This window comes from Pelecanus crispus, chromosome Z (genome assembly GCF_030463565.1).
Source record: "Pelecanus crispus isolate bPelCri1 chromosome Z, bPelCri1.pri, whole genome shotgun sequence".
Lineage (NCBI taxonomy): Eukaryota > Metazoa > Chordata > Aves > Pelecaniformes > Pelecanidae > Pelecanus > Pelecanus crispus.
In genome coordinates this window covers 49025206-49097294 of record NC_134676.1, presented here as the reverse complement: position 1 = coordinate 49097294, position 72089 = coordinate 49025206, and the positions used below count along the sequence as shown (strand labels likewise).

The 72089-nt window shown below is 39.4% G+C and overlaps 1 protein-coding gene across 1 annotated transcript; it reads left to right on the top strand.

Moving 5' to 3' along the window:
• The first annotated feature begins 12013 nt into the window (after positions 1-12013).
• On the top strand, positions 12014-70881 carry SHC3 (SHC adaptor protein 3). Its single transcript, XM_009480976.1, has 12 exons — positions 12014-12553; positions 32643-32713; positions 45393-45456; positions 48091-48210; positions 52449-52502; positions 56774-56825; positions 60933-61059; positions 62193-62346; positions 63333-63429; positions 64482-64676; positions 66910-67205; positions 70753-70881. The coding sequence occupies exons 1-12, from the start codon at positions 12014-12016 to the stop codon at positions 70879-70881; spliced, it is 1899 nt and encodes a 632-aa protein (XP_009479251.1).
• Positions 70882-72089: the final 1208 nt, after the last annotated feature.

The following is a 72089-nucleotide window of genomic DNA, read 5'->3' as shown; positions in this document are numbered from 1 at the left end:
ACACTGCTCTATGGCATAATACAAAGTCTTTTTTCTCCAATACAATGACAGCAAAACAATTCCTGCTGACCATGTTGATTATATTGCCAATGTCTTTGACATTATCTGTGAAGTTTTGCTATACTGGTAATATCTCTGATAATCATAGAATCATAGAATGGTTTGGGTTGGAAGGAACCTTAAAGATGATCTAGTTCCAACCCCCCTGCCATGGGCAAGGACAGCTTCCACAAGACAAGATTGCTCAAAGCCCCATCCAACCTGGCCTTGAACGCTTCCAGGGATGGGCCATTCACAACTTCTCTGGGTAACCTGTTCCAGTGCCTCACCACCCTCATAGTGAAAAATTTCTTCTTTATATCTAATCTGAATCTACCCTCTTTCAGTTTAAAGCCATCACCCCTTGTCCTATCACTACATGGCCTTGTAAAAAGTCCCTCTCCGGCTTTCCTGTAGGCCCCCTTCAGGTACTGGAAGGCTGCTATAACGTCTCCCCGGAGCCTTCTCTTCTCCAGGCTGAACAACCCTGACTCTCTCAGCTTGTCTTCACAGGAGAGGTGCTCCAGCCCTCGGATCATTTTTGTGTCCCTCCTCTGGACCCGCTCCAGCAGGTCCATGTCCTTCTTGTGCTGAGGGCCCCAGAGCTGGACGCAGTACTGCAGGTGAGGTCTCACCACAGCAGAGCGGAGTAGAGGGGCAGAATCACCTCCCTCGACCTGCTGGCCACGCTGCTTTTGATGCAGCCCAGGATACGGTTGGCTTTCTGGGCTGCAAGCGCACATTGCCAGCTCACGTTGGATTTATCAACCAACGGCCCCATAATACGTAAAGCATGTTTATTAAAAGCATTAGATTTTAAGAAACATGGGCTAACAATATGCTGCCTGCCTCTCTGGAGGCATGGGTAGAATTTCACCTTTTTCCCTACCTGCTTACTCCATGAATGTGTTGTCACTTAACAGCTTTGAGAGCTCTCCTTCTTTGTAGCTGTTGGCTGAATTTGGTCAGTGGTTTAATGAACTGTTGATTGACACGGATAGAGTTACAGAGTTACCGAGCAGTTACAGAAGTAACCAAGGAGTGGGAACCAGACTAAAGGTCATGAATTTGATAGTCACTGTGTATAAGTAAAGGACACTTTTATGGTAGTTTCCTAGCAACTAATTTTAATTTACTTTGGCCAAAGTTCTATTCAAAACAAACAAATTAATGATGGTTTAGAAAATAAATAGCTTTCTCAAAAAGGCACTTAACAACCCTTAAAGAATATTTTCCTATTGGTAAAGTTTAGTAAAATTTCTGGTGATGCCAAGTGAATATTCTGATGGTTCAACCCACTGTTTATTAATAATATTCTGGGCCTCTGCTGTGCTGAGAAGTTTTAAATTTTGTTATCTTGAAGTAAAACTTAACTGATAAAAGGGAAAATTTGTTGTAGGGAATAGAAAAATGCCTCTTTATTTTTTACTCTCTATGTTATGAAGAATTTACCTCTTTTTTTAGTCATCCTTTTGATCTGTTTGCTGGTTCATAGCTATAAGATAATTTTGTGGACATAATTAAAAATTACAGAAAGATGAGCCATGTGATCCTCCCTACACTGCTCACACCTCATGCTTCTGTTCACTGTGCATCACCACTCCTGGCGGTACATATCCATCCTTTTCCTTAAGTGATGGAAACATCATTTCTGCTGCAAAGGATTCCCTCAAGGCTGAGGAAGATGGTTTATCTATTGGTGGCATTTTATAGACTGCTTTCTTTCAAAAGCATGAAAAGCTGAAGCAGCAATTGAAATAGGGTTGCTGGTTGGTGCAGTATGCTTTTGAACAGATGAGATAGGCAGGCAGGACATTGCTGCTCTCTTAAACAGGATTAACCTGTGGTCTTACTTTCTGATGGCCCACGCTCACTTCCTGCTGCCATAACATAGTCTGGCAGGGACAGATACAAGTTTTTCATTCTCCTTACTCCCTCTTTTAGGTGTGATTTTCAGGCTGGTGATTTAGCTGCCCGCAGATGCTAATGCTCTAGGGAGAGTTAATGTGCTCTGTAGAAAGGAAAAGCTCCTTTGAGCTTCTTTTGCATCTTGGACAGCAGAGGGCAGGTGTTAGTTTTGTGTGATTGAAAGTTTATTATGCAGAATGGCTGTGTGTGTACACATGATGAAAGTGTCTGTGTGCTAGGAAGAGTTACAAATAAGTAGTATAGAGCAGTTAAATATAATTTTTGCTTTTTTATGCATATAGGAATTTTTTTCTAGGAGCGCATTCTTTTGCTTTTCCTTAAAAAACCTTTGTTTTGGCCAAAAATATTAAAACAAGATTAAAATGCTATTGGCAAGATAAGAAAGGGCATCAGTCCAGGAGCATTACCATCTACCCACACATCACTATACTGAAACCTACTAATATCTTCCTTTTCTCTTTTAGACTATCATCGTGGTTGTTTGTGAACATTCACATTGATATTTGAGTCACTGCACAGGAGACAGACATGTATATTTATTCGGATACAAAATTTTGTGCAGTAGACTTATTTTGGCATTAACTGTTGAGTTTTTAGTTTAATTGTACTTAAGGATTTTGTAGCCACATGGCAATCCTAATGCTTGTATCTAAACAACAGATTTCTGCCAGTCTAGATATGCTGGTCAGGCATATGCTGGTCAGGTGCTGTGCAAAAGCAGGCTCTTAGTATTTACACAATGTTATTTGCAAAATCATGCTTTTATTGGTATAGTTTCTTGCAGTTGGGTAGACTAGCAGCTTTAGTAGGACAAAGCACCGCTATGGCATTGTTTTGGTAGCCCTAGAGAGATAAACTGCTGCTAGTCATATGAAAATAAAATATTAGTTTAAGGGTAATTGCAGTTCATGGTGGTCAGTAATAGCTGTTAGAGAAGAGGCTTAACAGGTTGCTTCAGGGGCACATAATAATTTCATAACAGTATAGATCCTTACTCTTTCCTATCCCAGTCAAAGTAAATAATAGCAGCAGACAATCAACATTTATACAATGCTAACATGTTGACTGTAATGATAGTGTTCAGTTAGTCTCGCAGGTATGCTGTTGCTTAAACTTGTTGAACTACCTGGAGATAACAGTGCTACTGTTCCCAGCAGGTAGTAAGGCTGATTATTTTCAGTGCCATTTAGTAGGATTTTTCCTTCTGCTTTACTTACTGCTGTAACAGGCCTTCTCAGGCCACATGGTGACTTCAATGTCCCTTTTCCCTTTCTTTCTTCTGGAACTGGGAGCTGGGGTCAGTGTCTCTGCCAGCGGCATTTCTCCTCCCCTCTTCGTGCTGGCACTAGTGCTTCGCTGAAGCCCAGTTCTCAGTAAGCACCCTGCAACTCTGGAGTCAGGCTACTGCTGTATGCATTTCTCAACACACCCTCATAGTTGACCATTTTCTCCCATTCTGGGATAGCTCCTCTGACCTGGATAGCCATGAAATAGCTGTGCTTGGCCAGTGGGCTTCAGTTTCTGCTTCTCTGTTCGAGCTCTGACCAAATTTTTGGCTCCAGCCTCTCTGCTGTACATCCTTGCTACATGTCTGTCTTGTTACTGAAATCTAGTCTTGGCTTATGTGCCCAAAGTCCTTTGGAGAACTGCTGACCCTCAGAATACCAGTAGTTTCCATCCTTTCTCAACCTTAATTGTACTGAAGCTTCTCAGGGACTTGTCCTGCTTGAGCAAACAAAACAGATTTTCTGAGGGTACCTAGAGAAAAAGTCACTATATACTTCTGTTACAGCAAGGAAATACACAAGTTGCTGTGGATGACAGTAGAGTAGTACACACATCTTTGTCTCCATTCCTCTGCCACTCTAAACATGTTTTAATCTTGGAGTTCTTTTTAGAGTGAAGGATGCTTGCCTGCCTTCTGGTCTGTTTCAATCCATGGAGCTTAAGACAGAGTTTCTCAGTCTTCTCATCTGCAGCTGTTTTACTTCTTGCCTTTCCTCACATTACTAGCAATGGAATTTGTAAACTTCAGTCCAGGTAAGTGATCATTCAAACAGCTATTTAAATCCTGCCACCCACCCCTGTTTCATTACCAGGTCTTTTGCAGGTTGGCCACCTTGTTTGCCGTACCTATTGTCGTATCTAGGTAGTCTGACTCAAATGTAAGGAAGGCAAGCAACCTAGCAGAGAAAAAGAATGCATCCTTAATACATGCATGCATGTGTGCATGCCTGTGCACATGCACATATACAGGTGTCTGCGGATGCCTCTTCTGTGTGACTGTACCCAGAAAGAAGTTAACCATCGCTTCAGGTCAAATAACAAGCAGCATTAGTGTAAACAGGTACAGTGATTCATACCAGCAGTTTGTACAAATAATGCAGAAGTACCCCACATTCTGAATTCACCGGGATGAGTGCTGCTGCGAATAACCTCTACCGGCGCTGTTATCCACTGCTGCAGAATTGCCAGAATTCTTTCAGTACAAGCGCTGATGGGTAGTGGCTTAGCTATAAATACAGCACAGCGTGTAACTCTTCATTTGCCAAGAAAGTCTGTACAGTTTGGTGGCACAAGTTAGTGGGTTGTGTTTCAGGGTGAAGGTGATGCAGGTGGGTATTAGGTATTTGTCCTGGCTTATGCAATTAATACATTTTTCTCTCCCACTTTGCAGTCCATGACTGCTTATTCCTACCCTTGCTCTGCCTTCAGTTCAGTTCGTTTAGTGAATCAGAGTCTAGAGCTGATCTGGTTGAAAAAGACAACCACTTTTTCTGTGTTGTTCTTCACAGCATGCATTTAATGGCAACACAGCAAAGGCGATGCAGTCAGTGACAGGAGGGCGAGAGCAGGCTGAACAGCTCTGCTACTGCCACCAAATCGCTACATGTACTGCCAGAATTTTGGTCTGATGTGCAACGTAAGACGAAGATGGCCATTTATACTCCCTGTTGTTTTTCGGTTCTTACAATTTTGATTATACCCTTTTAATTAGGGGAGGGGGAACATATGGATTTGGGAAAGTTTGATATTTTTAATAGAGTGTTGTCTGCTCACACAAAGTACAGTTATCCCTGCCTGATGCCAAAAGCTACAAAAAAGAGCATTGTGCATTTCTTCACATCATCCTTTCCATTGCTGCTCTTCTTGCCAGTATTTAGCTATCCTAATAAAGAGTAGGTACTGCATTATAAATCTTGTGGTGGTAAACCACATGTCTGTACGTATAATGTATATGTAATAAATTCTTTTCTCATGTCTGTAAAAAGGAAAATATAAATAAAACAATTTACATTTTCTTAAACATACTTTTTGAATGGCAACCAATGAAATATCATTTATTTTAATAACCTATACCTCATAGGTATTCTTCTACATTTTAATCAGTTTACCTAAGAATTCTTGTACAAAAATTCAGAAACAATTAATATTCCCATACTTGCATTTGGATTGGGAAACCTGCAATAAAATTCCACTCCTGTTGAAATCAATAGGAAACTCATGAAGTTAGAACTTCATATACAGTTTTTTTAAAGCAACTTTGCAAACCGTTCCTAGGAAAATAAGGTATAAACAGAATAAAAAGAAAGTACATAAAACACCCCACCAAGAACCACCAGAACACAAATAGACACCTTACTACAAAACAGAAAAGAGAACAACTGAATTATTAAATGCATCTCATGAATGAGAACCAAAAAGACACTGGGTTAACAAGTAAGTAACTGACTGGCTCCCCATCAAAGGAAGACAGCAGAAAGAATTCTTGCATAATTTGGCAGTGGACTAGGTTGCTATTTACTTTCTCCTCCAAATCTCCAGTTTTTCTGATTGTTTAAAGTAAAAACACTTGGAGACACTTGGACATTAACTCCTATATGCCCAGAAGAACTGTCATTTCCATCAGTATGAGTGCATCATAGGACCAGAGAGAAGGTTATGGGCCTCTTACTACATTGTTCACAATACAGTACAGTTTGTCAACCATCTGATAGTTTGTGGACACAGAAGAAAACATGACTGGGAGGGATTTTTTGGGGAAGCAGAGTCCCTGTTCAGGGTGATGCTCCAGCTGGAGTGTGGATCCTGGTGCAGAGGGCTGGTGGTAGCTTGGGACAGGGAGAAAGAAAGCCTACAAAGGGCTTGTGGTAGGTGCAGGCAGCCACACAGACATGGCTGAGCTTTAGATTGTACTTGGAAAATACAGCCCTATTTTACTGCTGCTACTTTGCTTTGTCACCTCAGGGGCTGGCTTAGAGAAAGGAATAATTTACTGTAAAAATTTGGGTTTTTGTAAGAGCAGGTCCCATGTTAGAAAGTTGATTTAGTGCTGGTTTGCAGATTTTAATGCACTCTCATGTCTGATTCTCCCTTGCAAAAGCTTAGTGTCATGTTTGGATTTGGGTATTAGCTCAGACCATCTTTACTCCAAACTTTTATAGTACGCTGACTTTTAACAATAGGCCCCCAGGAGCCACTAATGGAGCAGAAGGAGTTACAAGTTTCATTTTCTTCCAAATATTTCATGTCATATTTCACAGGGTGTACGTGTCTTAATACAAAATTGTTTCAGTATTTTCAGCTAACAGAAAAAACATCCTCCTTGTTTAGGGTCAGCTTCTGGCTCAAAACCTAAGCGTCTGCACAGAAATTTGTAGGCACATTTCAGACCTTAATTTTACATTCCACCAATGTAAAATAAGTCAGAAGTTGATCATTAATGATTAATGATCACTGATTTTGAACAGTAATACTTCCAACAATGTGAATTTCCAGAGAAATAACTTGCAAAGCCGCAAATAATGCTCCCATTTACTGGCGCAGCCCACCCTTAGCAATAAGGTTGCCACGGAAACAGCAAAACTCTGATCGGGTGAGAGAGAAGGGGTGAGAATGAAAGGAAGATGGGGGCAGTTTACAGCAGTTTTTTGTTGAAATCAATCAACTAGAATTTGTTAAAATAGTTTTTTTTTGTTGGGTCTTTTTTTTTTTTTTTGCTAGGGGAGAACCATAGCCTTTGCTTACAGGCCTTGGGGGTTTTTTTGTTGGTATTTGGGGATTTTTTTTTTTTGCATAGGACAGTAAGCTGAGGTCTGACTCAAACACCCAGTATGGAAAAAAATCTAAGTGTTGTGAGCCCAGCATATGGTTTTTTCCTGCAAAATGTTTGAAGTAGAGGTATATAGTTATGGCTCTTTTTAATGACAGTGACGGAAACTTAAGTGTCTTTGAATATTTCTATCAGCTATGTGATAAGTCTCTCTTGAAATCGCAGGAGCATGTGACTGAGCTCTGTGTGCAGGTATACCAGAGACACAGAGGAAGACAGAATATGATGTATTAAGTATGTACAAACAGAATAGATAAATCAAAATTACTTAGAATTTTTTTATTAAAATAACTACATACCTTCTTAAGAATGTTAGATCATAATGCTTTTTAGCTTGTCTTGCTGTTACCTTGCTTGTCTGTAACTCCATACTCGGAGGTTGTCTCACATAAATAAAGCTGGAATAGGCTGATTAATATATGGATAAGAGATTTCTGGTACATATCTAGCTGGTGCAAAGCAAGCTGTTATTTTCCCTTCTCAATTAACTAATCAAGAGAAGAAATGTCCCCACAGGATATTAGAAACTTTTGTACTATTGAAAAGCTATATTTTTATGTGAGGAATCAACCATTTGTGATACTAAAGATTCTGCAAGATGATTTACTAAAGCAGAGCATTAACCCTTGTGTCCATCAGATTACAATGTGAGGAATAGCATCCTATTTGCTGATGGTTAATGCTGCATCATAGTAGCATTAATTGTTTAGGGTTTATTGTAAAGAGGAATGTCAACTATGATGGCCCTATGGCTACTTTTTGTGTGCTGCAATTAAAACTCATAGCAACATTGTCTGACATATTCACTGTTTCTTATAACTTAGCTAACCCAAATTCAGTTTGGATTTTGTTTTTCCCCAAAGTCATTGTCTTTCTCATGCTCATTTTTTAAAAATTCAGTTTAGTCCACAAACAATCCTACTGCCACTGGGCAGAAGCTGTTGAAATGCAAATAGTCTTTCAGCAGAATTTTAACAGTTTCTAGCACATGTTTGTATAGAGTATATATTTAACCACAGTCTGCTAGTGGAATTAATTATTTTTGCTGATTCTGATTATATGATTAATATTTCTTGAAATATGGGTCACTGAAAATCACCTTTTTTGTCATTCAGGATAGTTTCTTACTACAGGTCATGGAACGTAGCAGTTGTCTTGCCTGTGCTTCGTCTTTATGGTGATAACACCATCTTCATCACATCTTTTTCACTTGTGTATTGCCGATGCCTTCTACCTTTGCATCTGCAGCAATTTAAATCCCTTTAAACCTCATCCTAACAATGGAAACCAAAATGTAGTTTCTCCCCTTTCCTCCCTCTAATCTTGCCCACCAGTGTCTTTTTTTCCCCTACCCTTTGCTGTTAATAAAACTTACTTGCTTCTGAAATACAGGCTGCAGAGGTAATTAAGATAGAGAAGGAAAAAAGGTGGCAGCTAAGGATAAGCCCCTGAGAGCCACTTGGAGGGAGAAAAGGTGGAACAGTCACATGAGACATGGACTGCATCAGGGTGAGAGGAGGATCCATGACAAAACAGAACTGAAAAAACAATGGAGAAAAAAAATCCAAAAAAGAGGGAACGGTCAGAGATGCCAAAATTGCCAGTGGTTCATAAGAAATGCTGTATTTTGTCAGAGGCAGTGTACACCCCCTCACTGTGTACATATTGCTAGGATTATGTATTATTTTGCATTTATCAACACTGAATGTCCACCTGCTACTTTATTACTGAGTCAACAATGAACTCACTGTTCCATGGCCATTTGTTACCCATGGTGGCAGTCTTTGGCTCATATCCCTGCAAAAAGAAAAGAAAAAGGCTCATTTTCGACTTGGACCCACTTTACTAGCTGACCTACCATAGGTGCAGACAGGGAGATTAGAGAGAAATGGCAGTTTGAGTATCTTGCTGTCAGTAGTGCTATGATAAAAGTAGTAACAAGCTCGTTTAAGGCTAGCGTGGTATAGTCAGCGTACAAGCTATAGGCATGTTGCTGGAAATGCCAAAGACATTATAATGCTCTGGCAATAGCTAGAATTAACTAGATCCTAATTTTAATTGCAGTGTATGCCTATTACAAGGTCTTCTAATTTCGTTCAATATTTCCTGGAGTTGGATTTGAACCTGCTGCCTGTAGGGCAAAATTATCCACCTTTTCTAGTCCCAAGAACTATGAAAAGCAGGGTTTTAAAATGTTCATTTCTCCCAATTTACAGACAGATTTGTAAAGGAGACTGGTTCCCAGTCAGACACTGAAATGAGCACCAGTTTTCAAGCACTGGGTAATTCAGTGGCTACTACTCCTCTGCAACATCTAATGTCAGATTTCCAGGAGAGCTCAACATCTATTGGATGTCTTGGTAGTGTTTCTGTGTCCAGTGAAGAAGTGTCAGAAACTAATCCTTTTGCTGGTGCTCTGGGAAGCTTTTATCCTGTAGCTTTTCCTGTGCCTCTTTTTCAGTAGATTGATGTTTATACTGTTTTTAAATATCTACTCTGCTAATAGGGTAAATAAGTATATGCATTTTTTTCCAAGCAGGGTTTTTTTTTGGTTTGTGTTGTGGTGGGTTTTTTGGATTTGTTTTGTTTTGTTTTGCTTTTTTTTTTTTTTTTTGCATCGGGGGTCTCTGGAGGCAGACCTGTAAAATCTGTGAATCTGCTGGTGCACATAGAGAGCAATCAAACATCAGACGAAATGTGCGCATTCATGTTCTCATCCTGGATGTAAATGAACCGGCTGAATGAACATGTCGGGGAGAAACCCAGATCTGATTTCTTGCTTTTCCTCACCTGCCACCCCTGTGGACACCCCGTGCATTTCTCCGGCAACACCCTCTCTTCCACAGGGGCTTAGCCACCCACTCTCATCCGCTCAGACGCCAGCTTCATTTTCTGGTGTTGCTGCAAAAAAGGTGCCGCCTGTGCTCGAAATGGGATCTTCCACTATTTAGCAAGGCTTTGCTGAATGAGTCATCAAAGCCGGCTGGTATTGGCTGGGCTGGTGAGCACCCAAGGGATTGCCTGGCAGAGGCTGCGAGGCCTCGCTTCATTCACAGAAATGTGGGGATGCTAGCCAGCCCTTTCATTCACACGCACAGAATCTCATTCACATTTTGCAGTTTCGCTAGCCGCTTCTAATGAAGAGAGCCATTTGGGAGCAATAGGGTTTCCTGGGCAGTAGAGACATGTAAAAATAGGCTATGGTGTGTATATTTGCTGTGGCTATGCTAGGAGGATGAAGAGAGGAATGAATGCTGTGTGGATGCTGTAGCAGGTTCGCAGTGTGGTGATGAAAGGCTATTCCGCAGATCACTAGAAACCTGCTTTTACACTGACTAGGACATTGCCATTACTCATCACTGCTGGGATAAGAGGTGCTGACTTAATTTAATGTGTCATGAATATACTAATGAAATACCTGTATTTGAGCTGGCTGTTTCACTGTATTTGCACTTGGTATACTGCAGCCTTTAGTCATGGGAGAGGGAAGGAATTCCATAGGCTTTTTCCTTTAAATTGTGCTGCAGTTTGTCATTTGTTTGAGAAATAACTTTGCACTATGCAACTTCTCTGGTCTGAATTTGTTTATAATGCAGTGTATTGTCCTACATCCAAAAGATGTTTTGCAAAGATCAATTTATAGAACAGAGCCATATGGCTTGTGATGGGCATTGTGTATCACAGCGCTGTATACATTTTGTATTTTTCCGAAAATTGTAGGAGAAATGAAATATCTGTTTTCTGCATGTTTTGCTACTTCTCAGATCAAGTGTTTGTGTCTGACATTTAAGCTTAATAAGACCTGGTGCATTTTTTTTATTTTTCACTGCAGGATGTCAGTTTGCTGCTACCTGGACTTTTGAATATTCTTTTAGGTTTTTTCAGTTTTTCAGAATTACACCAAACATTCCAGTGAACTGAAGATCCTCTTCATGTTTTCCTTCAGAGTGAATATCAGTGGTGAAAGAAAAAACATCTGTTAAGCCTGTTGTCGGATATCAGAAAAATACTTTTCTTCACACATAGGTACTTCATGTAATTCCTGCATTAAAATAGAATGTTGTGGAGTAACAGGGGAGAAGGATTTCTTTCTCTATTAGAAATTGGATATAACAGTTTCCTTAAGAGATAGCATTGACACAAAGGCACTTGTAAAGTCTATTAAGATGCTTTTGTGGAAGAAAATGTGTATATTCTTTAGTTGTGTTGTCTGTTTTTAAAATACTTGTGTGCTTAAAGGTATTCTGAAAACCTTTTAGGTGTCTGTGTTTTGCTGGGAGGGGGGTGGGGGGAAGGAGGGGTGTATATGTGTAAACACTATCCAGATATTTGCTATCTAATTGTGACTTCTTTATAGATTCACAAATATGTGAGGTGGAAGAACATTTAAATAGAAGAATAAAGCATGGTGTTCCATAGAGGCTGTTAATTCAGTTTTAAAGGTACCAAAAGGGTGGTGGTGGGGGGGAGGGGGGAGGAATTAAAGGTTGGAAGGAAATATCTGTTTGAGAAGATAGGAAAAGGAAATTTGAGAATTGATTGGTGCTAGTGTGCTGTAAGTGGGTGGATGGGTTTTTTTCTTCTTTTTTTTTTTTTTCTACAGGAAGTGATTTGCAGTGTTCACTGAGCCTTTTGTTGAAAAGGGTCCTTCTCATTTGTGTGAGTCATGCTTTTGCTGTGAGCGAGTTGGCAGCTCTAAGCAGGACTGGGATCTCTGTCATAGAAAACTGTTACTTCACCCAACCTTAACAGGGAACCATAAGAAATTTCTTAATTTTTTTTTTTTTGTCCTTTCTTATACTCTTTTCTTTTTTACCCCAAAATCTTGTTATCCGGCCGTGTTGTTATGAATCGCCTGCTATGTTAGTACAGGTGTCTCCTGCGCTGGCATCAGATTTGCCAGAACATATGCAGGAAACCAGATAGAAGGGCATGCTTCAACGTACCAAGTATAACCGCTTCAGGAATGATTCGGTGACATCAGTTGATGATCTTATTCACAATTTGTCCATGAACAGCAAGGTCTCAGCAGTTGCTACGACTTCAACAGCACCTTCGTACCTGGTCTCGCCAGAGGTTCTCCGCAAGGACCAAGAAGATGGACCCACCACCCTGTGTACCCTCATCCATAAAGTGTCCCACTTGAAACTCTCTCACACGGGCAGCCTTTTGGGTATCAAAAACCTCTCCTCTGCAGTAAAGGAGCTTGCTGTCTCCAAGTTGCAGGGAAGCTCGAGTGCTTCTAGCTCAGCAGCAGGGGCTTCAGACAACACATGTAACCTTGTCTCTGCCACTTCGTGTTCTCAGCAGGACGTGAGCAAGATGAGTATGGGGAAAAAACCACGGTCAGAGGAAATGCACCCAGGAGGTGAAGACTGGAATCAAAGTAGCAGCTTTGTCAATAAACCCTCTCGAGGATGGCTGCACTCGAGTGAGAAGATCCTGGGACCTGGTGTGACATACATTGTGAAGGTTGGTCTGATTTCTTCCATTCTCTGTTTTTATCAATGAAAAATTCGCTGCTGGTTTTGATGACAGGCTAGACAGGCTGAAAGGATCTCTGTTTGTATATTCCTTTTTTTGTGCATAATGCATGGTATGTAAATGCAGAAAGGCAGGGTTGGGAAGCTGTGTTAATTTGTTAAATTAGAGCAAACCTGCAAATAGGTTCTTTGTCAAATAATGTTCTGCAGCTATGTAAAAATACTGTTCCTAAGCTAAAAGCTGGTTTTCTTACTTTTTGTTTTGGGGTTGTTTTTTCCTTCTTCTGAATTTAGGTTTTCAGTGTTATCTAGCATACTGTATATATCTTGGATACATAGGCTTTCAATATGTCTGGTGCAATATACAGGAGGAAAGAAAGAGTCCTTGATGTGTGAAGAACTGTTAATCTTGCATGATATTTCAGTTTGAAAATACCTCTAAAGACATGTGTGTTTTTAAAGTGAAATTATATTTGAAATCTTAGAACAGCAATGCACAGAGCACAATTCTTATCATGTTCCACAAATAGAAATAGTGTTGTGGGTAGAGCAGGAAAATGCAGCTTGTTTTACATAATGAGAATTCAGCCACCTTAAATGTTATTGCTCTTTTCAGTTCATTGATACAGCATGTCAAGAGCAGAGAATGCTAAGTTTACAGGGTAATATTTCCATATGCTTTGGAAGTATTTTGAAATGACCGATCAAATTAGATCCTTTGAGAGAAGGGTATGTGCAGTGTTTTTGTAGTCAGGTAAGATTCTGGTTACACCTTCCAGCACAGTGTGCAGAAAGTGTAAAAATAACGTTATTGTCCAGAATTCGTTCTTCAGTCACCATGTTTTATTTGCTGAGTGGCATTTGTATCTAAGTGTTAAACTGTTTTGTAGCAGACTATTAATAAGATTACAGGTCTATTTTTAATCTCATTTTAGGTATAAAGTCACAGTGTGACTTTATATCACTATGCTTTAAAACTGAGTGACAGCCTTGTTGCTTAACTCTCACTGTTTTTTCTCAAGTCTCATTATCAAAAGCTGAGTGCATATTTAACAGTTGGAGCACTAGGAAGCAGTTTTCATTTCTTTCTGTTAGTGGTGATGGTAGATTTTGCAAGTGATGGTAAATTGAGTAAGTTGGCCAATTCAGAGCACTATTGAAATTGTACTGTCTTTTTTACTACTTTTAAATTTACTGGAACTACAAAACAGTCAGTGCTACCTTTCAGAACAGAAACTGCTGCTCTGTTACTGTTTTAGAAGTGTCTTGATAAAAATAACCCACTGATGCTAGATATAGTGGTGTTGAGACCCCGTCATTCTTTTGCATGGAAAAATTCTGGTTAATGGAAGGTCATTTACCATTTTCCCATTATCTCAGGGAACTCAGCTATTTTATTTTACTTATTTTGCTTAGGATATTGTAAATAGGCAGATAATGACTGTGAGAATTCACTGCTGCTGTTTGTCTTACCTGAAGTGATCATTATGAAGCAGAACAAACACAGTATTCATTTTCTTAATTTTTTCAGTGGTTGACCTTCTGTATGCTAGAGGAAGCTGATATTCTTGAATTGAAAATAGGATTAAAATTATATACAAGTGGACTTATATTTAAAGTTAATAATTAACCCATATCTAACACTGATAGTAGAACAAATATTTTAATTAGCACAGCTGGTATCAAATACATTAAAGTGCATTTATACACATTATGTATATTAGAATTTTCAAAATAAATCATTAGCACCACACAACTTACATTTTAGGTGTTTGTTAATGTCATTAAAATGTACAGAATCTAGGTTATTGTTTCCATTAAAAAAATAGGGTGATATCTTTAACTTCATGCTCTCTAGCATATAGAGTCCCAGAACAGTGCTCTAAATGTAAAAACAAAGGTTAAAAATAAATCTCAAAATCAGTGGTTAATGAATGAATGAAAATAAACCGGTCCTGGTTAGTTCATAATTTGCCTGTTCATTAAGTATCTCAGAATTTTCCTCAGCAACTGCAGATAAGAATAGAAGTGCAGTTCCCACATCATTAAACATTGTTAGTTCCCAGGGCTTTTATGCATTCAGACCATCAAATCAATACATAGATAATGTACACTGAAGGGAAAAATTCCTTGGATACCTCATGGCTATACTGACTATCTGGGGGACTCCTACCATGTTTAATTAGTACCATATGCCTTGCAGAAAATTCCATATGCCATTAGTTAAATGAGGCAAAATTAGATTTGTTGGTAACCAGCAGAGCTTTTATCATTTTGTATGTAAATGTACACTGGGTTACTATTTTCTTATTAATCCACATTCAAAACATGAAAATTACCTATGGGACAGGGTAAATTGTAACTAGTGGGCAGTTTGATAACTCACACCAGAACCTTCTGAAGTAAGAGACACAAAGTTCCTATGCACAATGTTTGACAAATCTATAACTGTCCCCACATTTTCACGTATTACCCATTTTTTAAATGGGCAGTGTAACTCTAATGCTTAAAAATGGCTATAGGATTATGGTAAACAGGAACTGTGTTCTGATCTTCATGGTCTGCTGTGATGGAATTATTTTCAGCCATAAAAATGCTGGCACTTTCTGTATTTTTTTTTAGTTCCTGTGGCTTTCATGTTGCATTTCTATATATAATTTTTAAAGGGAAAATTTTTACAAAAGCAAAAAAATATTTTTTTAACAAGTTAGACAATGACCATAGCCATATTAGGGGCCATGAAGTGGTAAGGTACTGATATTTTACTTAACACTACTGCTGAACAGTTTAACAAATTATGGATTAATGAACAAAAAATGAAAGAGTCTGCTGTGGTGGAAGTCATTGAAGAGCTCAGTGTTTTCCCCATAGAGGGACTGATTACTATACAGAGTGATTATAAACATTCATGTTGTCAGAAAAACAAATACATATAATAAAAAAATGTAAAACTGTGTAATGTAACAGTAGTTAAATGTCTCAATGAAATCTGTTTGTTTCCAGTGATAAATGTCTACTGATGAGTTTCATTGGGTAATGGCATAGATGTTTTGGGTTTTGTTACATTTAATTAAGAGCACAATCAACAGTCAAGATGCAAATGTATGTCTGTCTTTAGGTAACTCATGGTTGGGTTTTCTAACAAGTGTTGATGAGTCTAAAATGCTGTTTCTCAGCAGTCCAAAACTAAATAAACCCAAAATATTATAGTATAATTTTATAATAGTATATACAGCATATCCGAAAGAACTAATGAACTGTAAAACCAAGATAGTGGTATAGAACAGACCTGGGTAAATCTAGTGTTAAAAACCAGATACAAAGATAGTATCTGAGAGACAGGAAGGAAAAAGGACTTTGTCTAAAATAAGCACCACAAGCCAGGCAAATCATATTTCAGTGAAAATCATATTAAATTATTAATATAGCAAAGTATCTAAAGAGTATAATCCTAAAGAGTATGATCCTAACTACAATTATTTCTTTAACATCTTAACACTTTCATGTCTTGGGAGGGGATAACAGCAATTTAGGTCTGATGAGGAAAATAGACATCTTTTGTGAATCTGTTCAAACACATCACCAAGTAAAGGCTTCAGTTCTGCAATCATTTCTGCATGACACTGTTTATGGGAATATTCTCATTGAAATAATTGAGGCTACTCCTATATGCTGGAAGTTAAGTATGTGCTTAAGGATGAACTCAATTGCTGTGTTACATGCTCTTATTGCATCCTTTTATTCTGTACTATAGTCTTCCCTTCAGCGTATATGCAGGGCAGCTGTGATTTTAGCAGATCTCTGCAAGTAGACACAGAATTTACAAAATTACTTTTCTCTTTAGTGGCTAACCCAGACTGCGAAGCACAGCCTTAAGTGGAGCTAACATGGTGGAAACTGCAACATATGCGGCCTTCCCCTAGAAGATTTCAGGGCCCTTTGGAAGAATGTTTCCCTTTTTTTCTTTCTGCTCTAACCAGAATTGATTAGCTGCTGATTTGAAGTAGGAGCAAGATACCAATGCTTCGTGGCTTTGTGGTAGTACTCTTTGCTCACCTGTTTGAAAGGTATACAGTGTAGCCTGTAAGAAAAAAAGAAGAGGGTTTCTTACTCCTTTAAATAGACATAAAGTAATATTTACATCTACTTGTTAAAAAAAGGACAATATTAACATTACAGCAAGACTTCTTAGTTTCTCTTTTTAGTTGATGCTAAATTTATCTTTGTTACAGAAAAATTTGTGCAAGGTTTTTTTGTTTGGTTGGGTTTTTAATCAGATTTAAAGTCTGCTTCTATCAGTAAAGTTGCAGCAGTGTTAATGGTTAATCACTGAGAGTTTGACATGGCCCAAGTGAAAATGTACTCTGTAGGATTTTGTGCATGTGATTTTAATAATAAGGAACACAGTCCCAAAGCACCCTGTTTGTAATGAGGTTTACATGTTTAAGAAGTGGGTTGTGTGTTTCAGACATATGGTGATAATAGGACTAAATACCAATCCTTTAGTTCAGAGTCTGCTTTCACCACCCAGGTACCCAAACAGTGTTAGCCAGAGCTCAAAGACTTACAAAACTGGCTTATCACTGTGGATTTTAAAGCTGTGTGCATGCAGATTAGGGGAGAGAGAAGTAAGTGACAAAGACAGCATTGGTTTTAGCAATTTATCCCTCCTAGTATGCCATATTCCTTTGCAATCAGTTAGCATCCTTCGCATTTTCTTTCGCTGTTAGTTGCGCTATGAAAGAACAATATTGCTGCCTGTTGCTCTGTCGAAAACCTCTTGAGCTCCATGGATTCACATCCATGTGGGTTTGTTGTACAGCCCACAGATATGAAAGGAGCATTTCTCACAGAAATTAAATCAGATCCTATGAGCAAAAATCATAAAGTAGAGTCTTTAATTATAATATTATTCTAATTACATGAATCAAGTACTATTTCTGTACATTTGCACACCTTTCATACAAAGCAAAGTACGTAATGATTTTGGTACTGAAGGATTCAACTCTCAACATGAATGTCTGGTCTGCAGCCATTTGGAGTGTTTGCAAAATGCCTTGGAAACTTTGGCATAATTTCCACACCTAGGGTTATTTCATGAGTGACACAATTTGGGCACTGTTAATGTTGATTTGAATAGTTAAAGTCAGAACTGTATTTTTTTAAAGCAAAAATTATACAGTCCTGCTAGTTATTTAGTTTTAAAATCCACAACTGAATTTAGCTGGTGGGTTTAGGAGGTAAAACTGCACTCAGTCAGAATTCCTTCTCTCTTTTTCCTTGGAAATCAGATTGTTGGTTTCTTTACTTGTCTTCAAATAATGGTTACAGTAAGAATACCGTGTGCCCAATGTAAATATCTGCCACTACAAACATAAAGAAAACCCACAGATGAACCGAGATCTTCAGGGAAAACCCATGCCTTTCTTTGCTGCTGGAGACAAGGCACTCCTTTGTCCCCTAGCCACATAACCCATTGAGGAACCTTGTCTCCATTAACACACTGCTTGTGCTGCAGCCTGGCTTCATTTTATGATAGAAAGTGGAAGTAAATGCACAAAGTATCAATATTAAATTTTCTTGTTGTTTGCAGTGGGAAAAATGCAGATCTGCCCTGGGATAGTGCCAGAGACAGCCAGCCTTCCTAGCTACTGACACTCTTTCAGGGTGATTTACTCCCCTAAGCAATGAAACAAATTCCATAGTCGTAGAGGAAGAGGGGTTCAGTATTGCTTCTCTACAGTTCTACTAGTCATGCAATATTCATATTTCATCTGATTCTATATATTTATGATAAAATGTGATGCAGCTCTACCTTTGGCTGCTCCAGGCAGGTCTGAAGCAGAGCCTGTCCATTTGAGTTGTGATGGGGATAATGATGGGACTCAGTGCAACTGCATTTCCAGTCATCACTTGTTTTCAGAGAGGGATTGGCCACAATTTAATACGGGTAATCTAGAATGTTTTTTTAATAATTGGTAGATATTCCCCTAGATTTTTCAAATAAGTTTTTCATAGGGCCAGGAAAGATTTGTCTCAAAAGGTTGACTCAGACAATCCAAGTCACAGCTAAAAGTTTAAAGACTAAAAAAGGCCCTTTGAAATTCGACAGGAATGGCAAGCAAAAAGCTAAAAGATAAAAATAAACAGAGTGTAGGGAGACACAAAGAAAATAATGTGAGGTAAACAGAAAAAGCTGTCTAGGCCTTTTTTCCACAGCACAATCACATTATATTTGCTGATAGAGGGGTTTTTTACTTTTTTTGTTATCTCAGAAGAAGTCCTGAAATTAGAGACATAAGTTGACCAAATACCTTAAATAGTAAGGACAAGACTGAGAGAGAGATATTTTATCTTAAGATATTATCTTAACTAGCTCAACACCATTTCCATGCTTCTGGATATGTTGTTGTACTAACATGCTTTCATTCCCATTTTTGGCTCTTATTAGCACAGGAATTATACAAGAAAGTTCACATCTCATTGGATGCCAGCATCCTGACTGACATTTGCCACTGCATACCTCGGATGAAGTACTTATCAGAAACAGAATTGTCTGTTTTCTTAATGACAAGCTGCTTGCTTTAACCGCAGGACATTCTAAAAGTACCCTTAACTTTCCAAGAAATTAGAATGTTTCTGTAACACTGCCTTTGCCACTGAACGTAGGGGCCGTGTTTTGTTGCCACATGTTGAGTGCAGATGCTACAGGGCCATTCATTTTTACTTACTTTTTTCTAAAGTCTGAGCAGGAATGAAGAGAAAAGGCCAGGTGGATAAACTATGCAGAGTCTCCTTCTGAAAGGAAATAATTAAGTGTGAAGCTGCACTGCAAACACCACAATAAACTGTTAAAAACATATCAGCAAAGTGTTTTGAATCTACCCAAAGCCTTTTCTTGGGTCAGAGACAGAAACTATGAAGGCCGTTGCCAATATGGTCCTGTTCCTAGGTGAGTGTTATCCTTAACAACACTCAGGCATGATAAAAACCGTTAGAATTAATGAGCTTTACAAGGGCCTGGTATGAAATCAAGCTGCACTGGCAGATGCATTGAACCTGTTTCTCTTACAGCATTTCAGCAGCATTAAGAAGGCAATGAAGTCTGGCTCACTCTACTGTAGGATTAATAATAATAATAATAATGATAATAATACCTAGTTCCTATGGAACACTCATTGTTAATAGATCCTCATGCTCTACAAAGTGACGTTTATTTACAAGCTTTAATACAAAGCACTATTTAATGCAAAATATCAAGCTTTTGATTTTACTGAAGAGGAAATAAAGATGTAGAGGATTTAAGTCATTTGCTTGAGGGTGTCTTGGGAATTATTGACAGAGGTGAGACCTACACAACACCTAATAGCAGTGCTCTTCCACCGGACCCAACTGCTCTGTAAAGCTGCTAGAGTGAAGGTCTGCTGCTGTAAAAGGTCTCTAGCTGAGTAGGCAGAATAGGCAACTCAGAAAATACCTTTTCAGTTTGCAAACTGAAAACATTTGTGACAGCAATTAGAGTAGAAATTTTGAAGGGACAGAAAGACAACCTTGCCCAGGTCAGCAGATGCTACCTTTGAATCATGGTCTTTTATGATGCACTTGTAATAATTGTCAAAGAAGGTCATGCAGCACACAGTGCATGCCACAACAGAGAGGGAGAATAGAAGATTCCCTATGAAATGCATACCTAAAAATATTTTGTAAAAAACAATACATTGTTTATAAGGTCAGTGTTCATATGATATATGGATGTTTTGTAGCATCATAGTTGTAGAGAATACCCTGGATACAGTGACATAAAAGATAGGTTTTGCTCATGTTAGAGACTTAGTCTGGTATATGTTGTGAGCTTGAAGTGAGCAATATTTATGAATGTAGTTTTTAGATCAGCGTTATGAATTGCAGTTCAGGTTGCTCAATGATAGGCAGAAGAGTACTAAGTTATGTGAGAGACATCTGAAGAAGTAGAATTGATGCGCAGCCTGTAGAGCTAGGTGCAGTGGACTTTTCAAGTTGAAACAAGATAGAGACTGCTTAAAATACTGCTATTTATGTAGTGTACATTACTCCTGGATTTGAGACTGTTCTGTAACCATTGATTTGTTACACCAGTAGTTACATTGGATAAATAGACTGCATATGAAGCAGGCCCATTCTGGAAGAGAAAACTTAAAATACTGATTATTGAAGATGTATCTTTCTGTCATTTTGAACCTTTTGTAAATTAATTTTATAGTCATAAAATAAGCAGAGAGCACTAAGTAAACAGAAACATTTTATGAACCCTCAAGGAGCTGGAAGAACAGGGCTGTTCAGTGCAGGGGACACAAGCTGAGAGCTGCAGGTGTCCATTCTGAGCTGACCCTGACTTCGGGGCTTTTGGGCTGGGGTGGTAGGGAGGGGTCCCAAGCGAGGCTGGTCAGGGCCATTAGGGCCTGATGGTACCCCCACCACCCCAGAGCACCTCTGCTGGGATTCTTCCTGGCTTTTATGCTGCAAGAAGGTCTTCCAGAGATTTTTTCATGCTTTAAATCCAAACCAGGACGTCTCTTGCCTTATTCCTCTGTTCTGCACATTGGAGGTCACCTTCTGGGCACTCTTACTGTCAACACAAGTAAATATAGCTTAAGTATAAGAAAGTTAATGATTGATAAAGATTCAGGAAAAAGATCTGTTTTAATTGCTAGACCCTTGTGATGAAGACTAGAGCTACATACAGCGTTGATATAAAAAAGGACTCCCTCTCCCTCCCTCTATGTTTTGGATTTTCAGTTTTAACAGTGACAGGTCCTCAGGTCCTTCCTAAATCACACCTCCAAATTTTGAAAGCATAGCCGTATAGCATTTCAGATACTTAACATAGGTTTATATTTGGCATAGTGGAAAAGCACCTGTTAGATCTTCCATCTTCTGGGTCTGTGCTTTAATAATACTCCTCATCAAGCAGTTCTGCTTAATGACTGAGGTAGTATAAATTCTTGAATAACTAGATATGTTTACAGTGTACATATTTACAGTTTCATATGCCTAATTATGATTTTCAGCTATTGAAGCATAATGTTTTGGCTGCAGAAGCTTTTGCATGTTTGTGTTAAAGGAATTCGGATGCAGAATATAAGCTGCTAGAACTAATCTGCCTGGTGCTTTAAAGGGAAATATATCTTAGTGGATATTCAAGGTAGCAAGCAAAACAGTCCGGAAAGTGCTCACTGAATTAAAGTACACGATTGTGAAAATGAAACAATTAAACTGTGATAATGCAGTGCATACTCTAAATGGTTCACAGTGATTAATATCACACTGCAGTAATTGCATTCACCCTGTGTTATGTATTTTTAAAATTAAACCTGAAAGGTATAGAACTAGAGTTTTTTTCCAAATGTAGCGTTTGTAAACAAAATTTTGGCACATACAAAAAATTCAGGCATAATGCAGAATGTGTTTACAGTTAAAATAATAGAATAAATTGTTGTGCAATGTGTGCACTTTTGGTTCTAGCATTTCTGACGTTTTGCATGCAAAAACACATATCTGTAAAATAAGAACATAAGAAATATGGTACCTGCAAAGCTACTGATATGGGATTTTTGTGGAATCTTGTGAAAGCCCAGTCCATTTAGCATCTGAACTGTGTGAGTATTTTTGAGCGTGATGTTGGCAATCTTATTTTATCCACATATGAGTAAGAAATAAGAAAAAGGTATTTTCTTTGAAGATGCGTTGTTTTCAACCACATTTGAGATGGAGATTAGAAAATTGTCAGAAGGAAAATTTGCTTCCTAGTGGTATCTTTCCGCTTACTAGCAAAAAATGAGACCTTAGAGTTGACTTAAAAAATTGCTTTTCAAGATAAGATAAAATATATTCTTCTTCCCCTAGCTGAATTCTTGGCCTTTTTTTTTTTTTAAGGGGTTCTGAATCATGCTGCCAGAATGCTTTTACTGGGGACAAACATAAAACTATTATTAATATCTAGTAAGAATTGTAGACGTATCCCAAATAGAATGGATTCTTCTTTTTCTTACGGAGGTGTATAGGATAGACTTTTAAGTTGTTTTCTTACTGTTAAGATGCTGCATATTCTCATGTTGTGTGGAGATTTCTACAACTACTCCTGTCTGCAACTCTGATACAGGAAAAGTAGCAAAAATCCAGTTTATTCTAGTAAAATCAAGTGAAAATACATTCTATCAACAGAGGGAAACTATACTTTGAAATACGGTGAAAATGTTGCATGCTGTTGCACAGCTTTTCTTCAGATATCTCCTTTTCCCAGCAACTGATAACAGTCACATAAAATCTTCATCATACTTCAGGGTTAAGAGACATGGAAGGTATTGCTTATTATTGTTCTACCTTCTGTCCTTCTGTCCTGATATTGGTGGCACATAAGAATATTTTCTTTTGCAAATGCTGTGTTCTCTCTGTGCCCCATCATCAACAAGATTTGGAGGCATTCAACAGGTTGTCATGTCTTCTCCAAGGCATCTTTGTTTATGTGAATACCTAGCTACTGAAGAAGGACTTTATAGGTTTTCTGATCTCTGTGGGAGAAAAAGGAATAACCTATTTCCAGCTTTTTCAGAGTGTTGGCAAATCTTGATATCTTTTTATATATAATCATATTTGTCAGTTTATTAATAGATATATACAGCTGCCCACTGAAACTTTAAAATAGTTATAAATATTTATATACTGCAATTCAGAAATAATAACAAATCAGTGGGTGTTTTAGACTTAGGATTTTTTTTAGGATTCACGATAAGCATTCTTAATAACAGTGGCACTGTATGTTTATGCATGCTTGAAGTCAATATACAGGATTTCAAGGACTGTGTATATATATTAAAAATACAGACATGCGTATATATAATATACATAAATAAAAGTATGTATATATAAATAAATTATTTTTTGTCATGTTAAGGCGGATTGATTCTTTTTATCATTTAAGCAACACAATGCAAGGAAGACGTGAAATAGAACAATATAGTTGCCTTCATTTGTTTAGAAGCTCATTTTTCTATTGGCAGTGCGTTAGACTTAGGATGAATTTACTTAGATGAAAAAGTTTCACAGCCTTTCAGTATTAATTAGTCAATGCTAGGCACTTTGTTTTATAGTTGATCCCAGGATCCCTCTGGAAGTGAGTCTTGCTTTACTTATGACTGAAAGCTTTTATGAAAATCTTCAGGAAATTCACTGTAAAAGGATTTACATGATTAAAGCTAGACGTCTAGCAAATATGCAGTGACTCACAGTCATGCAGTGAAAATTTTAAAATGTGACCTTTCTTTTTATTATTTTGTACTCTGGAAGCTAAACAAATACTGTTTCTGTTTGGTGCAGTGAATCAAAATATATCAAGGCACAGACATACAGAGAAAGTCTTATTTCCCTGCAGCCTCTTATGAAAATTTTTTATAACTCTACTATGATCATTAAATCAAGAGCTTATACAGGTTACTTCTTTTACCAAAATAGTTTAACAGCGTAATTTTAGCAGCATTCCTGTTAGTGAAAGTCCAAGCATTCAGTTCAAAGCACAAAATACACAAGCAATACATTGTAAACATTGTAAGTTGCCAAAATAGCATTGAATTATACTGAAAATAATGTGTTAATTAACAAATCCAAGTATATAAATCATAGAAGTAATTTCTGGGATGTACTGATCTCATGTACAAAATAGATGTGTTTGCCTCCTAAATCCCTTCATTATTACAGTTGTGCACACCTGAGCCTTGTGTTCAAAGACGATAAGGCAGTTCATTGAAAGAGTAGGCTAACATTCACCAGTTGTGAAGTCTGCGTATATAGGGACATTTAAAATATTTTTATACTACACAAGCTGGTTATTGTACAAGAGGAAATAGAAAAGAGCTAGGTATTAGCCAAAATTGGAGGTATTCTTGGGAGAGCTGTGTTCCCTGCTCACCCATTATTGAAGAAGTGAGCCACCTATTTCCAAGAGAAATGCAAACCTATTGACAGTCATATCCATCATCATTTGTACTAGTTCAGAAGCCCTGTTGGTTTACTTGTCTCGTGGAGTAATTTGTGATGATAAATTTACAGCCAAAGGGTCAAGGCTTATTTGTAGTTGAACCCCGAAGACGACGTGTTTTTAGATTTTCTGTTCCATTTCCATTCAATCAATCCTTACTTAGAGTTTTCTGTCTGGATTAGAACATGCATTCTTTAATGAGAAAAAACCCTTTGGGGGAAATATTGATTCACTGTAAAGCTCTATACATGATTACTTACTGGTATAAAAATTACCAACTGCAGAAGTATGAAAGCACAGAAGAGTGCCTTTCTGTTTTTCACGACAGCATATGTTTATGACACATTTTTGGTGTTAGATTCTGATAATGTCTAAATATAGGGCCTTTTTCTCATTCAGAACAAGGCTGCCAGTGTTTCTTTCATGCAGGATTGCTGCTGCCCTGAGCAGGTATGCTGTTGTGCAGGTACCAGGGAAGCACGGGGCACAGGTACAGAGCAAATTTCTCAGCATATGCTGGTAGGGAACACTCATCAGGTACCCTCAGAGACCTGTGTCTTCAAGTAGTCCTGAAGATGTGTCTTGCCCCAAGGGGAAGGAAGGGCAGCAGACCATGGCATGGCTGGGAGAATAACACTCATGTTAGGTAGGATCTCAGTATCGTGTTACCTGATAGCTAAGCAGAGCATTTAAAGGCAGATACTTATATCCCAAACTACCAGAGAAACTGAAATCTCTAGCAGCTGACTTAAAGCTTTGTGACTACTGCTCATACAAATTTATTTCTCTCTGCATATCCAGTCTTGCTTCTGCCCACAGCTTTTTCTAATATTGTAACTCACCCTACATTAGAAATGTCACAGAACTAATCTTCCATTCCATCCTTTGCTTAAAATATCTAGGTAGACTGACATAAATCTGAACAGTTGCATGCATGTGAGACCTTCTTCCCACTACATGGCCATCTGCTCAGTCAGTGGTAGCTACTATTTGCCAAAGGCTGCTTCATCTGCCCAATGAGTTCTTTGCATTATCAGCAACACCTGCAGTGAAAGGGTGTCCAGCAGACTTCTGTGGTGCCGGAGTTTGGATGGGATGTTTGCCACAGTGATGGCAGGACAATGTACAGAGGTTCTCCACCTACCAGGAAAACGTTTGCCCGAGGTTTAGCAAACAGCCTCTTAACACTGGGCAGCTGTTAAGGTTAAAAAAAAAACAACAAAGAAAGTTTATTGCACATCAGAGTGTAGGTCTTCAGCAAATGCTGACTTTTTGGTGATACACAGACATACCTCCCTATATTGCTCCCTTTTCTTCTAGTTTGGCTTCAGAAGTAGCTCCTGTGCTCCAGTGGGCTAGCTGACTGTTGAGGCCAGAAAGATTTACCGAGCTCCCACCAAGATCTATGTCCCAGTCAGGTACCTGAGCCACCACCTTAGGTCAATGGCTAGCATCGTATGCGTAAAGTCCCTTTGCATATACTCTTTTTCAGTATGAATGCAGTAACTCTATACTTAAAAGATTGCAAATGTAAATTCAGCCTTAGGAGCTTCCCACAATCTTCAGTCGTCATGACTGCTCATGACATCAGCTCATATCCTACCTCTTGTCTGCTATACTCATGGAATATGCATGACAGCTTCAGTCTTTGCTACGCAGAGATGTCTTCATAGTATCCCTCCTTCTAAAGCCATCCTTTTATTCAATGTGAATTAAAAACATAGGCTGCCTCCATATTTAGCCTGACTAAATGCACCATTTACCTGTTTTGAAAAGGTTTGAAAGTCTTTCTGGTAACTGGCAAGAGGATTTATGCTTTTCAAGCTGCTGTATAAGCACATCATATGTTAAATCATTACTATTGGAAACAAAATTTTATACAAACTTACGTGAGTGCTGTAAATACTGGTCAGTATTAGCTGTTGTTAAAGACTAAGCATTATTAGCAAATGATTGCAGTTAAAGTAACTGTGCTTAAGAGTATAGCCCGTAAAGAAGCTTGCTAGGTTTGTGGGTAACATGCAATACATCCCCACTGTTAGCACACTCTCCTTCTTTCCTTTCATTTTGCTTTGCTAATGGGAGAATCTAGGTGAAGAACTCAGCAAGGTCAGTTTTCTATGTCTGGGCCATTTGTTGTCATCAGAATGAGGAGCCACTGTTTCATATTAAAAAGAGGATTCCAACATGTACCTGGATGCAGAGCCATGTCTCCAGACCTTCTCTGCCTCCCACACAAATCTGATGAGCTAGCTTAGTACAGGGGTGGTGCACGCTATGTGATATGCAAAGGGTGCAAAACGATTGGTGTGGAGGCTTTATAGCCTCCTTGTATAGACTGTGTGAGTAAGGATAGAAGATTTGTCTGCAAAAATGCCAAGGAGTTACCTTTCCTCCTGAAGATCTGGAAGGAAAGGTCCTCCTGCCACGTGCCAGTATCTTTACAGCCTTTTGTGGAAGTGCTTTGCCATAGGGTAAGGCATTTTGCTATGGGTAACCGAAAGGATAATTATGTATTTCAAATTCTAGATATAACTCTGTACCCAGTTTATCTTAAAAAATAGCAAGGACTGTATTCTTACTGTTACTTCTTCAGCCAGATTTTTGTCAATGACTTCTTCCTACCTCTGTTAGTGGATAGATTCTATGAAGTACCCAGCAGACTGGCAACCACCAATCAGAGGGTTATTTTATGGATTGGCAAGGATTTTGTATTGCCAGATGTGCCTGAAGTATTTCAGAAAAATGTATTTTTCTCACTTTTTCTCTCAACATAAAAGTTTAGTGTTTTCATGAATTTATAATGCTTCTACTGTCTTCACAAAATTAGTAAATTTGCTGCTACAGGATACTATGTAGTTTAATCAAATACATATAACTACACTATCATCTCCTTATGAAGTAAAGAAGCAAATGTGTGTTGTGATAAGCTATCTTCTCTTTTTGTGATCTTTTCCTGCTGATTAGCTGAGTTAAGTAATTTGTGGTGCATGTCTCAGTCAAATTAGTAAGGTATTCAAGGTAATAAGTGTTCAGTTAAAGCACAATTAAAAAAATTAGGAAGTATTGTGGAACTTATTATTATTTTTCTTTTACTTAGTTTATTTTATTAAAAGGAACACCTTCTGATTACAGTTCCTTGTTAGTTATTTTTTCCCCACTTCAGTGGCTAGGAGAGTGGGTATTGTAAACTCAGTTAAGCTGGGAAATTCATCAAATAGGATAGGAAAAGAATTCAATTTTACTGTTTCTTACTTGCTAAAGAGAAAAACTAATTTTGTAAGATACTTGTAATTATCAATCCTGTAATCTCTGGCTATGTCTTGGGTTGCTTTTGTGTTTTTTTCTTCTCCTTTTTATGCATCAATATGGATATTAAAAATCCTGGCTGGGTCCCCAGTTACACGTGGACAAACATCTTGAAATCAAATCCTGGGCTGTTACTCTTTTTGTATTATGCCCTACTTGTTAGGGTGTGTCGAGGCTTGAATCTTAGTATGATTTGGAGTAGATTGCAAACTTGAAAGTAAGTTGTAAGTATTGTGGAACATTGTGGAACTCTTAGTGCTCATTTCTCAAGTCCCTTTGGCTGTTGATGATATCTGAAATTAGAAGGAACCATCATTTTGATGCATAAATAAATGCATGTTGCAATAAAAGCAACATAATCTGAATTTGAAATAAAAGCTTTTATTTTTAAATAAGGGAGTCCTCAACTGGAATTAACTAGCAGTTGTCAGCTCATACTAACTACTTATTTATTTTCATGGCATACTTTAATTCTGGACTAGCTCTTTGGCTAACAAGAATAAAATGCAAACCAAAAAACCCCACAAAACCAAACACCACCCCCCACTAAATGGAATCATGAAAATGTAGGCATATGACTTGAGATACACATGAGGAATAGATGTGGCAAGTGAAAAGATACTCACTTCTGCATACTTGCCAAGTAAAAGCACAGCCTAAGCCTGTGGGTGAGAAACTTGCAGTGAATTGACCAGCTTATTACCATGATATCTTATTAATACATTTCAGAAATTTCTATTTTAAAAAATTTTAAAAAATTAGATCTGCATACACCCAGAACCCCAGGAATCTGAATCTATTTTTTGAGCCCCCAGGCTATTAGCAGGAGCTACACAATGTTAGTGCAGATTTCAGATGCAATATTTGAAGGCAGTGGCTAATTTTTGGCTAACAGTACAAGTGCATGTCTGTTTGCTGATGTAACCATGTTACGTGCTACGTAACTTGCAGGAGGTTCTGTGTGTTGCAGGTACAGTCTGCAATGCTGTGAACCACTTGGACTTGATGATGGTCTTCTGGTTACACATATTAAAACCAGTCTATCTTAATTTACTAAGAATACCCATGCAGTCTTTGTGAGCTAATGATACTCCAGTAGTTCAGACTCAGAGATTAGGAGTCCTTATTTTGTTTGAGAGTAGGTGATGGGCAGATCCTTGTGCTACCCATGTTCTGGGCAGACACTCTTCCGCTAGTAGATGTGCATATACTGTTCAAGCGTTCAAGCATTCAAGCATTTGTCACTCCTAGGTTGGACTACTGCAGTGCTGTATGGGGCTACATCTTGCTATGTTTTTATAAAAATGTTTGTTGCTGTTGTTACTACCAGCTTCCGAGTCAAACAATGGAAGATTTCTTCAAGTAACTTGGTGTTTTGAATGAACTTGTTAGGAAACACTGAACAAGGTTGTTCATGTTCGTGGGGCAAAAGGCATCTCTGACAATGACTGCCTTTGCCTTTTCTCTTCACTCCAAGCACATGAATGCACTCAGGACTCCTGTGTTGAGCTGTCTGTTTGTGACAAGTGTTGGGAGAACTCAATACCCTTATGTACACAGGGTACAGTAAAAATTTTTAGTTGTTAAACAAGAATTTTCTCACTGGATCGTAGAGAAGGCAGAGGTACTTTACGGAATATGGGAAAAATCTTCACCTATGGGACAAACCAGAAACCTGGGGTATATGGTATTCTCTTACATTTACCTTGGAAAACTGTAACTAGTAAGGATGCTGGAACCTCATGCAATGGGAGAGATATGGTCCCAGGAGTACGTGGCACTCTGCTTTTAGATTCACATCAGCTTCTGCAAGATGCTGTTTAGCATGCAAAGTACTAGTTATGAATCTAAAACTTCTGAATGGGAAGGTATTCATTCATATAAAAGACTCTTTCCTTGGGGCATACTATCATTCAATGAAGGTATACAAGCTGGAAACTCATTCAAATATCAGAAAGTGGACAGAATGCAGAACGTTATCTGAGAGAGCTTGGAACTGGAAGTCCCAAATCTTCCTAATTCAAGGTGGGCTGCATCTTGGTGTATTTGTTTCCTGAGCAATGAGAGGGAGGATGCTAGTGGGAATTCATAAATATCACAGTGCACAGTAGCTGATTGGTTAGAATATACATTAAGTGCTGGGTGAAGAGGAGCTTTTTCAGAAGTAGACTGTTTTATAACTCTATTGTAAATGTTTCATGGAATGCCTAAAGAAAAAGATAGCATTTCTTTTTAATCAGGATATTTATTTGTTGAAATAAATGAATAATTTATTTACTTGCTATCTTGGTTGTATGTCTCCTTTCTGTGGATCCTTGTCAGGATGTACTTCAAATGGATATTTTTAGAGAGCAATGTTGGTCTTGGGGAATAATTGAAGCATAGCAGTAGGTGAGTTATATGTCCCTGTAGTTGGCCTTTGGACCTTTTGAATGTCAGTTATTATAGTAATTTTGTTACTTGAAAACATGCCGTGGTGATTAAGTGTTCACATCTTTTATCCCAGAAAATCAGTTGCCATCTTTGCCTTGATCAGTCAGGAATACTGCAAGCCTTAATATGTTGTGTTCAGCTGTCTCCGTGCTATACATAAAACAAGCACAGGGTAATTTTTCCATCTGACCTTCCTTTAGTCTGGTTTTGTCTCTACTTTTGTTAATGCAGATCAGGTGGTATGACTCAAAGGAGTCTAAATGCACACCTTCTAAGTATGTTTATGGGTATTTGTCTAATTATTTGTGTGTTTGACAGTGACTTGTGTGCACATGTGCTTGTGTATTTATTTGCACGCCTGCATGTACTTGTCAAACTGCCTTCCAGAGTTTGCTTCTAAAATGTTGGCCTTGGTTCTCAAAATTGTACAATTACTTCACTTTAAAAGACTTGTGGCAAATATACATAAGTGAAGAAACAAGTGCAATTCAAGAGTGTTTTAGTATCAAGTGGTCTAAATTAACAGGTTGATGAAATAATGAAAAAGCAAGTATTTCAGTAACAAAAAATCACCAGGATAGCTTTGAATAGTTATATCATTTACAGCATATTTAATTATAAAAGTATCTCATGTGAAATAAATATTTGGGAAAATTTGTCTACAACAACTTCATAGAACTAAGCAAAATGACACAAAAATAGTACAGGAAAATATCTTTCATTGCTGTATATTGGCATAAGTTAACTGACTCCAGCTGATTATCTCAACTGATGTTTAACAAACTTCATCTCCTAGCAAATCAAATCACCCTCTGAAATACTTAAAAATAGAGGTAATGGCTTAACTTCCTACATCAGAGCATGAAAATGTTGTTCTGGATGCTTTAAATACTCAGGTAGAAGTATATATAAAAAAGGCATCTACTTGTAATAAGATACAAGGGTTACCTAATTTTGCACTGATAGAGGAGTGATGATAATCTAAACAGCTTGAGAGTATGACCCTTAGCTTGAAAGGTCCATGTGCCAGGATCTCTTTAGACAAAATGTTTTTCATTAGGATTTTGCAAGCTTTTCAAAAAAGCTAAGATTGCAGGAGATTTCTAAAAAATTCTAGGAAATGGATCTTGAAACAACCCTTCCCAGAAACGAGAGGTTATTATAATCCAAGTTTGAGCAATTTAATGAATAGGAGTAATTTGATATTCTAGTTTATTTTATTCAGTGTTGTAATGACTTCATAACATTTGATAGCAATAAATTAAATAATAATGGACATCTGAAAACAAACTAGATACTCCCTTGGCTTGTAAACAGTTTGTGACATACATGTTTCTGTAGAAAAAACGTTGCTGAAATTCTAGGTAGTATAGTTACCGATGTAGTAATTCTCTAATTAAAAGGCCATTTTTTCAGTATAAATAAAATTCCCAGACACAAAATGGTGGCCTCACTTGATTTTTTGCACCAGTTTCATACCCAAATAGATTGCATTACGCTGCAAATAGATACAAAAACTCATATAAAACTGACATAAAATTTGATACAAAGCCATAGTACTAGACTAGCATTATCAGGCTCATTATGTAAAGACTGATCCCTGTTTCCCCTGACTTTCAGAAGTCAGGTGTGTGGTTGAGTACTTAACTGGCATGCAAAGATAGTGCTATGGGATATGCCAGTCATGAGCTGGTCTGTACAAAGCCACTATCCAAATATCTGACAAGAGCTGTAGCTGCATGTAGACTTTAATACATGCAAATTATGGCCACTTTTGGAAGCAAGTCTAGAAGATTCACCTGAGTTTTTCTCAATCCTGTGATAGATACTGTTATACTTTAACACATTTTCTAATGGTACACCCTCTTTTTTCATAGAGATGTAGGGCAGAAATCTGGGTCAATAAGTCTGGTCTTTGAACGTTAGCTAACCTTCAGTGCTAGATGACTTTGCTTTATCACACTTCCTTTTTCATTAATATTATTTTTTACTTTGATTAACTTTACATCTAAAATGGAACAACTAAGACAGAGGAAAATTAAAAAGCATATCAACACATTATGAACTAGTCTTACAGTGTATTACAGTGATTAGATTAAATGTAAAAAGATATGTTGAACCAAACTTGAGACTTAAATGAAATAAAATGTTTATGGAACAAATCTGTGACATACAAGAACATAATCGTAAAAACCTACCTGACACATAGGATAAATCAAATGTAAAAATAAGAATTGTACAATGCCTTTTAATGATTAGCTGCATTTTCTCCCAGAACTCAAGAATAATTATAATATGTTTTCCAACTGTTTCTTTTTCCTTACAGTACTTGGGGTGTATAGAAGTCTTACGCTCAATGAGATCTCTTGACTTCAGTACTAGAACACAGATCGCAAGGTAAGACTTTTAAAGTAACTTCTGAATTGTGTCCCCGAAGTGGAAAGGCCAGGAACATGGCAAAACACGTGATAATTTTTTGATACTCTAAGTCCACTTTTTAATTTTGCTTTTCGAGGTAAATCTCTCACCTGGTATTAATATAGCTCCAACGGGGCTTAAAGGATATTTTCTTTGTGGTCTTTTGATAGGCCACAAGCTGCTTTAGAAAATTTTTCCCTGTTTGTTATGCCAAAGAAGGCACTTACCTGGGTAACAATTTCATGACATGTAAGCCAGTGAAAATTAGAATATGCTTAAAATCTACAATGCGTTTGTCAAAATTAATCTAGGGAGCTGTTATGGAGCTGCATGTTTATTAGGTTTTTATAGTAATATCTTATGAAAAGATGTCAGATTACAGACTGGCTGTACAAAGGATACAAATGAAAATATATCACCACAATGATACCAGAGACAAATGAAAGAATGTTGTCTTTTCCAGAGTGTATGTAAGAAACAATAAACTTGTATTAGGTTCTTACCACAATTCTTTTAAACCTGTCATGGTATTTTTGTAAAAGTGGTACATAAGTACAGAACTGTCTTAAGAAGTGTCCACGAATCATTTTTTTTCTAGGAGACTATTTTCTGATAACTACAGGAAATAGTGTTTTGCGGGCATTTTCACTTGAAAAGCTGAGCTCATTGATCTCAGAGGACTGTAGCACTGACGTCTTCTAGCAACTGGAGACCACGTTTTCAAATTCTGACATTGAAATAATGAAGTAATCCTTTCCAAAGAAACACATATAAAGTGATATGACTGGATACAGTGCTTGAATTTCACCTCTTTGAGGCATCTTACAGTTGCTGATAGTCTGCCATAAACCATTTGTCATACCATAGACAGCTAAGTATTTATTTTATTAAATGAGAAAAATTACTTATTTTTAGGCTTGGATGCCAATTGTACGGTCTATATGCATTGACTTTGAGTTACACGTGCACGCAGCAGCTTTGAATTAGACCCCACGAGTCCTCACAAAATGTTAATCATTAATTTGTCAAGCTACTGTGCTGCTGAGGGGTGTAAAAGCACAAGGACAGGTAAATGGCAGAATTCTGGTTTTCAGGCAATGTAGACTATGGAGGCATTTGAGAATCTTACTACTGTGCTTTTTTAAACTCATTGTGTACATTTCTGTCATATTTGCAGCAGTGACCTTTTAAAATTATTTCATGTCTAAGCAGACTTGTAGTTCCAATGCAGGTGGCATGTTTGTGTTTACCACTTGGAAGTTAAATGATACTAGCTTATGAAACAGTTGTGATAGTTACTGGTTTTGTATTCTATACCTGAAGGTGAACCGAATTTGGCTTTGTTTTTCTGCACAGTCTTTTTCACTGTATGTCTTCATTGGAATAGTGTTCCACTTTTCTTATTATTTATCTTAAAGGCACAACTCTGCCATTAGTACTTAAGCATATTTGCTGATCTAAAGCAATATGGTCTGCACAAACAATATCTCTTTGTCTTATAGTTCTTTCAATACAAGAATTACTGGCTTTTACTGTGAAACAGACTTCGAATTATATTTTTCCGTGGAAGTTATAGCATATTAGACTACATGGTGGGCATTTTCTTGGCTTATCTTCCTCTGACCACATCTAGAGCACAGGATATTTTTTTCAAGCAGGAAGCCATATCTTCCTGTTTTGCTTGTTATTTTGCATTTGCAATTTTCTGTTTATCATAAAACAATGAAGACTCATTAACTCGTCATTCTGATCATGTAGTTCCTGATCTAAAATTTTTTTGAAAGTAGGAGTTTTTAGGTGACTTTTGAATCAGGATCTAGCATCTTAATCTGCATTTCATTAATTCATCTGGCTCTAGAAATTCCCGTGCCATGTCTTAAGTACCCACAGGAAGCAGTCTGTGCCATGCTTTGTCATGTAGCATTTCACATACAAGCCTATTCTTTATTAAGAAAATATTATTAAGGAATTATTAAAATTCACATTTGCTGATTAACTCGTGCATTAAGAAACATAACATGGGTCTCAAGGTATGTACTGAACTAATAAGGATGATGTTCTGATATTACAGGCACCAATTCCCTCTTACAAAGACACCTAGCACCAAATGGCTTATTTCATTACAAATAAAATAAAAGTACCTGAAAGTTACGTTATGTCTGCTATGTCATACATTCATACTTAGGTATGTCCATTGCTGATTTCTCTGCAGCCTGGCACCAGTAAGAAAACTGTCCTTGTAACCTGATGGCTTGTGATGGAGTGTGACTGAGGCTTGGGTCTGTAGATCTAGTAATGTCAGCTGTGACTGCTCCAGCTAAGGAACCCAGATCCATAGCTGCAGTAAAAGCATTTCTGTATACAGGGCTGTGTAAATTTCTCTGTGCTGTTTCCCGTAACTGGAGAAGCAGATGTCAAGGCAGCTCTGATCCCTTTCTGACCCATAGCTTTATAAATTGATCCTACTGCATGCATCACACCTGTTTAATCGGTTATTTTTTTCCAAGACCTTGCAAAACCAGTCATAAAAGAAAGTGATCTGTCTTGGGCCAGTATGACTTCTGGTATTATGCAGTATTCACTAAGTACAATTAAAAAACAGTTAGAAAAGATGAGCTGAGTTACCTGATTCAGTGTGGAAGTCTGAATGCATCTCTTCCTAATAAGCACACATTGTGCTTGACACATAGAAAGCACTCCCTTTCTAGCACTGCATCACATCCCTGTCCCTGCCTGCTTTCTTACTCTTGCTTTTCCTCCACATTGCAGAGCTCAAACATAGGAAGTCAGCCATTAGGAATCCTACATTTGCCTATTTTCTGTCTTCTGGTTATTGTGTATGTTGCTTTATCTCTCTGCTAGTCTTGAGGAGGAACAAAACCCAAAGTAAGATGAGCAACACCAGTTCCTAGAAGACAAAAACTTCTGTGGCTCGGTCATGGGAGGGTGAGACTAGTAGTCTCTGGCTCTGCTGAAAACATTGGGCATTATTTTGGAGAAATCATTAGCCCCAGTCACATAAAACTGTGTGATTAAATGAATTAGTGCTTGTAAAGGGCGCTTAAATCGTTGGGTGAACATTTAGCAATCGCTTAAAAATTGGGCTAAGATTTCCGGTTATCTAGTGAACTAGATACCCACTTTAAATAAGAAGTTAATGGGAAATGGTTGCCCACATATTTTGAATGGCTTTGAAAATCCCAGCTGTTACAATTAATACATTAGGAAAACACATACATCAGTGTGCATACCTGCACCAGTCTGACAAATGAAGAACTGTGACTTCAACTCCAGGAACTGGATTGAAGTCCCTGTGTAAACAGTTTGGTCAGCAGTCTTTTCTTCCTTGTCACAGTTATGTGAAAAATCAACCTGTGCTATCTAATGCTGTTGTACCTGGCCTGTGACTTGTTTTTGTTTTGCTTTTTCACTTTTTGTAAATTAAAATTTTAAAACTAGCAGCAATACATTTATCCTTGTGTGAAAGCAGTGAGGAAGCACTTTCACTTGTCATACTCTTCATCGGATCTTAACAACCTTGCTGGTGCCTGACAAAAGCTATTGTTATCCTAATTTTGCATCTGATTTGAGGAAAAATGAACAGATATGTACAATTTATAACAGATTTTTCCCTTTATCATTACACATTTGAAGTCTCAAGATTCTTTCACTACAGAAGAAGTAGGAGAACTAGAGTAGTATTAATCATTTGTATTGTGTTTATTCTTTCGTGTAATGAATGCAATGCCATGTGAATTCTTGAGCAAATAAATGGATGTGCAAGCCAAGGGTCAGCAGTTATGCATAATGATAAATAAAAGCCAGCTGAATCCAGATGTTGCATCATAATTATCCAGGGATAATTGTTGTAACACATGTGAAGTCAAGATGACTTTCTTGGGTAGCAAGACGAACAAAAGCATTTAATTTTCAACATAGCGGGCAACAGGAGGACCAGCAGGCAAGACTACTGATCTAACTGCAGGTGGCAAGTGGTTCTAAGTTCATCTGAAACCTGCCATCATCACAGAAAGGGACCACTCTTAAGCTTGTGTGGCCAGGCCCTTTGTGCCCTCAGGCTGTTTATTAAAAAAAAAAAAAATCAGGTAAAATTCTTTTGCAACATGTGCAGTGTTTGCAATTCATATGTTTGTATGCTTATTGCTAAATCTGTTATAGTGTAATGAGTATTCACTACTGTGTTGTATGCATGAATGTAGTTATTCACTGGATTGAATTAGAATAATGTTGCATGCACTGTTTGTCATACAGCAGTGTCTGGACTACAAGGCTGCATGTTCATTGGTGTCTAATTGAATGGAATCAGTTTACTGCATGCAGCTTCAGAAAGTCACACACCCCATGCTGAGTAAAACATTATATTGCATGTTTTGTTAATAGCAAGTAGATCAGAAGACTGAAATATTTTGTATCAGCAGTGGACCTGAATCCAAACTCTGATCCCAATTTGAAATTCCTTGCCAAATTTGGGGCCCAAATTTTATTAATTCTGAAAACCAAACCCATTTATGTCAATATCCCAAGCTTCTGGAGGGGACATGATGGAAATCCAGATTTTAGAACTGCATTTGAGTCCAATGCTAAATACTATGAGTGAAGTTCAGTTGATGTAGTGTGTCTTTCAACCATATCTGTATTCTTTGCAGAAATTCACTGTCAGCAAGCATCACTGAAAAAAGGGTGGAAGACATTGAAAAGGAAGAATGTTTTCCCTGTGATTTTTGAAGGCGGATAGGTAAAATGTGTTATCTGCAGTGAATTCTGTATTCAGTCTCCTCCTTAACATGCTCTTTTGCTTGGAAGTTGTGGTTCACCCCTGCTTTCTGCTACGTGGACTCTGCATGTGGGATAATGCTTAGGGGATGGTGCTTGGGGGATGGCAGAACATGCATACCTGCACTGCAGTCTGGATGCACAGCTGTATGCCGGAAGGGGTGTGAACGACAGTCCTCTTTCCTTGTGCACAGTTACTTCAGGGCCAAAGGTCTGGGAAGCACAGTGTGCTGACTACTGCTCAGTTCACCAGGAAGCAGGATTCCCAAAAGTGGGTGAGGACATCCTTATAATTCATACAGCACACCTCTAAGTGGGGGCAATGACAGCTATAGTGCCTGATACTGTCACAGAATAATTTAACTTTGCTAGTTTAGCTGTCATTAGCACAGAAATGGATTAGAATAAATAAGATTTTGTATGCTTAAAATTGAAATCTTTCATTTTGAATGTAGTATTAGTGCGGAAAATATTAGCTAGTATTTGGATTAATTTGAGTAATATATGGTAGTACAAAGCCTGAGTGAGAGTAATTAATTGAGTTCCCCCATCCACTTGCCGTTGTGAGAAAGCATAGAGCCTCTCAGGGAATGGGGAGGGTAGAGAGTTGAAATCCAAATGGTCAGGGAAGCAGTTATGGGTATAGCTGTACCCTGGGTTTTCAGAAAGCTGGTGACTCCATGTGGTTCTGCAGAAGCAGGAGGACTGAGGCAGAGTGGTCTTAACATTTTTTAAATGCAAATCACAATGCAAAGTTAACAACTGGCTAGCACCTTGGAAACAGAGACACTCTAGGTGCTAATAGCACCTAGCAGCTTGATTACACAAAGAAATGAAGGCATAAGGAATTTGAGTGTCTCCTGTATGGCATGTCCAGTCCCACCAGACAGGTCATCACCACTGGACCGTCCTTTTTGGCAAACACAGTTTGTATATTTACAAAATGTCATATATCTTATGGGGTTATTCAAAAGGGCACTGGTAGAACTTTAATCCTCTAATAAAAAAGACAGTTTGGAAAATATCTATCTCCAAAGTCCTGCTTTGGACATGAAGCCAGTTAGGGGTTAGAGAAAAATAAATATTCATTATACTATAGTTTTTCATTTTGCTTTTGTAAGGTTTCCTGTCCCTTCCTTTGAAATACCTACTATGGGCTACTTTTTGAGAGAGAAGATACTATAGTAAATGACTTGAGGCTGGACCCAGTTTGAAAGTTACTAAAGTTACTATGATCCTGATTTAGCAACAGAAGACTTTTAATTTCTTTCTCCCCATCTCATGGGCTCAAGCTGCTCCAGGGGAGGTTTAGGTTGGATATTAGGAAAAGTTTCTTCACGGAAAGGGTAGTCAAGCATTGGAACAGGCTGCCCAGAGAGGTGGTGGAGTCCCCATCCCTGGAAGTGTTCAAAAAATGGGTAGATGTGGCACTTGGGGACATGGTTTAGTCTAGTCTACCCTTGATTGGTTTAGTGTGGACTTGGTAGTGTGGGTTAATGGTTGGACTGGATGATCTTAAAGGTCTTTTCCAACCTAAATGATTCTATGATTGCATGATTCTATGATCTCCCTGACCACTACTAGAATAAACAGCTAGAGACCAGGCTGAATGGAAAAAGCCTGAAGGTCACAAAAGAAGTTAAAGGATTGGAGCTGCCTACCAGATCTAAACTTCCAAGCACATTTTTCTTTAGTTTTTTGGTATCATTGACCTTGTTCTTGATAGACGGAGGGTTGTGCAGAAGGAAGGCTTTTGTAGGTGTGCATTCAATATCAAGGGTTTGTATATCCCCACTTGTTCATGCTTATCCCATGTTCATAAAAGCTGCAACCAGTATTTTAAGAGGTTTCCACTTTGAAAGGTACCCCAAATTTTGGACCAGGATTGTCAGAGTCTAAATAATGGCTAATTGCAGATATATATGACTGTGTTGTCAGCAGTGGAGGAGCAGCTGTATGCCTCTGGCATCGCCTGTTGGTGGCATACATTTGCCATAGCTATAAGGAAAAAATGGATATGTTTGCTCCAGTTTTGCTAAGCACAAATCTAACTCTGTGTGCATGCAGAGTGATGTATCTAAATAAGGTATACTACTGGCTAAGCAGTTTCACTCTACATTTCTAAAAATAAGACCATTGTTTAGAACTATTGTATTAGAAGAAGTCATCAAGATCAGGTAGACTTCTTTGCTACTGATGAATGAAAGAGCTTCTGAAACTTACTTGCATGTTATAAAAGAAGCTACAGATTGTACTAAAATTGCCTCAAATGTTCCTTAAAGTTAGATCATCTATAATTACTGAGAACAGAGCTGTAATTGAGCATACCAATGGATAAAAAGTTTCTTTGGCAGTAAAAGCAGAAGAGTCCTCTCAAGTGCATTGACTTCTGTTAGCAGTTTGGTGTAAGTCTCACACTAAGGATGCAGGAGGGTAAGAATAAGAACCATCGGATAGATTGCATGCTACATACCTAATAGCATGTGGTACTCTATGTCTAACAGTTGCCAAAGCCAACCCTTTTACTGTGTAAAGTTTATTCAATAAACCAAAAATGAAGTCGGCCAGCTTCCTTTCATTTTCTGCTTGTAGATTTTCTACATGTGAAAAAACTCCGTTTCAAGAAACAAAATGAGGAGCTGAGGGGAAGAAAAGGAGGAGTCGGCATCTCCTTGCTCTACGAGTGACAACAACTTGCATGCCACATCTGCCAATGTCACCTTATTCCACAAACCTTTTCTTCCAGGCTTTCCATCACTTGTGCGGTCAGGGCAGGCTTCACTTTGGTCAGGCTGGTGTGACAAATGGCATTGCTTGGTCTCTGCGCCACTTTCGGGGGGACTCCCCTGCAGGGGCATTCCCCACATGGCACTCTGAATTCATAGCAGTAGGCACATCCATGCCACACAGTTAGCCTCCTCTTCCTATCCATACTCTCTGTTCTGTTTTCCTTAGCTTCTTCCCCAGCCTTACATCTTCCAGACATGGTCAATTTGCCAGTTGGCATTTAAAGTTCTGTGAACAGTAATATACTGTCTTCAGAGTTTGTGAATGTCCCTCGTGCTACTTCAGACAGCACACACTCATTTTGCCTGTTTTGCAAATGAACAAATAATATTTCAATTATTAAACGGATTTCTAAAAAGGTATTTTTGGTCTCCGTTTTTTTCTTTTTCAGATGCAAGTTACTTTTATATTTGGTATAAACTTTGTTTCTCCTCAGCAAATACTGGTACAACACTTGGTAATGATTTATAAATTATTAAAAAAAATTGTCAGGAATATAATACTGTTAAGAAATAACTGGGAGCCTTCTGTACAATTCTTGTAGACATGTCATGTTTTCATTTAAGAAGTCCATCTTTTGATGTCTGTTTTTTTAACCTGTGAAGCCCTATGCTTTGGAGGTGGCAAAGATAAACTTGGGGACTATAGGATACTAGAAGATACTAACAAGAGAATATTGATAGTTTTTAAGTCTTACATACAAAACATTTCAGGCTAAAAACTAGTCACAGTTTCTCGTCTCAGTATTTGAGATGGCTATACTTTTTCCAAATATGTTGAGAAAATCTGTGCAATTTGTATGTGCCTATCATTTCCCTGAAATATGAGTTCCAGAATTCTGTTTTTTAATCAATTAAATCGTATTAATTAAAACCATCAACAACAAAACCTAGCATCACAGCCAAAAAAATAATTGAAACCACATGAAGGGAGAGTATTTTCATGTGATGGTGTTTCATAGAGGAACAGATTTGAGCTTTCTGAGTGGGCTACTTTATATAACAGTCAGAGTAAAATGTGACTAAAGCTATGAAAAATATCAGGACATCAGCCTTTTTAATGGAACAAAATGGCAATGTAAAATGTCTTTCTTTCTGTCTCAGAGAGATGTCAAGTCACTTGAAAGCAGAATAGGTCAGCCTCGGAAAATGCATATTGGTAATTTTTCACTGGATACATTTGCGTGCTGAAATTATATTCAAAATACACAACGTGTTTTGTGCCAAGAAAATGACTCCACGGTATGACCATCTGCAAAGCAGAAAATACTCTTGGACAGATTTGGAACTCAGCATGTGGTCCCTACTGCAGACAGCGCAGTATCTAATTTTACAAGAAATCAAGATAACTCTACACTGGTTATTTATCTGAGCCTAGCTAATGAAACAGCATGTGGCTTAGAAAGGTGTAATGTGTGTCTATGTCGAATAACTTTCTTACTGGAAAGAAAGCAAACGTCGTCACATCCAACTTTTCCAAACTGTGCTACCGTTTAGCCATGCATCCAGAACTTCTGCTTTTGCCTTCCTTAGACAAGCGTTTGCATGCACAAGTCAGGTAACGGCACTCTCAACCTCGCAGCAGTATCTTTTTCTGGGCTTGATTTGAGGCTCAGGTGTTGGTGCTGCAGAGGCATTTGCAAATTTGATTTGCTGCAAAAAAAGCTTAGATCTGCCCTGTGCTGCCTGGCAATGCAAGCTAGAAAGAAGTCTTTAGGTTGTCTTTTCCACATGGAACACAGGCTACCTGTGTAAAGACACCCCCAAAAAGGATCTAGAATATTCTGAACAGAGAGACCCGGGAATCTTCCCCTGGAAAAAGTGTGCATCAGTGCAGTGGCAGATACTCAGCCATCCTTTTTCTTCCTGTGTTCATCAGATGCTTCTTTAAGACTCCTTAACTCCCAGGTGGGAAAAGTACTGTGCCTTTTGTTGCAGGTACACAAAGACTTGCTGCCAGGTCGCTCTGACCTTGCCCACGCAGAATTGCTCTATGAATATCTTTTCTGAAGTTCCCAGCATTTTCACCAAAAGCATTGTTAACTTAAACCCTGCAGTTGCTTGAGTACATTTAGTATTCACAGAGTTTCAAAAACCGAAGTTAAAAGAATTGTCAAATTCAAGTTCAGACATCCTGCCTCATCTGATATGTACCTCAACAAGATGTCACCTTTCTCAGGTCATTCCCCCCACTTCCAGTCTTCCTGCAGACTTTGGGAACACTGAGTTCGGTAAAACTGAGATATTTTACTGAAAGGAAGACAGGTGGTTGGAAAATCTGTAGTGCTTTGTTACTGAGTGAGAGGATGTGTATCCTAGCTTTTTGGCTGCTTAGTGCTTTCCCTGCTCTGCTGAGGCAGGCCATACAAACAGTAACCAAGGCTGCCTTCCCAACCCTCAGCCCTGGGCTTCAGCCTCTTCAGCTGGTGCATTTCCTCTCCTACACTCAAGTGGCAGTTTTGATCAACAAGGTCCTTGAGTTCGATGGGTCTATTGAGTAACACGCTTTATGTCTGATTATCAGGAGCTGGCAGGCAGAAGAAGTAGTAGCAAAACCACTACAAATCCCAGCCCTGCACCAGAAAAATAACAAGCTTGTAAACATTTTTTGTCAGGTGCAGTGGCCTGAAAATTCCCTTTTCTTCCTACCTGCTCCATGTTGCTGCTAGAGAGAAAAGATGGTGGAGGCAAATCGGAAGAGAAAGGAAGTTACAGGCGAATTTATCCCTCAAGCACAGTTCACATCTCTGAAATACAAATCCTTTTTGTGAGAGGCAAAACCTATGAGTGATCTCAATGTGCCAATCAGACCACTGGAGAAGACAAAGAGGATGAGGGCTGGTGATACCAGTGATACCTCTGTGTCAGGAACTTGCAGCCAAAATGCCCAGGAAGCTCAGACACACCTGGGGAGGCAAGAGGCATGGGTTTGAAGATAGCAGTGGGCTAGGGACTGCCACAGGCCTGGACTTCCTACCCAATTGCCTTCAAAGGATTTGGTTCAGTGCAAGAAAGAGATGGGAAATCACATGTTTTAGCTTGGTAGCAAGGCTGAGGGGATGACTCTGTGTAAGATAATATCTGTTTGCTTTCCCGATTCAAAGAAAAGCATTTTTGGTGGAGAAGAAGAGTATTTCTTTTTCCTGATTACATTTTCAAGAGTAACCTATGTCTCAGTATCATGATGATCGGTATGTGAGATACTTTGCTGCGCTGTGTTTCTAAGATGCACCAGGGCTGCTCTTTTAAACCCACCAATTTTTACTTGCTCTGTAAGCAAAGTTAGTAGCTACTCCAACTGAAACACTTGTTTGAGTCAAAGCAGCATTGTGGTTAAATGTGGGAATTAAATACAAGTGCTGAGCTGTGAAATGGAGAGTGGTTGTAGCTGTGATGATCTGAGGGCATATGCAAGGAAGGGTTTGTAGTGAGAGGCAATTTTATTAGATAAGCAGATGTAGTTGGGAAAAAAAAGAAGAAAAGACAAGCTGTGAAACAAACAAGCTCCACTCTAGACCTAAAGAAAGGACTGTGTGCCTGAAAGCTTTTTTGACTATCTCTTGCTATAAATCTCATGCTTCTTCAGAATGACAGGACTTTAAACCTGCTGCAAGGCCTGTTCCACCCCCACAACCGCCCACCCTCGAAAAATAATAAATTCATGCAGTTCTTTGAGGTGATTTGAACTTTGGATTGGGCCCTAGGTAAAAGCACCCAAGGCATAACTATACAGTGATTACTGATTTCAACCAGATAAATCTGTGACATTTGCTGAACCATTATATGTTGAATGCTGATATGTATATGACATTTCTCTCCTGACTCACTTGTTGATCCGGTGCATTCACCTAATACATAGTTGAAATATCATCCTGCACATGGCATAAAATTAAGATAATTTATGTTTTTATCAAGGTGATGTTTCAAGGTTTTGATTATTTTGACTGGTCTTTACCTTGTAGTTCATTGTTTCCCATTCTGTATTTTTTTTGCATAAAATAAGTGTTATTTGCATGTTTTTAGGTCTAAATATAATGTGCTGTTAGTCTCAATCGGTATTTAAAACAGTTAAACAAGGTTTAGAGTCACCTTTACTTTTCCCTGTGCAACTGTTCTGTCTTACAATATCAATGGGACAGATCTATCACAGCATTGTAGCTAATGGTCACAGGAAGGTCTCTGTGTGCATGGGAGCAAATTCTGAACACTGGCCAGACTGACTATTCAGATAATAAGTTGTTAAATACTGAAAGAATCTATAAGATTTGTTTGTAGCAGTACAATTTCAAGAGTTTTTGTAGTATACAGTTGCTCTCCTATGAGAGAGTATGAGTTCAAATTCATTTTCAACATGTATTTCCTTCATTCAACCTGATTGCAATGGGAAGAATGAAGGAATATTAGAAAACTGAAGCAAAATGTTAATGGCATTAATTTTGCTTACAATGTAAAAATAGGGCCACAAGTAAATTATTCAGATTGTGTTGAACAAATATAAATTAAAATTTTGTATATCGCATGTATTGTATACAACATGCATATTACCAGGAATATTTTAGGCTTCTGATCTTATCTAAAGCCAGGTGTTTTTGCTCTGACTGGAAAAGTCCATAGTATAGTAGTGAGAAAAATCATAGTTACTATCCCTTACATTACAAGAAAGGTTTAAAAAAAAGGTGTAAAGCAATGTTGATCAAAGACATGTCTTATGATCAGATTCCTCGTGGCTTAATAAGGTACAAAAATGAGACTTGGAAGAAGGTATTAAGACAGATATTCTAATTTATGATGAGAAAACATCTTTTTAATAGTGCAAGAAAACATTCTTATCCTTTGTAGTTCCCAAGATACTCTTCCTTACTCTAACATTGACTATTTACTGTCTTCTGCTCCACACTCAAGTAATCTAAACTTGAATGGCACCTGTTTTAGCCTTGAGAAGAGAGCTAACTGACCCGCTAACTGTCCTCACTTGTGGACAGAAATACAATCTGAAGCTGTTCTCTCCCAGTGCATTTCAAGTATAATGAAGAAATGCACACATTCATTTGCCATAAAGCTTTTTTCTGTCTCTTCAGGGAAGCAATCAGTCGTGTTTGTGAAGCCGTGCCTGGTGCCAAAGGAGCCTTCAAGAAACGAAAGGTATTTTTCTTTTCTTGTAGTGCAGTTGACTGTATTTTCTTAGTTCAACACAGAGGAGACAAAGCACAGCAGGCAGGTGACTTTAAAGCAGCTCTGAGAATTGCAGATCATTAATCATTTAAAGTAGTGGCTGTTTTCACCCACTGTATGTTGCTTCTTGCCCTTTTGGTCAGGATCTGCTTTTATAGGCATCTAGAAGTATGAGTACATCTAGGAAAAAGATTGTGGCTTGCCTTTATGTTCCTGCTGTAGAACTCCCCTCCTTTTCTTTTCTTTCTTTTATAGATTGCAGTTGGAAGGCTTAAAACAAACAGAAAGGGATGCCTTTTCATAAAATGCATGAGTAAATTGTGGAAATATTGCAGAGACCAAAAATATACATAGTTTTGAAAGGGATTAGATCTATTCTTGAGCATGGCTCTGCTAGTGACAGTTCATGAGTTTGGAAATCACTGATTTCTGGAAGTGGAGAGAACATACCAGTTGATCCTCTGTTCCCTATGCTCATTCCATAAATACCTGTGGCCAATGCTCAGTGGCCAGCACTGACGGTGGGTCCAGTGGGTGATGGCCTGACACAGTTATTACTATGTTTTTATTCTTATTTGTGTGGCAAGAGTTAGGATCTGCAGGTAAGGAGTGGAGGAAGCCTCAGCTCAGCTCCTGCACTGCCCGCTTTTCCAGGGGCCTGCTAGCAAAGCTGGGATTTAATGGTAACTCTAAGGGAAGGAGCATAGAATGCAATTAATTATAGCCCTTGTGTGTGTTGTTGGGTGAAGGAGGAGAACAGGCAGGTGAAGGAAAAGGTCTGCCTGCTTCCCCAGCTGCTCCACCATCTGGGCAGAATCCCAGCAGAAAGGGATGGGATGAAATGCCACTTGTTTGCAATGGAGGATCTTCACCTGCTACAATAAGACATATGACAACATATGTCACAGTGTAATTGGAAATTGTCTCAGAAATTAAGACTGTGGTATCCGTCCCCACTCCGTCCCCGTCGTCATGTGTCCCCCCCCCCCCCCCAGTTTATCTCATTGGCATTTCTAGGTCCTCTGGCTTTTGTTTTCAAACTTGAAAGTAAAGAGGAAAATATCTTTTTCCTTGGAAAGCAAAATGATGCAAAATATCATTAGAAAAGCAGGTTAAATGGAGTCCCAAGTGCCTAGTGAGACACCTGGCTGTATTACTGGGTTTAGAAGCAATGTTGCTTACCAGTTATTGACAGAAATAGTGTTTTTAAAGTAAGCCTACTGGCTGAGAAGAAAATTTGCCCAGCAACAGAATTTCAGATAAATGTTAAAGACACATATCTTTTGCAGGTCTGTACTTTCATCATGTTTTTGCCACTAGTGGCTTATGAATTTGGTTAAGGTGACATGTGCTTCTTAAGGCCAAGCTTTCACACTTTACCCACGCTGTGGGCAGGTGATCCTTAGGCATGAGCTGGGAATCATGAGGGTTTAAGAAGAGAAACAAGAATATTCCAAAGGGCTTATTTTAAAGAGAAGTTAATGGAATACTAGCTCTGTAACATGACAAAGTTAAAATAGTGCAGCACAAATGTTACATACTAACAGTATGTAGGTAGTGTATTTTTAATCAATTAAACAAAAGGAAAAGAAGCTAAAACTGAATATATATAAGCTTTGAGGAGTAAAGAAGCACAGCTGTGCCCATCCTGCTAGGGACAAAACTTTCCAAGCCTGCAGGCAGCTTAGGACAAATGCAAATACAGTGGCAGAACACTGCCTCCAGGCACAGCTTTGCTTTTATATCCTAATGACCAGCATAAATATTCACCAGTGCAAGTACAGCAAGTGGAAGGACTTGGTCTGTTATTGCTGGGCAGCCTGATTTTGTACAGGCTGTGGTTACCTGAATGAGGCAGCTCTCATGCAGCTGTGTGGTTACCTGTAGCTGTCAAAGGTGAGAAGTCTGTAAATTTTGCTTTGGCAGCATAACTTGTATTGCTACAAAACCTCCTAAGATCTAGTGAAAGGCCTACAGAAGTTATCAATATTATTACATCCCCTTTATTACATTCCCACATTTTGTACTTATTTGCTGAGTTAGGAGTAATCTTTAGCTGCATGTTGTTCCCCAGCATACAGAGGTTTTAGCTTATGAATGGACTTTTACCTACTGCTGAGAAATCTACAAGCATAACGACACTGTCTATCACTTTTCATGAGCATCCCATCAGTATCACTGGAGTTCCAGTCTCCGTGTGGGAAGCGGGTAGAGCAGTCAGTAGATGCAGAGCACACAGATTTCTTTTCAGGAGCTGGAGTTGTTTTTACAGAAAAAGAACACGCCATTTTAAGATACTGACTTAAGGCATTCACCTTAGTCTGCTCACTTTGTCCCTTGGTGAAGATGAGACTTTGCTATCTCAAAACTTGCGTATTCTGTTAGGTCAAGAGTGGATGAATACCTGCCTAGCTATTAATAGTAGTAGTAGCAGCATAAATGAGAAATTATCTTCAGAGGAAAACAGCTGTTGCAATGAAACGAGGTTTGAAAAGTCAGCAACTTTAAAAACCTTTAAGATTACAGCTAGCCCTGCATACAATAAAGGTCATCCCACGTAAACAGAGAACAAAAATGTGCTTTTTCTTTTTTCCCACCTCACAGCCACCAAGCAAGGTTCTTTCTGGCATCCTGGGAAAGAGCAATCTTCAGTTTGCAGGAATGAGCATAATGCTGAATATCTCCACCACCAGCTTAAACCTAATGACTCCTGATACAAAACAGGTGAGTGTAACTGCCATATCAATTTGTGAGGCTTTTGATGAACAGCCTACTGCATAATTGTTTGCTGTCTGCCAATATACTTAGTTGCTCAAAGTTATTATGTGTATAAAATGAATTAAAACAGAATATAAAGCATAGTAGGAGTCATAGTTTATTTGAGTATTCGACACTGCTTTGAATTATTTTCTTCTTGCCATGTTTCAGGTTTTGCTCTTAAAAGACCTACAACATGAAATGGTATTTTCTGGTCGTGGGAGTTCTTGTTGGGTACAATTACAAACTTTCAGAGTATTAAAAAGGATGCATTTGGAGTAAGTGACTAAAGGACTGAATGCTTATCCCCAATTTTGTTGTCATTCTTCCTATTTAGAACCTTAAAGGGCAATCTGTTCCTGAGGCGCTGCTAAAAATACAGCCTCAGGGATTTTTCTGTGCAGTGAAATGTCAGTCTTTTAGAGAGACAAGGAAGCCTTTTTCAAACAGCCCATTTCTTCATTGTGCTGAAGGTACAGACAGACTTCGGGGAATCACTGCAGTAGATTGTGAATGATGTATGAGGTGAGAAAAATCCTTGCTCAGGGTATATATAAAGAGAAAGCAGACAGACATGCGTAGTCACTGCTGTGCTATTTGCTGTGAGCCACATACTGCGTTAGGGCACGCAACTTTCTGCCCAGATACAGCTAGAGAAAAAAAAAATTCCTTCTGTCCTTAGGAGCCTCAGGATTAAAGAGTAAGAGAGAATACATACATTGCCTATTAAAAAACTTGCTGTTTATTATTATGTTTTCATTGATTTATCTTCATTCTTATCCCTATTTAGAAAACATCATCACCTTCTGTGCAGTGAGCACCGAGACTGTAGGAGCCGTATTATGGCTGGTTGCAGTAGTTTGGAGCCTTATTATGGAATATACACAGCAGTGCTTTTCATAAGGACAGTTGCCCCCAGTCAGAAGCATAGGAACTTGCTGTTAATTAGATCTACTAAAAAAGTGCCAAACCCTGAAAGTTGCCTTGTCTTCAGCTGACATCAGAGTAGAAATGTAGTTAAACTCATTTATCCCAGGGAAGAATCCTCCCCCAGATGTTTTGCCTTTTCTCTGAGTTGACAAAACTGTTTATCTTTCTCTCACATCATTCTTTTTGAGATAGTCTTGGTCTGGGTGCTGCAGGCCTGGGAAACGTCTGGTTTCTCAGAGATCCCCAGTCTGGCTGTGGTCTCCCTTGTTTCTTGTTTGTGCCAAGCATTTGATTTGAAAATAAGCATGGCCCAGCAGCTTTGCCCTCTGAGGCCCCACCCAGGAAGATGGCCGTAATAGTCTTTCTTTCCCACAGGAGCTGGAAGGAAAGAAAAGACAAATCAGTGTTGTTGGCCCTTGGGGTAGCAGGAAAGCAATTGCATGTATCTCTGCACAACAGTTTTGTGAAGATGTTAAGCAGGGATGAGGGAAAGTGAGAATCACAGAATCATAGAATTGTTTAGGTTGGAAAAAACCTTTAAGATCATCCAGTCCAACCATTAACCCACACTACCAAGTCCACACTAAACCAATCAAGGGTAGACTAAACCATGTCCCAAAGTGCCACATCTACCTGTTTTTTGAACACTTCCAGGGATGATGACTCTACCACCTCTCTGGGCAGCCTGTTCCAATGCTTGACTACTCTTTCCGTAAAGAAATTTTTCCTAATATCCAATCTAAACCTCCCCTGGTGCAGCTTGAGCCCATTTCCTCTCATCCTATCGCTAACTACATGGGAGAAGAGACCAACACCCACCTCACTACAACCTTCTTTCAGGTAGTTGTAGAGAGCGATAAGGTCTCCCTTCAGCCTCCTTTTCTCCAGGCTAAACAACCCCAGTTCCGTCAGCCGCTCCTCAGAAGGCCTGTGCTCCAGACCCTTCAGCAGCTTTGTTGCCCTTCTCTGAACATGCTCCAGCACCTCAATGTCTTTCTTGTAGTGAGGGGCCCAAAACTGGACACAGTATTCCAGGTGCAGCCTCACCAGCGCCGAGCACAGGGGGACAATCACCTCCCTGCTTCTGCTGGCCACACTATTCCTGACACAAGCCAGGATGCTGTTGGCCTTCTTGGCCACCTGGGCCCACTGCTGGCTCATGTTCAGCCAGCTGCCAGCCAACACTCCCAGGTCCTTTTCGGCCAGGCAGCTTCCCAGCCACTGGGAAGCCTGTAGTGCTGCATGGGGTTGTTGTGACCCAAGTGCAGGACCCAGCACTTGGCCTTGTTGAACCTCATACAGTTGGCCTCGGCCCATCGATCCAACCTGTCCAGGTCCCTCTGCAGGGCCATCCTACCCTCCAGCAGATCAACAGTCCCACCCAGTTTGGTGTCATCTGCAAACTTACTGAGGGCGCACTCAATCCCTCATCCAGATCACTGATAAAGATATTGAACAAGACTGGCCCCAAAACGGAGCCCTGGGGAACACCGCTCATGACTGGCCGCCAACTGGACTTAACTCCATTCACCACAATACTCTGGGCTTGGCCACCCAGCCAGATTTTACACACTGAAGAGTATGCCCGTCCCAGTCATGAGCTGCCAGCTTCCCAAGGAGAATGCTACGGGAGACTGTGTCAAAGTTGATTTGTTTTGTTTTGTTTATTTGTTTAAAATGCAGATTTGGGTAGACTGAAGTGTTTCTAAACTATGTGCCAACATTAGTGAATCATTTCATTTTAAGCAATGCAAGGTATTGGTAATTTGCTATGTCTTTTTTCAATTTTGGTATTGGAGGGGCGTGGAAATACCCCTGCCTCAAACTAAACTTAACTGTTTAGCGTGGAATTTAAAAAAAGGTGTCTGACTTGAACTGATGGTTTCAAATCCTTTTCAGTATTCTTTGGAAAAATAAATTTTGAGGCAATCTGAAATAATTTTTTGTTTTTATGATTCTGAACTAAAAGATTGTGTTATTTGCACAATTCAAGATAGTGACAATATGAAATGTGTAACAAATCTTCACTAGTTCATCTCTATTGTTAGGATCACTTCTTTATGGGAAAAAGAGAAGGAAATCCTCACTGACAAGTAAGGGAACGATGGTTCACCACTAAACACTTAAATTAACCGCATCTTCAGAGACTGCTGTGGGACAAGCAGGAGTATTGAGAATGAAGCACTCTTTACATGAAAGAAGCACTACAAATAGTTGTCAACTCTCTCTGATTGGTGAAGCAGCAAGATCCAGAGAAACTCATGTCAGGCTTTCTTCCTTCCCAGGAAGATAGTTGCTAGTTCAGGTCTTTAAGATGCAGGACAGCAAAACAGCCCAGAGAATATCTTTTCAGCCTCATTTTTTTCCAAAATGATTTTCTAAAGTTTGTGGTACCCTCTCTGAAGTGACCAGTTAAGATCCAGATGACTGTTACCACATACTCTGAGGCACTAAATAAGGGACCTGTCCTATACCAGACAAATTCCTTGGCATCGTTTCTGTGACTCAAATGATCAAGTGACATTTTCTTTCAAATGACCTTTTCTTTCTTGGTTGTTACATGATTTCATTATTAAAAGATTTCATAAGTTAAATCTCAGAATAGCCATGGAGCAGAGCTGTTCTCCTTGTATTAGAGGTTCATGACAATTTGTCTCTTCCCAGAGAAATATCATATTAGTTCAAATTGTACATAAGCAAATTGAATTTCAAATGCCCTGGAATATGCCTGATATTTTGTCCACAATGCTACACTGCAGCTAGATTCAAAATTCTCTTTGCATATTGCAAACATATTGGTGTTTAAAACATAAAATGACACAGTAGGTATTGGAAGCAATCTTAGGATCCTTAGCTGGTGTGCAGATTGGCATGATTTCATTGATTTCACTGGAGTGGCATCAGCAGAAAAGTATTTTGATGAGTAGGACCCTTTACTCTATTCATCACTGTCTGTAATAAAGAAAGTGAGCTTTAGCAGATTAAAATTTCTCCAAAGACACTGTATGACAGCTCTATATGATCTACTGGAGTTCTGAGCACATTTAGCAATTTTGGGTGTCCTGCTAGGTTTTAAAGAACCTCAGAATAGATACATTCATCCTTAAGTTTGTTTATATTATCATGCTACTCCTTGCACTCCTTCTAGGTGAAATGCAGAGGTCATTTTGATCTTGGTTTTGGATTTTCACCCCCATACAAACCAAAAAAGAAATCAAAAGGGTAAACTGTAAGAAAACCTACTGACTCACACTTATTCTTTCTGATCCATACAGATTATAGCAAATCACCATATGCAATCTATTTCCTTTGCATCTGGAGGTGATCCGGTAAGCATTTCTTTAAAGCTTTCCCCCAGACAGATACTGCTTTATGAGGACTGTGTGACAAAATTTATTGCATAGCTTACTGAAAGAAAAATATAACCACAATAGCTCCTGTTTCTTGTTTCATAAATTCTTCTTGATTGTTGCCATCAAGCTCTTTTTGAGGGAAACAGCTGACAAGCAGTCATAAATCCTTCTCTTTGAATGACTGAAACAAAAAGTATCAAAGGGCTGTGAGCATTCATATAATAACCGATAAGCAGGGCTCTGTTTTTCAGAGTAATGTAGTATAGTCATGTGGGTATCATGTGAATTTTTGTCCTGACTGATTTTTATTTTGTACTTTTTATGGCAATAGGCTATGTTGCAGTTATATTTATAGCAATGTATGCATTTATTTTTTTTCTTCTTGTTTTTAAGTGTACATTGAGAAGACTGTGCTAAATACTGCCTTCAGGTATACTCACTACACTCATGCAGCTTGAAGACAGGCTTTCAGGAAAAGCCCAGATCTTTCTTTCTAGTTTTGCAAAGCTTTCAGGTACACCTACACATTTGGTTTATTTAGATCAAAAGCCAGACTCCTGCTTGTTGTGCTTTTCCTTGTTTTTATAAGCAGTCCATCCAAAGGCATATTAAATGTGCTTAAAAAGTATTTGTCACCCAGGAAGCAATGGGAGAATTATAAAACAGGGACATTGCTCACCTCTTACCATAGAGGTTTGAAAGCTTTTAAACCTAGGTTAATTGAATGAGTCTGCCTTTTCCTCTATCATATGATTATATGTCATTTATCAGTCACGTACTACAGGTAAGGCAATTTCTAGCCTGCTTTGTGAGTTAATTCTCTCAGTTCAACTCTGTTAAGTTGAAGATCCTTGGCACTTTCTCTGTTCATTTTACTATCCTCAGAAAACACAAGGCCAACTTCAGTCTTAGTATAGCTCTGCTGAGCTCAGTTCAGTTCCAGAAGGGAAAAGGACACCATATCATAACAATTTGGGGAACAAAAAATGGATCAACAGCAGCTTTGAAATACAACAGATTGCAATAGATGCTGTAAATGAACAATTCCTGAAGTGGGCAGAGGAGTGATTAGCACAGTTCCCTGCCTCCGTAAGAAGATTCTTCGCTCCCCATCTGCCATCCCAAATGCTAAGTCCTGGAAACACCATTGCACACTGCCCACTGATAGAGAGATTTACCAGGAAAGAGGAGTGGAGCAGCAGTAGAGACTGGATTTGGAGTAAACAAGCTCTTCCAAATGTTTTAGAGAGATAAAAATCATGCTACTGAGTCAGTGAGCTACCACAGAAATCAAATTGCATAGTGTAAGGGAGCCTACAAGAGACAGTGAAATTGTAAAGTTGCATTCCCAATAAGACCCCTGCATGGTGATCTCATTCTGGGGGTGGAGAGGGTAGGTATGAGTATCTAATGATGCTCTACAGGCTTGTCTCTGTGGGCTCGTATCTGGCACAACTTTAAATCATAAAGCAGGTGGTCCCTTTGTCCTGTGTGCACATGGAAGAAGACTAGATGGAAGGATGTGATTTAAGTCATAGCTTTATTAAGCCATCTGAGGGTCATCCAGACATAACTTTCCTGAGCCCTTAATGATTTCCACTTGGTGGAGGACTGCCACCACCAAACTGTATCCTCCAAACACAGTTGGGCTCCAGACCGTAAGCTCATCTCCTCATATGAGATTTAAAATGGATGGAGAAAGGCCATACTGAACTAGGAACCCAGATCTGTGCCCATGTTTCTTCAGGAAATACTTCACTTATTTTAAATGTTTGAAGTTTGGTTTATTTAGAAGCAAGACTGCCCCCACTTCTCACCCCATCCACTTTCCTGCTCTGGATATCTGCCACACATTTGTGCCAGCAATTAGCTTTTCAACTTTCCTCCCACTCCCTAAGCATTAATTACCTTCATCATTCAAAATATATCCACTGGAGAAGTGTTCCAAAGTCTTGGAGAACAGCTTGAGTACCTTATATATTTTTGCAATATTCCTATTTGCAGTGAGTCAGACAGTTTCTGTCTCTGTCAGTACATGGGAGCTTAAAAATCTCTCCACCAAATCCTTTTACATACCATTTCAGAATTGTTTTTAGTTCACTTCCCAGACTGTGTTCTGGATCTCCTTTAGCTCTCTTCAGCCCTCCCTTATGATATAGTAAACATTTTTCATCCATAGTCATTTCAGGTGGCTGTTTCCAGGCTGCTAGACAAGACATCTGTTTTTGGAGATGCCTGCTGAAATTTCAGAGAGGCGGATCTCATAAGGTCTAATAAGGCAGGTCTCTCAGAGGTCCCTGAAGGCAGTAGTTTTTCAGTTTCAGCCCTGCCTCCAAATTTTAACACCACAATGCAATTTCTTTGAGGTGAAAATTATAGCTCATTCATACTTGCCTTCAGTCCTTGAATGTCAGGGACCACTTTGCTGCATCAGCCCAGCCCTGTATATAGCATTTTGATGGGAGTGTTCTAATTTAGCCACTGTGAAATGTGCCCACCTTAGGCCCTTAATGGTTTGTCATAGTCAGCTTGAATCTGAGAGATTCAGATGAAATAAAGAGTAGGTGGTTCCAGTCTCTCACACCTACACTAGCTATGAGATAGAGTTGTGATTTACTCAGGCATAAATGTATCCATTAGCTATGTCTGTACTAGTAAATAAAATGATCTGGGGTCTGTTTTCTGGCCTCGAAACTAAAAAGCACAGTGCAATTTGCATCCACACATTCACTCTTTTCCCTCCCAGTGGTCTCTTGGGATCAATGCCCAGCATGTGCTGGTCCCTTGGAGAGTTTCAGAGCATGGCATGGGAAACCAGCACAGCTAGGCAAGGGAGAGTAGCAACAATTAAACAGTATGGACAACTGTGGGACAACTCTCAGGCCTTTACCTTGGCTCTGTTTTATTTGCTACTATAGACATCACCACTTTTCTCGTCTGCTTACTTGTTGGTATGCATCATTACTTCCACTCAAGTCATTGCCCAGACACTATGTCACTGGGTGCTTAAGAAATTACTGGACAAAATGCTAGGGCTATTCTTCTCTGCTCTGCTTTATTTACAGACCAGCCTCATTACTGCCATTTCTGAGTGCCTACTAATAGTGCATTAAGTGATATGGCTACACATCTGTCACCAGCACCATGAATGTGCTTCATCATTTCCTTTGCCCTCTCCTTAGGAAGGAAATTGTATATACATGCAGCACAGCAGTTTGTTTTGGGTGGGAGGTGGTGGTGTGTGCTTGCACTAGAGAAAGCTAAGCTGAAGAAGTCTATCTTTTAACTGAAGAATGATGTTTGTTATGACATTAGATCTTGACATAATTGTCAATCGTCTTGGATCAGTCCCATGAAAAGGCTTTGGGTAGATTTATGCAGTCAGCTGTATATATACCTCAGCTAGGTTTAGCTATATGTGACTAGCCAGGCATGTAAGGAAATATTGGATCTAACCAGGACTTCCTGATCCCATCAAGGATATATGGCAATTTCCAGATGTGCCAGCAGGCCTCATGTTTCCTGGAAGCACTGGCCTTTCTGTTTCATCTGCACAATGATAAAAGTGTGCGCTGCTTGTGCACAGGAGTGTGAGGGTGGCAGGAGAGCAAGCAAAAATTCCCCAAAGAAGATGTCAGCCTGCTCTTGCCAGAAAATCCACCTGGCATGGGGCAATGGGAATGGCTGGGAGCAGCCCGTGGGCTGGGGGAGAGCGTCCTGGGAGACTGCTTGTCACAGCTAAGCAGTGGCTGAGCACCTCTGTGCCATATGGCATTGTAGTCAGTAAAGTAAACACACCTGCTTGTCACACATGAATAAACGCCACTGCTCGCTATTTCTGGGGAGCAGAGCTATTACTCCCACTCTTTCTGCCACAGAACCAGTTAATTATTCATCTTCTGAACCAAAAACTCTGCACAGTTTGAAGATAAAGACTTGTAATTCTACTCCCTTCTAAATGAGGCCTCATCCAAATCCTACTAAATTTGTTTAATTGATTTTCAAAGGCCTTGGAAGAGATTTTTAAGTTCTGCTGGAATAGATCACACTCTGGAGAAAGCAAAGTGGTGGGATCAGTACCAAAACCATAAACGTTTTTATGGGTTTAAGTAGTGTATAACTGTAGAGCAAAACATGTCCTTTGAGGCTTTACCCACAGGAATATGCACACTCTGGACTGTGATCTTTTGCTGGGATCAGTGCAAAGATTTTTTGCATTCACTGTAGATATCTTAATTTTTTGACAGGATACAACTGACTATGTTGCATATGTAGCTAAGGATCCTGTTAATCGGAGAGGTAAGTTAGAAATATCTATTTGGCACCTTTTTTCCTTTGAGAAACATGAATTAGTCATGGTATAATTCAGTCGATTTTTTTTTACCCCAAGAGAAAAATAAATGCAGCCCAATAAAAGATTGGCTTTGACGTAGTCATGGAAAGATTGTGTAGCAATAGGGTACAGCCATGCGCAAGTTGATTCTCAAACTGGGAACATGTCTTGCCTGTAGTTCATCTCCAAATATCACTTGGATTTTCTTCATGTCTTAAATGCTTGCCTTAGTTGGCTGCATGAGCTTCTAGGCAACAGCTCTTGCCTACACCCAATCACTATGCAAGAACTAAGCAGTCCTCTGATTAAGTCCTCCAATGAGGTGAATCTGTTAGGTCTTCTCAGTACTTGCCTAATTCTTCCTGGCAGAATCAAGATTCTTCACCAAATAGTGAGCGTTTGAGCCAGCTTGCTGGAGGGTGTAATCCTCTTTCTCAGTGAAGTTTTATTCAAGGTTGTATTGCTTTATGAGCAATCAGTCAGGAACAGGGAAGCTCATGTTGATTGTCTTCAAAGACTAAGAACCATTTCAGATTCTTAAAAATAAAAGTAAATTATAAAAATTGTAAATTACAGTCTGAAATAATAGGTACAGAAAACATTCCTGCTTGTAATGCAGAAAGCATCACTAGGTCTTAATGCTAGATACAAAGTATTGTATAATGTACCTGAGAATCTATTTATTATTCATAAATTCATAGAGAAAAAAAGACTAGCTCCAAAAAAAGACTCAAGCACTTCCAACAGGATTTCTGCAGAATTCAGACATTTTAAATCCAAAATGCCAACCCTGCAAACCCTGAGCTGCCACCTTACCATGGGCATAACTAATTCAATAGCTTCCATATTTTGTCACCTTTAATGATCTTAGATACCTCAACAAACTGTTGTGTCCATGTGCAGAGATGTCCAGAGTTGAGAGTGTTATTAGTGAAATAATAATACCTGCACTAAACATACTAATATGCTGAATACTGGTGCAACACCTAGAAAACTTAAGGGGAGTGGGAGTTAGGGAGATAGTCCAGTTCTTTGCCATGCTTGTTATGTTCCAGCATCATGTGTACCCCATTAGAAAGGCTCCAGCATCGGACTGTAGGCTGTATGGTGCAGAGCTGCTCTCCACCCCACCTGCTTTAGTAGTACCCTTCTGCTAAACGGGAGACTGATTTAGTTGTACTGAGACACCTCAGTGGCAATGTAGCGGGCCATGCAGACCAGACTGTAGGGTTTGGAGGAGCCCTGTGCTCTGTTTTCCATTCCTGTGTGAGTGGATTTTATATAAAAACTGTTTCATGGACTCTGTTCCTTATGTCTAAGTTGAATGTGTTCGGCCTTAGCTTCCTGTCGCTGTTCCTTGTTGAGTTGGTCTATCCTAGATTGAGGAGTCACCGAAGCACCTGGTATTGTCTTCCTGTGGTGTATTTAGTTCTTTTCTCACTTTTCTTTAGGAAAAGTTTGATGGAGTGAACTCTGTAGGTCTCCAGCTGCAGTGCACATCCTCACTCCTTCAGATAATTTCTGTTCCTCCTCCTTTCATTTTTCAGCATTGTTTTAAAAGGGTAGATGATGCCTGCTATTGTTTAGAGTAATCTCGTATTAATGTCAGCAATCTGTATATTCTTACTTGCTTTTGTCCTTGTCATTAGCCAGTTTCTCATAAGCTCCTTTTGCTGCAGTGAAGTATTGTTATCTCATGTGAAATTCTTTCATGCTGTGATCTTTAAGCCTTCTGTGTTACAGCTTTACATAGGAGCTTTCCCCAATTGTGTGTCCACATCAGTGGTTTGCAGCTCTGTGACTTTGTATGTGACCAATATTAAAGCACATTTTTTTAAAAGGTCTAGTTTATCAAGCGATCTGTATTTCCCTCTTTCACCATCTCTGGCTATTCTGTCAGAGTGTTATCTGCAAATTACTTTAGAAGTGAGTTCGAATTTACTTCTGTATCTAGTGAAAATGTTACCGCTGCTGTTACTGACACTATCACCAATACTGTAGTATAGCTTTCACTTGCATATTAGACTAATTTCTTCCCTAGGATGGAAAAGGTCTCTTCATGCTTTATATTCTGGATCTAGCAAGCTAAAGGCTGTCTGTCTTCCACTGTAGCATTCACAAGAAATCATCTCTGTGTGAGCCAAACCTTCTCATCCTTTTACAAGAAGCACATCTCCTACCTGCTGAAAGTCCATTCATGTATCCAAGGAAACAAGTTACTCATTATGTCACCTACTGAAGCTACTTAATGACTCATGCTTCATTTCAGCTCCAGACAGGTTTAGCAATGAGCAATGTAGCCTCTTTAAATCCCCACTCTAGTTGTAGAGTGCAAAAATTACAGCTTTGTTTGGCCTAACTTCTTCGGTCTGCATTCATGGAGATAAGTCTGCACCTTATCTGGGGGGTGATTGTTCACTACTGCCAGCAGGGGTGCAGAGGGGGTAAACAGCAAATGTCCTGCTGCTAGCCAGGGATGTCTACCTCTGTCCTTGAACACATGGAGGTCCCGTTTTTGGCTGCCGAATCCACTTTCAACATGCAGCTAAGGACATTTCCCCTGAATCGGTCATTGCCTAGGCACGCTGGTCAGTACAGCAGATGCTATAAGGTGAGAAGAGAGCATCACTGGATCTGTTTAGCAGGGCAGCACTGTGACTGCTGCCATCTCATGCTGTGTGAGGTGCTGCTGCTGGTGCTGAGGGAGAGACAGCTTGGTGCCCTGCTCATTCCATACCTGCATAACTGCAGGTTTCTTGGCCCTTTTTTCTGGCCTCTTCAGAAGTCTGTCCAGCAGATCAGCCTCTGAGAAGTCATTGCTAAACCTCCTTAGTCTCCCTATATTGCTTTAACTAAAATTATGTAACACAAATGTCATGACCAACCCTTATTTGTAGGACATTGGCATCCAAAGCACTTGATTCCACTGAGCTGGACACTGGGCATATACTAAAATGCAGTTTTTCACCTGAAGAATTTATATTAGGGTTATTAAAGTGGTCAGGGGTGATAGAAATTAGTAACTTTGAACAAGGTCCCACTGTACTATGGCAGGGCTTGGAAAAGACCCAGAGTTTCAAACCTAATCCAGGCTCTAGCCAGTAGACCATGTGTTTGTCCAGCACTGAATATGGAAAAATGAATGTGCCTGGGCTTTTCTGAATATCACCGTGGTGTTGTTCATTCAGATCTTTAGCTTCCAGCTCTTAACACCCATCTATGTTCCTGCAGCGTTAGGTGAAATCTTCACGCGTTCGCCTGTTTATGTTGTCACATAAGATGATACCTCTGAGCCACCCTCTGATTTAAACTCGGAACAGATCTGGCTGCTCAAACAACTGGTAAAGGTTTCTCAGTCTCCCATAGGAAGAGAGCTTGTGTTGCCAGCCTCCAGCCTTACTGCCTCTGTCACAGTGGGTTCAGAGAGGTGGCACATGGGGGAGTGCTGGAGTTAACCAGGGTCCTGGCTCTGTGCTCCCCAGTGATCCCACAGTTTACTGGGAGTGTCTCCATACAGACAAGCAGGAAAAGGTACCATCCCTCTGTGTTCCTGGAATCAGATCAGGGCCTGGGATCTAGGAATTATCCTAGTTATCATCCTAGTAATTTGGGAAATTCTGGAAACTCAAAGGAAGTGAACAGCTTGCAGACTTGGGGTGATTAGACATAACACTGAAGTGGGGATAAAAATGAGCAAAGCAAAGAAAGCTTTTTTTGTTGTTACCATCTACTAATATTTTTATAATCTCATCTTAAAGCTCAGAATTCTCATATAACCTGTTGCGTTCAGGTAATACAAGTGAAATTTTATGAGATTTCCTGTCTTTATGGACTTGTTAAAATTGTTAACTCATTTATGGTCTTGCCTATTGCAGTTACACACCAGAGAAATTTTATTTAACCTTTAAAAAGACCCCATTGCCTGAAATTCACTGTGCCAGAATTGGGTTTTATTGAAATGTGCACACCACGAATAGGGCAACTATGCCTGATGTGTTGGTGTTTTGTCATAGGTCAGTGCATCCCACCATAACATAAACAATGATTTGCATGTGTCAATCTTTTTCATTTAGCTTGTCATATACTGGAATGCTGTGATGGCCTGGCCCAGGATGTCATCAGCACCATAGGGCAAGCGTTTGAGCTTCGATTTAAGCAATACTTGAGATGCCCCTCTAAGATACCTACTTTCCATGATAGGTGAGTACGATTGCAGAAGACTGCTAAAGGATCTTCTTTAGCTTTGTATTTACTTAATAAAATGTGCTTGTGGACAAAGTTCCTGGAGGTGGACAGGATTTAAATACTTTAAAAAGAGTTTGCTGCTGAATTAACAAAGCAGGGTTTGCCTAATGAATATGAAAGGAGCACAGTCATTTTGAAAGAATGGGCTAAACATGGATTTCACAGTGAACTTACTGAAATGATCATCCATTTTCCATTGTGGTTAGTAGGCAGAGCTGGATGGCCAAGAATGGATGTTATTTGTGGATGTTATTTCCTCATTGTTGTTACTGTTATAGCAGCTCTGTCAATTTAGATGAAGTAAGCTAGAGTTGCTGGGCTTCCAAAATTACTAGTGATGCTTCACTATTTTTGATATTAGCCAGGGTGAAGTTTTCAGGAATGTGATGTATTGTACAGAGGCTTTGACTGCATTGTTCTCTGGAGGATACAAAATCTGTCTGCCTGAATATGTTTAAAAGGCTGGGATATAGCATTCTGTTGTCTTTAGTGAGCTGTGTTTTTGACATGGATTGCTATACGCTTGCTAACATTAGTACAAATCCCAGTGAGCTAGTACCCTGTGTAATCTCTCATATCAGAGTAAAATGAGTGTATGGTGAATATAAAATCTGCAAGCATTCTGTACTCACTTTAGACTTGTGTAAATGACTGTTAGATGTAGACTGAAACCACAGATCTGATCTCTTGACTTTGTGAAGTTCTTCCAGATTTATACTGGTGATAGAGCAGCCATAATTAAAGAAAGTTTTAAGACTTAGTCAATCAATCAAGTAATAATATTGCAAATGCTACTGTAAGGTTAAATAAATTTGTTAATGCAGTTTATAGTGGGTTTGAAAGCTAAGTAAAAACATTCTTTACTTAGCATAAAGAATTTCATCCATTGCAAAGGAGGTTTAGATCAAGTTTGTCTAAACAGAGAGGGTCTACTGCACGATCCATCATTGCTTCCTGACTTATAATGGTAGCTGAATTGTCAAAATAATATGCAGTAGTGATCCCCTGACAGGCAGTCTTAACATGCTGCGAGTATCTGTAAGTGCTTTGCAAGCGAGGGGCAAAATAAAGCACTCACTTTCTTACAGGATGCAGAGTTTTGATGAACCATGGATGGAGGAAGATAACGAGCCAACAGAACATCCCTATTACAACAACATCCCAAATAAAATGCCCCCCCCTGGCGGCTTCATTGATGCCAGGCTCAAAGCAAGACTTCCCACTACTGCAGATACAGCTCAGGTCAGTGCAATTGCATCCTGGCCTCCTGCTGATGGATCCAAAATTCTTTAAAAAAGTGTATTTTAAGATGGATACATTGGGACCATTTATAGCTAACTGCCCTTCATGTGTGGCCAGTTTCCTTTTGAATGGGCATTGAAAATCTAGGGGGCAACAAATTAGGCAGGTTCAGAACAAACAAAAGGAAGTGAGCTCTTCATGGTGTTAAAAGATTACACAGGTTCAAGGAAGACAAATCCACTGAGGGTTACTACATTTGTAGAAACCGTGTCTGCTTCAGAGAGTATCAAATAGTGCACACTAACTGGGAAAGATCTGATGCAGAACCGTTATAACAATCTAGTGCAGTCATTACTAACAGTTCGTTATGTTAATAACTCAGCAGCGATCAGTATTCAGCCAGGTTCCTAGGTAGGCTTTCTACCTGATGTTGAACTGAGGTCAGCTTGCATATTTCTACCAGCACTGCTGTTGGAAGTTTGACTGCAGCATCAATGTAGCCACCTAAGAGGAGTTTTCAGATCCAGCACAACTCTGCTTAAATCCCAAGGGGCCTTGTCTGTAGACTGTATCCTCCCTTCAGTACCCGAGTGCATGCCCTGGTAGCAATGTGGGTCTTTCAGCTCATGCTTTGGAGGGTGCTGGGCTGTCTTCTGGTCCCGGGTGTTTCTGCGGAAAGCTTTTCCCAGGCACGGTTTGTCAGGGCTCGCTCTGTGAGGACAAATGTACTGGAGGAGATGATGTATCGTTTGGGATTGCAGGGGTTAATAAAAGCAGGAAGCAGGGAAGTTTACATGAAGGTCACCGGTAATATCTTCCTCCTACACAAATGCATTTGTGAGATATATATTCTGACACCATGATGAATTGGAAATGAAGAGTGGGAGTACACAGAATACAGCCAAGGAAATTGTCAGAGCCACTCATAATATATCTGAGCATTTTAAAGGTAATTGAAAATTTCTTTGCACATATGTCCATTCTAGTCTGCAGCAGGAGTGGGAGGAGAGCAAACCTATTACCAGAGTCGTCACTTGGGAGACAAATTCAGTGAAGACTGGCATCATGGGCCTATTAAGCAAGGTGAGTTTTGCTAGTTTTAGCTGTAATACTGCAGGAGGTCTTGGGTGGGCAAAGCATGTGAAATTCTGATGCCTCAAAGTCTTAAGGCAATGAGCTGCACTTTGGTGATAGATTCCTTTTGTACGAATTTTAGTGTTGATATCGGTGAAAAGCATTTGGTAATTATGTCTGGATAAATTATTAAATGCACACCTTCATAAAATCTTAACTTTTGCAGAGTAGTTCATAGAGTTTCCCCAAACCTTCAGCTGTCTAGCTTACCATGTCTTAAAACCCCATGCTATTTAAAGACAGGCTGCATGGTCTGTTCTGAAAATCTGACCCACTAGGGTATGCAAGATGGAGTTTCCAAAGGAAGAGCCTAAAGTCAGAAGTTTTTTTAAAATGTGGAGCAATGCATGTGTTTGTACATGATCTCTGCTGCATGAATAACAAATAATGCATATTGTTCTTTTTGCTGTTGTCCATGAATTTTAAGCAAATCACATCAAAACATATGTGTGAAATTCCACCCCTTCCACCTTTATCATAGAATCATAGAATCATAGAATCATAGAATCATCTAGGTTGGAAAAGACCTTTAAGATCATCCAGTCCAACCATTAACCTACACTACCAAGCCCACTCTAGACTAATCAAGGGTAGACCAGACTAAACCATATCCATATGTGACAGCTTTACTGTGTTTCTGGGGACACTTTTTTTTTCAAATGCTAGAATATGTTTTCCGTTGTTAATCTGCACAGATTTGAGGATTTTATTTCATTTCCTCTTCTCATGGCTCAAAACTGAATGTTTTGAAATAGACAGTCTTTATCTACAAAGTTTTCCTTTCATCCTGAATAATAACCCACCCCAAACCCACACTGAAACACAGTTCTGAATCCATTCATCAACACTTTTTTCTACTAGGTCCTACAGTTACTGATTTTACATCTCCCATTCCAGGGAATTTTAAACCTGTAGTAATAGGGTGTGTTGTTATTTGGTCATTATAACAACACTGTTCTGTCAAATACAAAAAAGAAGAAAAAACATCTTGAATTTTCTAGGATCTCTGGATATGTGTAGTATGCCAGAAGGGAAACCACAAGTAACCCCAACAGCAGAGATGCCAACATACGTAAACACCCAGCATATAAATATAGAAGCTCTATCAGCACTTCAAGCAGATGCTGAAAGTACCTTCAGTGGAACAGCAGATGATACCAAAGAGAGCAGCCCAGGAAAGGATCTGTTTGACATGAGTGAGTTCTCTTCCTATTCACTCCCTTTCTAACAAGTGACCCAATATGTTTATGCATTAGTTTTGTATAAAAATAATTTAAAAATTCTCCAAATTTTAGTATTCCTGGGGGAGTTACGGTGAATTTTAGAATTCATGGTGGTTTCATATCTGACCGAGTTAAAATAAGGGTGGCCGAAGATTTGAAGCTAGTTTGTATTATATCTGAGTTAAGCTGAGTTGCAGTCTATGTTATCCTTATCATCACAGGCAACTACATTAGGAGGAAAATAAATCAGGAGGCTTGTCATGAGGAAAGTGAAGGAGTGAATGGCTGGAGAATTAGCTCCAGCCTGTCCTGTTGAATATGTTACTAGGAAGTCAAAGCATTCTACAAAAACCTTGTGCAACAAGAAAGCTGGGAGGGAAATTAAAAGGCTAAGTTATCCCTTGCTCTGGATAGGCCTACTATTCTGAACGTTCCAAATTTGAAGTCAGCTTTTCCAAAATCAGAATCATAGCCATAGCCGTAAAACAGTGATTTAAGCATCAGTCATAATTTGATGTTGGTGCTACCAATACACATTGTTTTCAGCCTTGAAGAGATACTTAACAGGAAATATGGGGAAAGCAGTTTGATGCACCGAAAATTTTCTTTGTTTTTCTACTCTTCTTACCTCCAATCTATTGCTGACACACGATTCATTTAATTTGGTTCACATAATTAAGAGGCAGTGAGACAAAGCAGTTGGTGCCTATATGTTATTTGTAAAATAACACGTCTACATTTCTGTTATCTCAGTACACATAAAACTGTCTTCCTGGCACATTTTTGCTGAGATATGGCTCTATTTCCACAGCTTAGGGACATTTTGGATTGAAAGAAAGGGGGAGGGAAGAAAGTTGAGGGACTATCTATCTGTGAATATAGATTTGAAATGAGAAAATTCTGTTGTCGGAAATCAGGGATGTTAACCTTGATTTCTAACATGCCGTGCCCTTAAAACATGCACATGCTTACCTCTATTTTATACACATTCTTTTCCTAAAAATAGGTAAAACCGATCTCTCATCTTCCAGCCTTCATTAATCTTTATTAACCATTGGCTCATCAGGGAAAAGTAGTATAAGAAAAAGTGTCAACTAGCCTTAAGTTAGTGGTTTGCCAAACTAAACACGTGTTGGGCTTTGTGCAGACTGCAGTGTAGTGAAGACATATATGAATTGGTTTTAAGAATTAGCTGAAGTATCAACAAACTGTGACAGCACACTATTTACCCTGTTTCTCTGAGCTAAATTAGCCTCTCTGTGGCCCCACATAAACATGGCTGTGTGCTCCTCACATCTGAGCAGTCTCTTTAGAGCTGGTGTGTTGCTTCACAGTACTGCTCTGCAGATGTTCTTCAGTAAGTCTAGTGGGCACAGAACAGTATCTCTTTTTAATATGTACTAGTTGGCCAGATGAAGGTCTTGCAAGGGAAAATAGCTTCCGATAGGTCAGGACAGCATAAAATGAAGCATGCACTGACCTATTTACTATTTCTGTAAGACTACTGGGATTTATAATGACACATCTTTCCATTCCACTCTACAGAAAGTAACACTAGGTTCAGGATTTAGCTGAGGTTTAAAAGATGCTTCCCTGAGGCTGATTTCAGTGAGGTAAATCACAGTAAAGGTGTTAGGCTGTGCCTGTGTTGCAAAGTCCTCTTCCTAGCTGGAGGCTAGGGGTAGGCTGAGTGGCAAGTGTGACTGATCCCTTCTAGACATACCCTTGGGCTGGAGACTCAGTAATGGATAATTTTTAAATTAATATGTTGCTTGAAGAGAGACCAGATATGAGTATAATGACATTGGGTACCCATATTATGCAATTTATTTGAAATGAAACTGTCTGATGTACCTGGCAAGAGAAAAGGAGAGCTCTGCCTGGTACCAGGGCATATAAATGCAACTGTTGACAACAGCCATTACTGAAATAAAATCACTACCTTTCAAAAGCTCCTATCAAGGTTCGCTCTGATTTTTATCAGCATCTTTCTGTGTATAACATACATTTTTAACATATTACACTCCTTGGTCTTCATATAATCTGTAAATCAGTAGGCCTAGCAGTACATCTTCCCTCAGTTTTTTTCATAAAGGGGAGTGCTATAACACAAAATAAATCCAGTTAAAAATGCCTGGAGTATCACCATTTTGTAACATGATTTACCTCTGAATGATCTTGCCCTTGTTTCTATTTCCATAACCAGAACCATTTGAAGATGCCCTCAAGAACCAAACGTCTGAGCCTGCGCTGAGTAAATCCGCCTCCACTGGATGCACCAGTCCTCTTTTATCCAGAGCATCTGACTGGACTGTAGCCGAAGAGCTGAGTACAGAGCCATGGTATCAAGGAGAGATGAGCAGGAAAGAAGCAGAACAGCTGTTAAAGAAATGTGGAGACTTCCTCGTGAGAAAGAGTACAACAAATCCCGGCTCCTATGTGCTGACAGGCATGCACAACGGCCAGGCCAAGCATCTTCTTTTGGTAGACCCAGAAGGAACTGTAAGTGCTGACTCCTCGGTAATACGGAAGGTTTCTTACTCTACAAATTGTCTCTAAGTGTGTTTAATCTTGTTTACAGCTTTTTCACAACTGATCATAAGTACAGCCTTATATCTCTAATATGCCATCACACCTGTAATTCTCTCCCTGATGCCTAGCAGAAGACCCACTGCATGATTTCTGCACGTTGTCAAGAGCCTTAGGGACCTGATTCTCCAGCAAGGTCAAGCTTTGGCCACTGCAGTACAGTCTTAGTCAAAAGTGCAGCTAAGCCACTTCTTTAGCCTTCCTGCTGAGAAGCTGCTGGTGGCTGTGCAAGTTCAGCCCGCCTGCGTGCCGGCAATTTCCACGTGACACCCATCAGCTGGGATACACACCAGGTCCTCTGTGCTTTCCTGCACGTAAGCCCAGGAGGCAACTGGGGTAAACCTGCTCCATCTCTTTGCTGCACAGGGTGTCTTAGCCGACAAAAGGACCCTCCCAGCAGCACGATCATAGAATCATAGAATCGTTTAGGTTGGAAAAGACCTTTAAGATCATCCAGTCCAACCATTAACCTACACTATCAAGTCCACTCTAAACCAATCAAGCGTAGACTAGACTAAACCATGTCCCCAAGTGCAACATCTACCCGTTTTTTGAACACTTCCAGGGATGATGACTCTACCACCTCTCTGGGCAGCCTGTTCCAATTCTTGACCACCCTTTCCGTAAAGAAATTTTTCCTAATTTCCAACCTAAACCTCCCCTGGTTTAGCTTGAGCCCATTTCCTCTCGTCCTATCGCTAACTACATGGGAGAAGAGACCAACACCCACCTCACTACAACCTCCTTTCAGGGAGTTGTAGAGAGCGATAAGGTCTCCCCTCAGCCTCCTTTTCTCCAGGCTAAACAACCCCAGCTCCCTCAGCCGCTCCTCATAAGGCCTGTTCTCTAGACGATGGAGAGGGCAAGGGAGCTCCAGTTTTCTGCAGCTGTCCAGGGAAACTTAGTCTTGTCCGAGACAATGAAAGCATTGCCACGCGTTTTATTCTTGGCTCCTGGTAGCTGAGAGTGGACAACTCCGCTTCCTCTGTAAAGGACGGCTTCAGATGACACGCCTGAAGTAAATGAGAAACTCCTGCCAAGGAGCTGGCCCGTTGTCATCTGTTTCAGCTGAGAAACCTGCAGCAGACCAGCCGAATTGTGCCGGTCCTGCAGAGCCTGTAACGCTGCGATGAGGAATGCCCATGGTACTTGTTGTAATTAAGTCGGCCACATGAGGGCAGTCAAAGAATGGTTTTGCACTTTTTAGGTGCCACCTGCCTAGTCCTGGGCTTGACCGCGACACCAGCCCGGGGAACTGGCGCTACGCCCCTTGGGGTCTCCCTTGCTAAACTTTTGCCAGCAGTTTTGTGACTCCTGCAGCAGGGCCCCCTAATTCTCCCTTCAACATAAACACACAAATAGCTGTTACAGGCTACTGCAAGGAAAATGCTGCCATGTGGCGTGACAAGTGCGGGGGTGCTATGTCCCACCAGGACCTCTGCTGCTCTGTTGGCTGGCATGGAGTACTCAGGTCCTGTGATGACTGCCAAGTCATTTTCCTCCTGTAGGCAAAGGACGGAGGCCCCCCATCCTTTCTGCACTGCCTCTAAGAGCAGCACTGATTTGCTGACCTCCTTGTGTATAGGGACCTGCCTGTTCTCTGCACCTGTCTCCTCCCTCAGACTACTTGTGCTGTGCCATCGTGGCCCAAATGGCTCTGAAGCTCCTCGCTCAGGAGGTGCTGCTTGATAACAGCTTTTCTGCGGCTGTATTTACATTAGCTGTACTGTCTGTATGATTTGTGGGATCCTGACACAGTTCCTGAGCAGCCCTATTTGTGACTTGTCAGAGCAGAGGATCGTCAATGAGACGCCAGTGTGTGGCCAGCTGCAGCAGCATGCCAGCGGCTTGCATTTCTTCCACGTGGCCTCAGCATGATTATTTGTAAAAAATGATTCATGCAAAGGCTGCCTGAAAATTCATTTCACACACAAATTACCCAGCGACACGTTACAGCTCTTAAAGGTGTGTTTTCAGAGCAGAGTTAACTGTCCAGTTGCTTCTGCTCTCATTCAGCTGACAAAAAAAAAAATCTCTAGTTCAGGTAAGCGATGCTTAAAATGGAGGACTGCAGGATTTTTTCTGCATGTAGAATTAGGGCTTGAACTCTGATGATGGCAGATTGCTTATAGTGAGAAAACTCAGCTGAGTTGCATGGAGTGAAATGTCTGAATCTAATCTGAATATAGATAAGGGAAGCTACTGCTGTTCTAAAGATATCCTTTCATTTTGAAAATATAGCTTTGAATAATTACAGAAAGTGATGCTTCAAAGCAGCATGTTTCACAGGGAGAACCTGTTGGTTTTCTTCAGTGACACAGCTACATGCGGACCGAGCAGATAGCATAATTTGCCATCAAAGTTGTTTGTTTCTTTTTTTACCCGTGCTAAGTTTCTAGCAATTTTGCCAGAACTTAATGATGAAGACTGAAACATTTCAAGCGAGGTGCCCACCACAGCATAAGCTGGCTTTGGAAAGTTTTAACAAAAGTTGTCCTCTCTTTCTGAGAAAAGTTCATGGAAAATAGATGACATGCCTCACTTCAGAGCAGCGTTCACAGGCTTTTGCTTGAGGCAGTGCAGAGCCATCCCAGTACAAAGTTTTACTGCAGCATGACATTCGCAAGAGAGGACCTCTGCATTGCCTATGGAAGCTGTATGCCTAACTCATTTTAAATGTAGAAAGAAAATGTTTTGCGAAGATGTGGTTAAATAATTAAAGATTGTTTTGTAATATAGATTAGGTTTTGGCCTGTCCTGATTTTTGACTGTTTTACCTTGCAATATCAGTTTCCTCTTATCATGGGTGTAATAATTTACCTACAAGGGTGCCAGTGCAGAGGGCTGGTAAATGGGCTAGAAAATTCATGTTCCCTGCCCTGTAGTGTTTCAGTTTCAAAGGCACAGGTGTGTACCGTGCAGCATGGGGCAAAACCAAGCCAAGCACACATGGTGGCTGGATCACTTTCGGGGAAGGGAATTTTCCAGCACCTGAAGAAGAAAGTCTTTGTTAAGGGAAGCACAAAGATGCTGAGGCACACAGAGAAGGGTTGGGTTCTGGCATCTCTGGAGGGACAGCTCTTTCTAATGAAGAAGGTGAAACCACTTAAAAGAAGAAGGTGGTGTCTTGAAGAAGAAAATTTGATCTAAAAATCTGACTTACAGTGAAACAAAATGTTGTACATGAAGTTTTCAAGCAGACCTATTCAGAAAGAGTAATAGTAGTAGACTGGCCCATAGGTAGCATGCAAAATATCTGTCTGGAGAGAATAGAGGGAGTAAGAGACAAAACAGAAGCAAAACTCCAGAAATGCCATATTTCCACTGATTTTGATGGGAGAGGGATCAGCCTCTAAAACATGACTAATTGTGTCATTTTATTCTTAGAGAATTTTAGTGCGAAGTTAAGGAATAAAGTATTTTGCTCTTTAATCTATCTTCTTGCATCCTTTTTTTGAAGGTTCGTACAAAAGATCGTGTCTTTGACAGCATAAGTCATCTCATCAATCATCATCTTGAGAATAATTTGCCAATCGTTTCTTCTGGGAGTGAGCTCTGCCTGCAGCAGCCTGCTGAGAGGAAACACTGACTCCAGATAACTATTTTAGTTTTTGTAATTTGCAAGCTATAACTGGTGGAAATTGCAGATCTGAAAAAACATGTACATTAAAAAAATGCACATTCACATATATTTCACCAGTATGTTTTCTTTAGGTTTAAGAAGCCCCATTTCACACGGTACACTTGAAAATTCTCAGTGCTTTATGTAGACATGAAGTCACAGCAGAAGGCTTTCTTAAAAAGTAATTTCAATAAAATTGTTCAGATTCTCTAATGTGAATATTGATAGTGTATATATACACTTTAAATATATAAATACAGTATATATTTATATTTTTCAAGTCAGTCTGTTGATGGTATAGAACCATCTTCTGTGCCATGTGTTTTTACCAGAAGAAAAATGCCAATTGTAATTGTTCAGATAAAAATAGAATTCAGCCGTCTCAATTTCTTTAGAAAATGAATATTGGGAATCTTATTTCTGATTTTACCTAAGAAGCACAACTATGGGGATTACAGGTGGATTATGCTGGTTAACCATGGAAAGAGTCTGAATTCAGCAACTAGTATTCCAACTCGGAAACTTAGCATAAAATGATTTTTAAAAGTGTCATTTAGTGTCACTGATATCAAAAGCATTTTATCTTTCTGATGTCAAGTTTGGATTCTTATATGATGCTACTCAAAACATTTGTATCTTGTTCTAACAATGATTTGATGTGATCTCTCTGTGTACAAGGTGTGTGCATTTGATTTTTCTAACAAATAACAATATTCTGTAACTTTAATTTATTAATTTGAGTGATAAGGTTATTTATAAGTAGTTCTCTGCTTATGGTGAAGATCTAGGTGTCCTTGACTACCAGTCTCCAATGAGGTGTTACATACTGATTAGCAAGTTCAAATAACGTGTGTTTAATACGTTTAATGCAAGATGTACATGGTTGGTCAAAGACATATCTGAGAAATCTCTTCTTATAAACAGTGAAAACTATCATGACTCAGTGGTCAGTTTTGCAAATGATACCATTTGCATTTACCTACCAAAGCATAACTTGACTTTGGCCTTCAGCAAGTCATAGCTATTGCAAATATACTGCTTTTCTCTTAATATCAAGTTGAAAAATACACATACACTAAAGATGCATTTCTGGCAGAAATGTCCTTGGCTTTTGACACTGGGGAAAGTTTCAAGTGAGGTTTGTACTATTCAAATGCAAGCACTATATGAAGTTA

Coding starts and splice junctions, on each gene's coding strand:
- SHC3 (XM_009480976.1), top strand. CDS start 12,014: ATGCTTCAACGTACCAAGTATAACCGCTTCAGGAATGATTCGGTGACA. Junction 32,714..45,392: donor ACTAGAACACAGATCGCAAG/GTAAGACTTTTA, acceptor CTGTCTCTTCAG/GGAAGCAATCAGTCGTGTTT. Junction 56,826..60,932: donor GGATCCTGTTAATCGGAGAG/GTAAGTTAGAAA, acceptor TTTTTCATTTAG/CTTGTCATATACTGGAATGC.